This window comes from Beta vulgaris, chromosome 7 (genome assembly GCF_026745355.1).
Source record: "Beta vulgaris subsp. vulgaris cultivar EL10 chromosome 7, EL10.2, whole genome shotgun sequence".
NCBI lineage: Eukaryota > Viridiplantae > Streptophyta > Magnoliopsida > Caryophyllales > Amaranthaceae > Beta > Beta vulgaris.
In genome coordinates, this window is record NC_079208.1 from 17,152,446 (window position 1) to 17,224,534 (window position 72,089).

Below are 72,089 nucleotides of genomic sequence, written 5' to 3' on the forward strand. Positions count from 1 at the left end.
CTATGCAAAACACACAAAGTTGCCTTCCAACCTAAGCCACAACAACCAATCGCCCCACCCATAAACACCGACCACACCTGCTCCACTGTCTGCATCACATGCGCACCACAATCATCAACACCTACCAGCCTCCAAATTTTGTGGGTTTTGGCAAAGAAGAACACTATTAGGCTATTAGCTAGCTCAGGCCATTTAATCCATCAAATGCTCCAACCAAGCTAACACGCAAAAACAGAATCGGGGTGAAACCAACCCAATTTAACAACTTATTTTTTAGCCTTTTGTGTCAAAAACTACCTAATAAATGTGCGGTTTTCAAAACAACTATCCTATAATTTCTTTAATAAAAAAACTACCTTATAAATTCCAAAACTTTGAGTAGCACTACCGACCAACATGAAACGTTAGCTTGTTCCATGAAGTTGACCCACTATTTGATTTCCCACAAAAACTCATGGTGAAATGTCTCTTAGAGCATGTAGCAGAATGGTACATGGCTCTCCAACTTAGCTCTCCACTCTCTCTCTCGTTTAATTCTCTCTCCTCAAGCTACTCTCAAGAACTATATTTAAGAACACCAATAACAATAAAACTCTTTTAAGAGCTCCCTAGTCCCTAACTTTTTATTGTTTTGTGGTGTCCATGCTATGATAAAAGTTATATAAATAATGTTATTCATGTAAATTAAATATAATTACAAAATAAATTATCTTTTTCATATCTTATGTATTGTGGATTTTTTTAAAAAAATATTAATTTTTAATGCTAATATTTAATTTTATAAATTAAAAAAAGATAGTAGATTTTGTATATGAAATATATTCAATATTAGGCTCATTTTATAGATAAATAAAAATTAAAAATTATATTTTTGGGGATAGTAATTATTACCATCTTTTTTTATTTTTATAGAAAAGATCAATAAATTATTGCAAGAAGAAAAGAAAACTTAAGTAATTGCAATAGTATGTGGGATCCACACTTTGGAGAGTCATCCCTCTTTCAACACAAATGGTATCTCCCGCAAGAGCTAGTGTCTCCATGGAGAGACACCCAAGACACACCTAAGAGCCCCATTGTTGGGTAAGAGGTGACTATTCATTTTGTCTCTTTTTGGAGAGCTAGTTGGAGAGATAATTGGAGAGCCACATTGTAAATGCTCTTAGACCCCATAACTCTGAATTAACGACCTCTCCACCTTCCTCAGTCACCCTCCATTACTTCTTTCTCCTAAGAAATCACTTTTGCACTTAAATGTCCCAGTCCTTTTCACTCACCAATCAAGCATAAAAAATAATGTACATAAAAAATGAAATAAAATTTTAAAAAATATTGCAAGGAGTTAGTTGTAATACATAACTATTTATAGTCGTAGGAAGAGGGAGAGGTGGTAGCTCAGTGGAATACCACCCCGAATTTCAGGGCATTATCCTGGGTTCGAATCTTCATCCCAACAATATGTTGGACATTTAATTCTAGGTTGTTTAGCCTTGTACCCAGCCTCTGAGTTGGTGTGCCTTGTAGGCTAGTAGCCTAACAAGGATTGATCTTCGGACCAATTATCTTTCCCATCAAAAAAAATCATAGTCATAAGAATACATTAACAATCTACAATAAAAGGTTAATAACGTCAAAAAAGATAATTAAATTAAAGAAAACTAAATATATTAGAGGACCCTTTTAAATTTATACCTCATTTTTTCCATAATAAAAATTTATACCTCCTTCTATAGTCATTTATTTCTATGGATCTTAGGCCTTGTTTGGTTGACAAAACAAATCATGGGAAGTGCAAATTCCTAGGAAGTAGAAATATATGAAGTTGTTTGGTTGGCAAAACCATGGGAATTTGCACTTCCTAGAAAGTTCTACTTCCTCCAAAATGGAGGAAGTTACTTACCTACGTCTCCCTAGGTAAGTAGAGCTTCCCATAGGAAGTTTTACTTCCCATTGTCAACCAAATACAATTTTACACTTCATGGGAATTTCAAATACATGGAAAAAATAACTTTCTAGGAAGTATGACTTCCATATACAACCAACCAAGGCCTTAGATTAGTTGCAGAACAACTCTTGAAAAACAGTTGTTCCGTTGAATCAATTGTGTACTGTTCTTGTATGTTGTTGTTTTGGTTTCGTTGATTTGTGTTGTTATGATATTATGATGATATTTGGTCTAAAAAAAACAATAACCTAGCATCCCCTGCTCTCTCTTCTATCTTCTCTCTAAAATTCTAGCCTCCTCCACCCTTAATTCAACAGTTTAACGACTGAGACTAGAGATGGTCACTGGTGCGGGCTGGGTGGCCTGGTCTGCGGACCCTAGTGGATCGGGCTAAGATTTCACGGCCCACGATCGGACTGTGAAATTCACGATTTGGGCGGGCTGGTCCACGGGCTAAAAAATCTTGGCCCACATTGGTTTGTTACCGATTTTCTTGGTTCAGGAAGCGGTTTGTGGACCTAATGGGCTGGCGGGCCGACATGAGAATTTTTTTTCAATATTTTTTAGTCATTGGAATAATTTATTATTGTTACATAAAACCTTTAAAATTAATTAAAATATATATAATTATTAATATAATGAATAATTTCATTATTTTTGAATTTGATTGAATTATAATACTTCTTCCATTCTGTTCTAAATGAAACATTGGGTGAAATGACACTATTCATTGATCAATTTTGACTCTAGTTTATAAACATTATGTAAAGAAAAACATAGTCAAGTGAGATCTTGTTAGATTCATCTTGATGCATACTATCAAATTATAACTTTTTTATATTTTTTACGTGTGCAACTAAACATATTAAAGATTAAATAAGTGTATTAGGTTGCATGAAAAAGCAAACGTTTCATTTAAAACAGAACGGAGGAAGTATATGAAATTTGATTAAAATATATATACAATTTGATTAAAATATACACAATTTGGTGAATAATTACTTGGGTTGGGCTGGTTCGGTTCATGGGTCGAGTTGGCCCGATTTTGTGAATCGGGTTGGGCGGTTTCAGTAACGGGTTTTCGTGGGTTGGGCTCAAAAAATTTGGCCCACGATCAACCCACCAATTTCACGGTTTGAGTTGGGCTGGATCGGAATTTTCGTGGGCTCAGCCCACACGACCCAAGAGGCGGGCTAGGCTGGATTGGCCCGCACTGTTGGCCATCTCTAGCTGACATGGATGATTTCATCCATGATAAGCCCCTTTCTTCCTTTTATTTTCAGTTTTTAGCCGTTTGGCCTTCAATTAATGAAATATATACAAATATATTAAAAGGTGTGCGTGACAATGTATACACGTCATGTGGCACCTCTGATACTTCACTAGAAATGTCCAATGTGTACATGAGTCATGTCAATTAACAAAAATAAAATTAGCTTGCAACAAGATTTGAACTCATGACCTCTTACATAATACATAACACAATTACCATCTCAACCAACTTTTAATCATACTTTAAGTATTCACATTATTATATTTGTATCTTTTCCTTAATATATTTTAATGAGAATGGAAAAAAATGCATATCAAATCTAGGGCAACGTCCAAGCCCAAATACTACTTTCTCTTAAAAAAATGATGATATTTGGTGATGACGACATGGCGTATGGGGGTAGTATCAGAGATACGTTTGTGTGTGATGAAAATTAAGTAGAGGTGATGATGAAGATCAAGTGGTGGTAGTATTAGGGTATGGTAAGTTATATGGTGTTAGGCGTGGGTGTATACTTCAGATGAGAAGGATTGATGGTGTTATGGTTTTGATGATTAGGCGAGGATGATGGTTAGATGTAGGCGACTTGTGTTCGGCGTGAGATTAGACGTGGTTATTGGACAGGGTAACCCAATGGTTAAAGGATTAGGGTTAATTTTACAGGGCTTTTATTGGACAGGATCATTATTGGATAGGGTCATTATAGGGTCAACAAAGAAACTCAATAATTTTAAAAAATAAAATAAGTTTTGTAAAACCAATTACATAATCGGATTCACATTCTTTTATACTTACTTTTGGCTCTTTTGGCTCTTTTTGTTCCTTGTTTTTCTTGCTCGTTTACCGACCCGCTATAAGCTCTCTACCCGTTTGGCCCGACCCGCTACCGACCCTTTATGAGGCGACCCTCTTATGACCCGACCCGCTTTCGACCCGCACTGACCCTGACCCGACCCGCCCAATAACCAGGTCTACGTGAGATTATAGTAGTATTACGACTTTTTTGGTATTTTTCTGAGGTGAGAGAAAGGGGTTTGCTAGATAAATACTTCCTCCGTTTCTAAATAAGTGCAACACTTCTTATTTTCACGTTTGCCAATGCATTATTTTAACCATTAATATCTTCAATTATCAATAAGTAAAAATTATAAAAAGTTGATATTAAAAAAATTCACATTCGGACGAATCTAACAAGATCCCACATGACTATGTTTTTCCTAAAATGTAAATTATCAAAGCTAATTAAAGTTTAAACTGTGAATAGTAAACACTATGCAAATGTTGCACTTATTTAGAAACGGAGGAAGTATATCACGTGGATATTCTAGTGGAAAGGAAGTTAGTAATATTTCCTTCCTTTTTATTTAATTGCTATATAGAGAAAGTGGAGAGTTTATAAAAAAAGTAGAGAGAGATTGTGGGACCATCATTTTTGAATAAAAAACATATGTTAAAGAAAAAATATGATTTAAGGGTACTTGAGGGTACTGAACTTTCACAAAAGTTTCAGTTAAAGTACTGAACTTTCAAAAGTTCCAGTTAGAGTACTCAAAATGGACGTCTGTTAACTTAAGGTACTGAACTTTGATTTGTACCGTTATCAGCCCCAAAAATAGAAGAAAAATGTGACGTGACATCAATTAAAAAGAAACGGTGACATGACATTAATTATAAAAATTCCAAACTTTTTTCTCTCTCCTCTAATTTCTCACCCTCTGTTCTCTCTCCTCCTCTATTATTCATATTTTACACTAAATCATAAATCATTGTTCTTGAAATCATGCAGTCAAGCAAACGAATATGTCCATGAAATCATGATGGTCTCCGGTGGCTCTAATTTGCTTCAAGTATACAACAACTTCAAAAGAGAATGGAGTACTTCAGCTCCTGAAGGGAACTATCACAAGGTTAACCTATGTATTCCTATTCTATAAAGTAAACCTATTTTTAGGAGATTGGATTATCTACTTTGCTATTTATTTCTATTATATTAGGATGAATATTCTCTCTCTAATTTTCAAACATCCTCTAATGTATTATTTTCAAATTAGGTTCTTTTTTCTAATAACATCAAGTAGAGAACATGCAATAATATTTCATAAAACGACTTGTTTCTATTGTCAACAAATCAAATGTTTGTTGTTGCAATTTGTTGCTAGATGGCAACAAATTGAAATATGATTCAATTGATAATTTAGCAATAAGTAGTAAAATTAGTGGTTTCGAATAGCAACAACTTTGAGGTTTGTTGTTATCATTAATTTAAAGCAAAAGTAAAATAAAATTCACTTTCAAATAGGCAATGGAAAAAATAATTCATATTTTTTTATTTATCAACAGTTCAAAATCTGTTGTAAAACTTTGTTATTATAATGCTCAACTTTTTGCAAGGTAAGACATAACATACGTTAACTCATGTCATGTTCCTTGAAAAAAAATCTTGTGCCATGTTGATTGTTGGAATTTGGATAAACCATACATGTGCGTCTTGGAATAAATTTACGCTATGGGATGTCATGGAGTTACTTAGAGCATTGGTTTTTCCAAGTTATATAAAGCTAGCTAGGGGATGAATGTAGTACCTTACAGGAGAAAAAAGTACTATTGTCATAGCAACAAAAAATTATGAAGACAAAGCAATATGTTGAGCTCTTGCTGCTCGTTAACTTTGCCATGGTCATGATGATGCTCGCCACTAATGCTGCTGCGCATGCCCAAAATTTTGAAAGAAGATTGTTGATTGTCACGTCCATAGGTAGTGGCGGCTCCTCTGAATGCGCAAAAGCTGCATGCAATATTTTATCTCCATGTTGCTCCGACTATAAATGTGATGGTTGGTTTATTGGTAATTGCCACCATTAGATGTGTCCATTGTGTCTATTGCATGCACATGCGTGCTAGCTAGCTGCTTGCTCAGTTTCTATATGGCTAAATAAATTTTCCGAATCCTATAGTATATGTTATATATAGGAGATCGTGTATGTGGTACTGAAACGACACATTTCATAGTCATTTTTACGCATGTAGTACTAAATAAATTTACTGAATCCTACTATATAGTAATATTGCTGGTCTATATTTACGCATTTAATTTCCTTGTGTCTAGGATTGTCTAATTACATCGTACCATACTGCATTATATGTTGTGTTACTCGACTTTTATTTTAATAAACGTGTGTGAATTTGCTAAATGTAGCTAGCAGACATAATAGTGACATAGCGTACCTTTCTTGTGATGTACGGGCCACTCCCTACTTTCTCCTCGATCGAATTGATTGAGGTTCTTCTTAATCGAGGTTTTACAACGAGATTTTGACTGAAAACTAGTTTTTATGCATGTTTGGGCTATGTCTTAGGTAATTAAATCTCTCATTCATTAATATATGTTACTTTAGCATAATAACATCAATGTCAATTAGTTTTTTTGATCCATATGAGCCACGAAGGCGGTACAAAGTACAAAGGTCAATGTCAATTAGTTTAGTGGCTAATACTTTAGTATATTTGATGTTATCACAAGATCAAATTTTATACAATGTATTTTATTTTTATTTTTATTGTATGTTGATTACATGGAGTAAAACACATTAATGGAAAATACCACGTGGCATTGTTCCTTACTTAGTAAGACCTTTTGATCTCTATTCTATATGTCAAGAGGGGTAGGATACCAAAAAATAGAAAAAAGGAGTAACTACTTACTTTAATTTAAAATAAAAGTAAAAATAGAAAAGGAAACTACCTAATTAATTAAAAAAGTAAAAAAAGCATTACAAAAAGTAAAACCGTCAACTAATTTATTATATATAATTATCAATTAATTTAATTTTCTACGTCCGCTAAAAGAATAATTTTTTACGTATTTTCGCACACATTTTGTGCATATAAAACTAGTATATTATTATTGATAGGTACTCCCTCCGTTTCCTAAAGATCTTTCTTGTTATTGTTCCTATAGATACCAAGGAGGATCCATTTGTGTGGGGTGTATAAAGTAGGAGAGAGAAAGGGGTTAAGATAAATAAACAAATAAAAAGGGGTTAAAGTAGGAAAGAAAAAGAGAGTAAAATTGAATTAATAATGTAATGGTGGACTATATGATAGGGACATGAGAGGATAAAAAGGGGAATTTTTTTTCCAAATAAGGAATAAAGTAAAAGAGGGAAGATCTTTTGAAAATGCACTTAAACGAAAAGAGGGAAGATCTTTAGGAAACGAAGGAAGTAGATGTTATATGCAATGGATATGTTACGTGGCGCCTTTATTTTCAGTTTACTTTTCGAAATTCTCCTTATTTATGTAAATGTATATAACAAAATCCTAGAAACCAATAAAGTGTACCACATAAGACTGGAATGCAATGAGCTATGCCACGTTGGATGTCTATCAATCCCTCACTAAATCCTTTTATTTTGAGCTTAATCTGGCTAAAGAAAAGTTGTTAATTAAAACTTTTTATCTATATCATATGAAAAAGAAACAAATAATTTTATTCAATCACAATGATTTGGATTTGCATTCCACGAACTACACACAGAAAATCAAGTTTTTACATTTGAAATTATCTTTTTTTTTTTTTTTGAAAAAAATCACTTTTGGCATATGTGAAAGTTATTTGATCATGAAAGGAAATATCGCTATATAGGAATGAATTACATGTAATTGTGTGATTTTAAATGTAATTATTTAATTACATATATTTGCCAGATTCTCCCTTTAAGACGTAATTATTTAATTACATGAATTTTGGCAGTGATCTTAATTATATGTATTTTTCACAAAATTTGCAAAAAGGTAAAACTATAAACAATTGTCACAAAGCTTTTGATTTTAATGTGTTTATCTATAATAAAATGATATAAGATAGCAAATCCAAATACTCTTATATGAATACTGTTGTAGATCTATTGGTATGATTTTTAGCATGATCAGAGCCGATGATAGAGTGGGTAATTATACGAGATTAATTTTCAAGCATTTAGGCAATCATGTCATTGAAATTGTTGAAATATTCGGTAGTAATGCCGGCAACAAAGTATTCTAACTCAACTAAATTCCCTATCAGATTTTAAAAAAAACAATTTTCTTTAATAGTGTGTTTTACTATTGTTATAACAAAAAGCCAATGGACAATCTCTATCACATAGGTTTGTATCTTCCTACTCATGTTTTAAGCATGGTTAATTCTCCATAGTCGTTTCCAAAGTCACGAGTAAAAAAGAATTGAAAATCCTCATTGATGATAAGGAACATGGTGTATGCATAACTACAATCAATATAGTTTATAAGAAATTTTTTCAAAATGTATAAATTGTAATGGATTAAATTATTTCAATTACTGTCGGAGCCTTTTAATGTAGCATCGTAGCATATTGTGAGATATAACATGTTATTACGTCTTAAACATTGAACTATTTTTTTTTAAAATTCAAAGAAGAAAGCATATATAGATAAATTATGAAATTCCATGCATCATACACGAATCCAACGACTAATTTATATTGATATAAAAGCCAATAAGGTTACAAATGATTGTTAATCATTAAATAAATTAGAAGTAAATGTATTAATCTTCAAAAATTATAGTTAGAACCAGGTATTGCTATATCCCCTGATTAGAAAAATTTTCATTTATTAATATTATACTTTAAAATCATAATACTAAATATAACTTGATCTTATAGTTAAGACTTTAGCATATAAACTAAAGTTGCGAAATCAAACTCTATACTATACAATTTCTATTTTGTGCTATTTTATTATGTGTATTACATGAATTAAAATATCCTATGCAGTATGCAGGGTCCGGATCCTCTAGAGTTTTATGAAAACTCTACAAAGTAGAGTTGAATCCTGACCATATATATATATTATAAAATCAAGGGCTCGTGATTAGTGGGAAAGGAAAAGATATAGGCAGGATATTCGGGAGAAAGATAGGGGGATTTTTGGGAAAGAAAATACAAGCCTTTGATTTCTTAATCAACGACTGATATTTAACGAACTCTACCGTGTAGAGTTATTTTGAAACTCTAGAGGATCTCAACACGCAGTATGCACCGGTATGAGCAACTGTCGCCCATACCAACTTTGTCAATCCTTACGAATTGAATGGTTTTACTTTTAGATAAAGCTGTGGCCTGTGCTCTTCATCCCTTCTTCAACCAAACACACCTCTGACCTCTGTAGTCTGTCTGTCTGTCTGTCCTCTGCTTAACTACATCCATCCTTGATGTTCCCTCTTCTTTCTCTCTCCTCCTCACTTTCCTTCTCCACCACCGGTAATTTGTTCTTAAAGCAACCCACTTTTCCCCATTATCCTCCCAAATTCAGGCCTCAACATCCACAACAACACCCACTTCCCCACTCTCACCATTTTACCAAAACGAAATCGGCCCAAAACGATGCAATGTTTGATGCATACATCCCACAAAATTCACAACCTAGAACACTTTTCCCTGGTGGGTATAAACGCCCGGAGATTAAGATACCCAACATTGTGCTCCAATTGAGTGCTGCTCAGATTCTTAGTGATACTTCTTTTGTTCTTGATTTTGTCGATTCCGCCGTTGCGAAGCGCGTTGGAGTTGTTGTTGTTAATGGAGGTGAAGGGAGTAGTAGTAATAGTGGTGGTGGTCAGTTGTATGAGGCTGCTTGTTTGTTGAAGTCTGTCATTCGTGACCGAGCTTACTTGTTGGTTGCTGAGCGTGTTGATATTGCTGCTGCTGTTAATGCTAGCGGTGTTTTGTTATCTGATCAAGGTTACTACATATGTTTACCATCTTCTATAATTCAGATGCATTTCTTTGATTTTACTTATTGTGCTTATCTCATCTTATTAAAACTTATTCCAACTTGGAACTTATTAAAACTTATAGGAACTCATATTGATTTCTTTTATTTTGTGCTATGCTGTTAACTTTATTTGCATAATTCTACAAAATTGTTTGGTGACAATCATTTGCTCTGGTAGTCTGGTATCAAGTATTCTGAAAATTTATTTGGTTTTTAGTTTCTTTTGCTGTCAGTTCTCGACTCTAATAGGTCTTGTATGAAGGCGAATAATTTTGAATGAACTTTTTGTATTGTTATCGACTTAGGCCGTGTTCTTTTGGACTTATGTTTCAGTTTTCCAGTTCAGTGTGGATTTGGGGATTAATTCGGTTCATTTTAGCCAAATTCAGTCCAAAAGAAGAGGGCTTTGCATACCAATTTTGGCTCTCTTAAAAAACTAAGCACCTGGAACTCGTTTTGATAAGATTTTGGCTCTCAAATGAACCGAATGTCTTATTAATGGGCTTATGAGAATTCTTTATATATGTGCAGGCCTTCCTCCGATTGTAGCAAGGAACACATTGATGAGTTCAAAATCAGAGTCAGTTGTCCTTCCTGTTGTAGGAAAAATAGTGCAAACTGTGAATTCTGCACTCAATGCTTCTAGTGCTGAAGGCGCTGACTTTCTTATTTTGAGTAGTTTTGCCGAAGGTTCCGCTGACCTTTTTATGAATTCTATTAGCGAGGTTGTCAAGATCCCGGTCTTCATTGAAATGAAATTGATAACAGATGCTGGGTCATTCGATGAAGTATCAAAGGTGCTCATGTCTGGTGCAAGTGGTGTTGTTACTTCATTGGAGGAACTAAAGTCTTGTGGTGATGGTCTGAGCAAAATTTTATATGATCCATCCATTACAGACGAAAGAAGCCAGGATAAAGTTGCAAGATTCACTAATGGATTTCCTGGTGATGTGGGGATAACGAGCTTTGTCAACCTAGAGGACAGAGAGATGCAGTTCATACAGAGGGAGAGACGGTTGTTAGTGGAAGCAGTTGACATCATTGAGAAGGCTGCACCACTGGTGATCATTTATCTTAATATTGGGTAGCTAAGTTATTTAATATTGGGTAGCTAAGTTATTTAATATGTCTTACTTTTGGAACATTCGTTTCTAGTTGCACCTGAATCATGGTGGATTTATGATTAATGCAGATGGAGGAAATTTCACTTCTCAATGATGCTATCTCCCAACTTGATGAGCCATTTTTGCTGGTCATAGTGGTAATTGAGCGCTGAACTTCAACAAAATTCTGGTTCAAGAATAATATGGGTATTAGCTCTTATTTTCAATGAAAAATTTCTTTCTCGTGTTGGTATAATTTTTAAGAGGTGTAATTGTGCTTGGGTGGTCGTAAGGGGGAAATTATATTGTATGTACTGTTTATCTGCTGTTGTTTGGAACTCAGAGAACCATCAGCCTATTATTTAGTTATAGAGCTTGTTTAGACAATTTACATACTCATACAACTCTCTTCGCAAACACGCCTTATGTACCCTCTGAAGCTATCAATAACCAAGGTTTTGATGTGAAAATATGTACTGAAACTTGAAATAAAAAGAGGGTTATTCATGTTTAACTTTTAACATCTTTTCATGATATGCTTAGGAACCTTTAAATTTGAATACAATAAGGGGAATATAATTAGGTGACTTGGGGTATAGCAGAATTCCTAAAATAACCCTCATTGTATGAAGATTTTTGATTTTCCTCTCAAGTCTCAAGTGAGATAATGTCTAAGATTGTCATCTTATTAATTGAGGGTTAATATTTTAAATTAGGAAATTCTTCAAAATTTCTCTCTTTGACCCTCCCTCTCTCTTTCAATCTCTCCATCTCCCTGCTGTCTATCTCTGATGTAATTTCTTGTATTCTTTTTAAAGACATCTCTCATGTGTATCTTTCCTGCTTTCCTTTCTTTTCCATCTTCGTCCATAATGATCTATAAAGATTTCAGAAAACCTGGAAGGAGCTGCACCAGGCAGAAATTGTCCCAAAATAATTTATAGTATGAGAATTTCAAAAAAAAAAATAGAAATTTGATTTCATAGCAATTTGAACTTTATTCTCAATTCAATAGTGATAGAATTCTAGAAGACATAACACAAGGAGCAGCAGGCCAGCAGCTATAGGATAGGTCTGGATCTGGGTCTCCTTTTATTTTGAAAGCAATCACTTCATCATCATCATCATCTTTAACTTCACAGTTAAAGGAGATAGTATCACTTATGTTTCTTACTCTCTTTGCTTCCTTCATTAACTTCTTGTTTTCTTCTTTATTCTCTTTTTGTTATTGCCCTTCTCCCACCATTGGCTTTCTCTCTTCAATCTGATTATTTTTTCTTCTCTTACATCAATTTGTGTGGGTTATATTGCATTGTGTGTAAGATGTGTGCATCACAAATGTTGATGAAGTTTGTAGTAGTGATTTGTGCATAGTGTGACTGATTTTGAATAACCTTATAGTTTACTTCCTCGTTTGTGTTTGTTTATACTATGGTTGCACGGTTGCACCTCCGATCTAGTTGAAGAAAGAGAAAGATTCGAAGATAAAAGAGAAACCACTGGGTGTAGTATTTGCATAGAGTATAAGAAAGTTTGAATTCATGCCGTCTTACCTTAGTTCAATATCCCCCCCCCCCCCCCTAAAAAGGCTCGGGAGTTTTTGGCATATGAATAAAGTGACTCTTCTTTCTTCTCTTACGAGATTTCTATTGATCATAGCTAATTAGGCTGCAACAACTGAAGAAGTAGCTGCCGTTCTGTGGGCTTCTTCGTTTTTAGAGTATGCTCGAAAGGTAAATCGAGAGCATAAGGAACTAGAAAAGAGTATGATAGAATTAGTAGCTTTGATCTTTCAAGTGTTCTAACTTGAGATATTCTCAGATAAGATCACACAAAATAAGTTATTCTCAGATAAGATCACACAAAATAAGTTCAGATGAAGTAATTATTTTTTCAGACAATTCAATCATGAATAAGACAATTTCAAAATAAGCTTTTTTGAGACAAAATAAGTTAAGATCAAATAAGTTAAGTTTAAAGTTCAGATATCACAAAATCAGCTGCAGTGAAGAGAGCCTAAACATGTCAGATTTAAGTGTCCTTAGGCAGGTCTAGGCTTATTAATTATGATTAGGAGTGGTTTGTGCTATAAGGGAGGACTCTATAAAAGAGAGACAAGTAGGAAGGAGAGAGGGGGAGGCAGCCAGAGATGATTTTGGCAGGGCCTTGATGAAAGGAAGCCAATGGAGGTTATGGCAGCGATGGTAAAAGCCAATGGAGGTGATGGTGGACTTTGGGAAAGGAAATTGAGGGATCAAAGGGGCCCGAGTATCAATAGAGGCTTGAGAGATAGTATGGTGTAATGGTCATAAAGACATAAAATGATAACGCCCTTTAAGTTTAATGGTGCTTACCTTTTCTAAAAATAAGTTAATATATTAGGGTTTTCTTGCTTTCTACTTGTCTCAATGCCTAACAGTTGTTTGTTTATGGGCACCCCATCCCTTTTGGGTTAACCCATAAGTAGAAAAATCCTATTAAATTGGCCTTCAAAACCTAACAGCATTAACCTATGTACAACTTTTTGTTTTAAGAAATATCAAATATCTATCTTCTTTGTTTTTAGTTGTTTCACTTTGACTTTCATGTCTACCAACGCATAACCTTGACCATCAACGTCTAACTCTTGCTTGGTAAAATTTCTAAAAGTTCATATTGTTAAAGTACTTTCTTTGGTCTTTTATAATTGCAACATTACTTTGACCATTACTTTTCCAAGCTTGAAAGTTATTTATGCATAGGAAATGATGTAATAGAATGTAAATATAGAAGCGGAGGGGTTTTTTAGGATCATCCACCAAAGTATTTCCTATCTTTCTTTTTTTGGAACAACAATTTATCTTTAGATCTATTATTCCCTCTCTTTTCTCTCTTTGTATCCCATTTTATATTATCTATTACTGTTGCGAAGGGGAAATGACTTACTCCATATCCCTTGTCTAGTCTTGTTGTACTAGTGAAGTATTTTGTTACTCCATACATCCTAACTTTTGTTTTCATGTTCCAATATATCTCTTTAACTATGTAATATATTTACATGGTAAATTCTTTGACATTGCTCACAAAACACGTCTCTATACTAGGTTAACAAAAATCATGTGTGTATCGTTCTTCCTCACATTGTAATATTCCATGACCCGTCTCATAAGATGTATGACTTCTTTGGTAGATTGTCCAAACAGTAACCCAAATTGGTTCTCTCAAATGTTCGTACAGTTCTTCAATATATACTCTATCACTCTCTCCCACATTTTTGTTCCACAATTTCATGGTATGCATTATAAACTTTCGAAAAAGATCATTTGAGTGGTCTTGAGAATCTCCTTTGTTTCTGTAAGTTTCTCCATTCTTGCAATAATCTGTCTGTCCTCGAAATCTGGTCGAACAAGTCTGTTAACCAAGTAATACCAACATTCACCAGGCATCTCCAAATCTCAATAGGAATACCATGTGATAGTGCTTTCTTCATTTTCATTGGTAGTGCTTTCCTCATTTTATCTTCGATGCCTTCTCAACCTTCATTTTTAAAATTTTCCAAATATACATGATGTTGACTTTCTGCTTCTCAATAGAGATGTCTCCAAGATCACCCAGTTGACTACCATCAAACAACTCTTCGAAGTACCTCTATTTTTACATGACCTCTCTATCTTGGAATAAGATCCTTTGGTTTTTATCTCTTACAAAACTTCACCATAAGGAGATTTTTATTCAAGACTTGTCTTCTTTTATCTTTTATATATCTAATTCTCTGCATATTCTCCTTGTTGTCTTCTTGGACTATTGATGTGTATATTCTTTTTATTATATACGATCTTCACTCTCAGAAAGTATAATCCTATTCCTTCCTATGTACCTCTACCAACTCTTACAACTAATTAATTTGCATGTCAGAGTCCCTTATATTCAAAGATCCTATACTGATCATAGTCCAAATGTATTTGCTGCAATCTAGAACTTTCCTTTGCTAGAACCTAGAATCCTTGCTTATTTGACACCACACTTTGAGCAATGGTGTATGCGCCGCTTGCATACTCATCATTACACCTAGGTCTAGCGCATCACTTTGTTGGGAACTCCCGCATGGAAATATCATTTTGGCTCATGATCATGGATGTGACTAAGTTTTAGGCTGGTTGTCACCTACGCAACCCTCCTCCTTTATTATGGCTTGACTCGAGCTCTCAGGCGGAGTTTTTTAATAGAGTTTGAGCTCCCTATATATTATGATAAAAGACTGCTAAATTGATTCCCGATCTGACAAGAGATCTAAATCTATCCTAATATATATTTTTAAAAAAATTAGCTGAAAGCTGCACGTAGTTGAAAGCTGAAACAATAGCTGGTGGTATTGGATATATTAGTTAAAATTGGCTGTTGAACTGGGAAATAATCATGAAATGCCTTCAAGTCATTTCATTCTAATTGATATTAAATGGCTATTATTAATCAAAGGCAAAATTGGAAATATTACCATTTTGGAACAGCTTCATCGTTTTAAGCCAATTGGAGTAGCTCATGGTTCTGTTCAGTTTCGGCTAGCTTAAGATTTTTATCACCCTTCTAAAAATGACACTCTTAACTTCTTTATCTGAAAGTATCCATCTTCATTCAGCATCATTGCTGAAATTCCCGCCTTTGGTCGTCTGTAGTGTTCTTATGTAAGAGCACGTAAATAGAACTATGTTGATCTAGATAACTATTTTGAACCTTTAATAATTTTACACCTCTGCATGGGTGTATATACAGCAGAATATGTTGTCTTTACTGATTACTTGATAAGTGGTCAATATCTCAGTTACTTTATGAATGACTACGATTGTTTCAGGGTGAATTTAACTCTGGAAAGTCATCAGTCATCAATGCACTCCTTGGAGGAAAATTCGTGATGGAGGGGGTAGTTCCTACCACCAATGAGATAACTTTCTTGCGCTATGCCGAGTTAGATGCTAAAGAGCAGCAACGTTGTGAAAGGCTTCCAGATGGTCAAAATATCTGCTATCTTCCTGCCGAAATTCTGAAGAAGGTTGGTGGACTGGATTTTATATTGCTGCTACTTCTCATAGGCTTATACGTCCATTCTTTTTAATATTTGTTGTTATTTGAGTCTTGCTTCATTATGATCTGCATCCCTAATTAATTGTATTTTTAGGTCATACTATAAAACCTTGTCTTAAATATCTTCAATGAAGCCTTTATGTTTGAGTGCTTTAATGAATTTGAATACTGTATTCATTTTCTGCTTTTGTATATGGAGGACACCTCTTGGTCTCTTTCCGTTTCCAATTCTTCATTATTTATTAAGATTGAAAAGAAGATCCTTTAAGGAACAAAGATGCTTTATCTGTATACACCTTTGTCAAAGCAAATCAGCTGGCTTGTATATTTGTCATTTTGTCTTGATGCTTTAGCTGTCATTTATGGTGGTCCTGCCCTATTCCATATCTGTTCCAGCCCAGAGATAAAGCATAAGCTATCCTCAATGTAAAATATATGTGTAATAAAAGTTATTCAACGGGCATGTTTGGCAAAACTAGCGGTTCTAGTAGCTGTTAGCAGTTGCAGTAGTTGTAGCTCTAGCTGTCTACTAGTAGCGATCATTGATTAAATTAGTTGTTTAATTAAAAGTGTTTGGCAAAAGTAGTTGTTGAAATTGTAAAAGACAATAAATGACATTTATTCTAATATGAAATGAAGTACAACAATTTCATATGTTCGTTCAATAGTTAAATTCAAGATTTATTTTTTTAAAGAAGTTACACAAAAAGGAGTATACGACTTTTTAGCTACTCAAAGAAATGTATAAAACTAAGAAAATATCCAACCCTCGAAAAATTTATATTACCAATTTTACTAAAATACTTGTAAAATATCTTATCTTTAAAATAAATATTATTACATCTCTGCTATTGTAATTGAATTGCCATATAATAAAACAATTGATAAACAACAAAAGGAAAAAGAAATAAAAAAACATTGGTTAATAATTCTACCTTATGCTATATAGTGTTTATTTGCTAGACTTCTACCTCTAAATCTCAAATGTTACTTGTAGTAATGTTCCCGCTACTCATAATCTACTCCAACTGCTACCCTCTACTACGACAACTACCTTACCAAACACTCATAATTTTCTTAAGTTGCATTTCAATCTTGTCAAACCGCTAACCGCTACCTTAAACGCTAGTGCCAAACAGGGCCAACATCTGTCATATACTTGTGATGAAATTGAAAGAATATGGGATTGTGATGAAATTGAAAGAATATGGGATTATACAGAAGAGAAAGTGTTTTAGAGTGGAAGATTCAGAACTGATCTGCTGCAAAAATATATAGGAATAAACTAGGGAGAGTTATTTAGCAATTTATGACATGAGGAAACTGAGTTAGTGCTATGACCCATCCTACTCCTCCCTTGCTGTTTACATACAAGAGAAACGCCGAGGGTAAAAGGGGGAATCTTTATAATAATGCTGCACAGAAATATTACATATTACAGAGAATATTACCTAGATTCTGATAGGAAGGCATGGTACTGAAAGTATCTAGTAAGCTTCTAGAAAGGGTAAATCTGTCTTATCCTATTAATTCTAGTGGCAGCTGTCCTAGTATTTCTGTCAGTGGCAGCTAGGAGTTTCAATAAATCAGCTATATGAGGTAAGAAGATAGGAGGAAACTCAAGAAAGTACTGAGTGAAAGAAACCTGGGAGAGTTCTCAACCTCTCGAAAGTTGAGCTTGTATTCTGTGATCATTTGATCTTAGTAATAAAACTTATCCTCCACTGGTACTAATTTGCTGCGATTTAGTGTTTGATTGTCTGAGTTCATAGCAGTTGGCCTTTTTTTAGATGCGTTTTGTAACCTATTGTTTTTCTAAGTGAACTGACCTGACCTTACAACTCCTTAATAGCAAATATTGGTATTCTACTATTTCCTAGATGAGGTCTCATTTCTGAACAGTTGTACTGAGTAATGCAAGAAATGATCTTTTGATTTGCATTATGGATTTTATTTGAGATATATGGATATTGAATTTATGATTTTATTTGCTTTGGTCATGTGAGAAGAGAGATGCATAATCTCTGCTGAGAAGAATGCAATCCTGAACTCCTCTGTTTCGAGGTGTTTTTAAGAGTTACTACTGTAAACACAAAAAGAAAAGTCTTTATCAATATCCCTTCATTAAGAATGTCGTTGTTGGTGCTGATTTAAGGCATTATATTGGAGCTGTTTGTTTATGTGAACGTCATTTCCTTGTTCTGTCAAATGCAGATGGTTATTGTTGATACTCCTGGAACTAATGTCATTCTACAAAGGCAGCAGCGCCTCACTGAGGAATTTGTGCCTCGAGCTGACATACTTCTTTTCGTTCTTTCTGCCGATCGTCCATTAAGTGAGAGTGAGGTTTGGTTTGCTTTCATGTTATTCTTTCATGTCATTATTCTCCTGTTATCGAATGAGAATCTGGCTGCATTGCTCATTCAGCTCTAATTGTAACACCCCCAAAATCCATACACGTCTAATGCTACGTCGCATCGACTTTGGGAGTGTTACCGCCGCGATGGAACGCAAGGCATAATTAGAAATACGGTAACTCAAATTCATTGTCTCAAAACCAAATTGCAGCGGAATAGAAAATGTAATTACAACTCGGGAATCATAGATGACCCCTCTTTATTCAAACTCAAACCATGTAACAATGTTCTATAAAATTCATTAATGATCAAACCAAAAGTTAACTTCAAACTACAGTCTAGCCCCCATATGCTTGATGTCATGCAGCAGCACCAGCTCACCTAGTCTGCTCCCCATTGAAGTGTCAATAGTTCATCACAGGACAACAAACACATAACAACACACAGAGTCAGCTATGCTGAGTACGTAATGAACCATGGAAACCATATGAATGTAAATGAAGCATACATTACAACTGTTATATGAACCCACGTTATCTCACATCCTTTACTCTTTCATTATTTGGCATCGAACGGGCACCGTCATCTTACTAGAATCATACGGGCTACTGAATCCTTAATAGAACTTGGTCTATTAGATGAAATGCAAATACGGTTTTGTTCCGTCTCACACCCATCACCTTAGTATGCATACCCCCAAGATCGAACGGAACCTTCCGCCTACTTGAGTTATCAAAATATAAGGACACTACTGTCGTCACAGTAGGCCTGCGTAGGAGTGTAGGACAAGTCCTACACTCCCCCCATTGTTCTATACTTGTAGGGAGTCCAACTACAAGTATCGCCATAATCTTCTTTTATTACCAATCATTCTTTTATAACTTTAAGGAGTCATTTACATACTCTCTTAATTACCAAACTCAATCTTATCCCTAGTAACACTCTTGTTACTCTATAGATCAGATTAATAATGCTGATGTTACACTACGATAGAACTTCGCATTTCAATGCAACATATTTCAATGCATCATATTGATTTCACGTTATAAACGTCTAACCAAACAATCACAATCAAATGTTCCCTATCATGGTACTAGGTTCCAATAACATGAACTGCAACCTAAACATGATACTAAGCTTTGAAAGTAAACTGGTACGCGTACGTACCTTGTAGCGGAGAATTTTCGCTGACTTAATAGAACGAGCCGCTTATGAAATTGGGACCTAAATCGTTAAAACAAAGCTTTAGTGTTACGTCCTTGATAACACTAACAACTACTACGTACTAAGACCATAACGATCTAACGATTCGAATTACGCAATAGTTAAAACCTTATTCAGAACTTTCGTTATAATTCTAATCTAGTGAATTTAACGTCTTTTAGAAGTCAGAATTAGTGAGTAACTAAGTTATTTAGTAACATTAGTCCACTATTTTACCAATCCAAAATGTCATAAGTCCAGCCTGTCTTATGTCCAAAAGTCAAGTCATATGTCCAAAAGGTAAGTCATATGTCCAAGAGTAAGTCATATGTCCAAAGTAAGTTCCATGTCCAAAAGTAAGTTCCATGTCCAAAAGGTAATTCCATGTCCAAAGGTAGTCATAGTCCCAAAGTCAGATTTCATGAAACAGGTTACTCATGAAACATAATAACTGTAACTAATAATAAGACACACTTTTCCTACTTTCAACTTATTCCAATTACAAACCTAACCAGAATTTGTACTTAAAACAGAACAATAACTTAATTAGTTAACAATCCAATAAATTACTAAACACTCTAATTATTAATTATAATTACAAACCTTTCTTAACTACGAAAACAGTAAATATAAGAATAATTAATAAACTGACATACTAAGTTAAGTACAAAATTATACCACTGACTTTCGCCGGCACAAAGATTCCGGCGACGGAACTCCGGTGGCCTCTGCTGTCACGCACACGCGCGCTACTGTTTCGCACGACACACCCGTGCGGTCTCTGTCGCCCAAACTCACACACGCGACCCCGGTTCCTCGCGCACAACCCTCGAACACCGCGACCCTCGTCGCAGCACTCGAACCACACACACGCCGCACGAACCCGCGGACGAAAGCCTCGACACACCCGCGCAAACCTTCGACACGCCCGCACCGAAACCTCGCCTGAAATCGCACAAACCTCGAGCCAAACCACGCGCAGCACCAACCCTCGCGCGCGACACCACTCGCAGCACCAACCCTTGCGCGCGCGACACCACTCGCAGCCTTCGTCGGAATTTTTCGCACGAAGCCAACGAAGAAAAGCAGTGAGAGAAACCCGAGCGAGAGAAGAGAAAATCTGAGAGGGAGAGAGAGATCCGAGAGAGAGAGAGAGAGAGAAAATTCTGAGAGAGAGAGAGGGGCAATTGACGGCTGAGGAGAGGGAGGAGAAAGGTTTAGGGTTTTCTGAAATTCCCTCTCCTTTTCTTTTTATACTCCTTTCCAAAAGGTAGTAACCCTAGGTCAAGTGACGATTTGGTTATTCCTTTAAAACTCCGAAAATTCCTAACAAATTCATACTAACAATAATTTATTCCTATTAATTTGTAAATAAATTAAAATACCTTTTATTAACTCTTTTATGTTTCTTAATTTAGTACAAATTAGTACTAAAAGACGGAGTATTACAGGCTTCCCCCTTAAAAGAAGTTTCGTCCCGAAACTTTGAGGTAGCCCGTCTTAACGACGATCTTTTGCACTTCTAAGTCCCAAATTTCACAAGCGTTTTCTAACGTTCACACAATAGATAAGCAATTTTCACACATAACTAGCATATAACTAACATAATCAACATAATTAACATACTTTAGGGTGAAAGCGCGAAATTCTATCGCATTCTTCCCCCCTTAAAAGAAAAGTTACGTCCCCGTAACTCACGTACCTCTTGGAAAAGCTCAGGGTACTTCAGACGCATTGCATCTTCGGCTTCCCATGTGGCTTCCTCGGTAGTTTGATTTCTCCACAACACCTTGACAATTCTGACGTCCTTATTCCTCGTACTTCGCACTTTGCGGTCTAGGATCTGGACAGGTTTCTCCTCATAGGACAAAGTTTCGTCTATCTCTACGTTTTCAGGTTCAAGGACATGTGACGCATCAGGTACGTATCTCCGGAGTTGGGATACGTGAAACACGTTATGGACCCTTTCTATGGTCGTTGGGTAAATCCAGGCGATAAGCAACTTTCCCTACCCTCGCCAGTATCTCATAGGGTCCTATGAACTTAGGGCTTAGCTTCCCCTTTTTCCCGAATCGCATCACTCCTTTCATTGGGGACACCTTAAGCAACACTTTTTCCCCAACTTCGAAATTTTCGTCCCTTCGCTTCTGGTCCGCATAGGATTTTTGCCTGTCCTGTGCAGTCTTAATCTTTTCTTGAATGACTCGCACTTGATCCATCGTCTCTTGAATCATATCAGGTCCTAACACTACAGTCTCACTGATGTCGTTCCAACACAAAGGGCTACGACACTTTCTCCCGTACAACGCTTCAAATGGTGCCATCTTAATACTAGCATGGTAGCTGTTGTTGTATGAGAATTCTATGAGGTCCAAATGGTCTTCCCATGACCCTTGGTATTCTAAAGCACATGCTCGCAACATGTCCTCTAAGGTCTGAATAGTTCGTTCGTTTGACCATCGGTAGCTGGGTGAAAGGCTGTACTCATTAATAGCTCACTACCAAATGCTTCCTGGACCTTTTTCCAGAAATTCGACAGGAATCGAGAGTCTCGATCTGATACTATACTTGTGGGTACTCCATGCAATCGAATGACATTTTTACATAAGCCTTGGCTAAGGCTTCCATACTCCACGTATCTTTCATAGGTATGAACCTTGCTGTCTTGGTTAGTCTATCCACTATCACCCAAATGGTATTATTGCCTCCCCGACTCCTAGGTAAGGCGACAACGAAGTCCATGGATATCGAGTCCCATTTCCATGTCGGAATGTCTAAGGGTTGAATCTTTCCCTGAGGTCTCTTGTGTTCACTTTTGACTTTCTGGCATGTTAAGCATTTGGAAACAAACTCAGCTACTGCTCTCTTCATACCAGGCCACCAAAACATCTTCTTGAGGTCCTTATACAACTTATCTCCCCCTGGGTGGACAGAATACGTCGTGTTATGACCCTCGCTCATTATCTTTTGTTTAGCTCTTCACACTTTTGTGGCACGCACCACCTACCCTTATATCGTATGCTCCCATCCTCATGGATCGCAAACCCCTCTGCTTTGCCCTCCTTAAGCTTTGCCTTGACTCGCTCAAGTTTCACATCCCCAGGTTGACTCGCCCTTATCTCTTCTAGGAAGTTAGGTTCGATGGTTAGGGCACTCAGCAATCTTTCTACCTCCCCTTCATGAACAACTTCTATCTGAAGTCTAGAGAATTCCTCACAAAGTTTGTCGGCAACGACTAATGTATTCAGGCTATGGCTAGACTTGCGACTTAACGCATCAGCAACAACGTTGGCTTTACCCTCATGGTATTGGATGTCTAAGTCATAGTCCTTGATGAGCTCTAACCATCTGCGCTGCCTCATGTTGAGGTCTTTCTGGGTGAAGATATATTTAAGGCTTTTGTGATCGGTGAAGATACGGCAGGTTACCCATAGAGGTAGTGTCTCCAGATTTTGAGTGCAAATACTATGGCGGCCATTCTAGGTCTGTGTTGGGTAATTGACTTCATATGGCTTCAACTGTCGGGACGCATAAGCTATAACTTTCCCGTTTTGCATCAGAACACAACCCAACCCATTTTTGGATGCATCACTATACACATCATATCCTTCGTTCCCATTAGGCAAGGTTAGGACAGGGGCTGAGGTTAACCTCTCTTTGAGGTTGTTGGAAGGCCTTCTCACTGTCCTCATTCCAGGTAAACCTACAATCCTTCTTCATCAGGTTTGTCATAGGTTTTGCTATTTTGGAGAAGTCTTTCACAAATCTCCTATAGTAACCGGCTAAACCCAAGAAACTTCGTATATCCGTGACATTCTTTGGAGTAGGCCATTCACTCACGGCTTTGATTTTCGCAGGATCGACTGATACACCCTCCTTAGAGATAAAATGACCCAAAAATGACACTCTTTCCAACCAAAATTCACATTTCGAAAACTTTGCATATAGTTGGTTGTCCCTAAGTGTCTGCAAAATGACCCTCAAATGATCTCATGTTCCTCCTTGTTCTTAGAATAGATCAGGATATCGTCTATGAATACACGACGAATTTGTCTAGGTAGGGTCGGAAAATTCTATTCATAAGGTCCATGAAAACTGCAGGTGCATTGGTTAACCCAAAAGGCATAACCGTAAACTCATAGTGGCCATATCTGGTTCGAAAGGCAGTCTTAGGTATATCATGATCAACAATCCTCAACTGATGGTAACCAGACCTTAAGTCATTTTGGAGAACATCCCGCACCCTGAAGTTGGTCGAACAAATCATCAATCCTAGGTAATGGATACTTGTTTTTCACGTGACATTGTTCAACTCCCGGTAGTCTATACATAACCTCAAGCTACCATCCTTCTTTTTCACAAATAAGACGGGTGCTCCCCATGGCGACATGCTAGGTCTAATATACCCTTTGTCTAGTAGTTCCTCTAACTGGTTCTTTAACTCATTCATTTCTGCCGGAGCCATCCGATACGGGGCTTTCGAAATGGGTCCAGTCCCAGGTACTAGGTCAACGGTGAACTCTACATCTCTCCTTGGAGGCATACCAGGTATTTCCTCAGGAAAGACATCCTGGAATTCTCGGACTATGGGCACATCTTCAGGCCTTAACGGATCATCCTCCATCTTCTCACTGAACACATAAATAGGGGCCAACCCTTGTCTACGTAGTTCTTAAGTTGTAACGCATTGATAACTTTAATTCCTGGTTCTCGAGGTATCCTCCTATATGACACTCTTTTCCCCGAAGGGTCCTTTAGTTCCACTTTTTGCGCATCGCAATCTATCTTAGCCTGTACTTCCCAAGCCAATCCATCCCCAGAATGATATCTAGGTTTGATAAGTTAAACTCTATCAGATCAGAGGGAAAGTATCCCTCACCTATCTTTAATGGCACTTTTAGGAATCTTTTAGAACAATTAACAGTCTCCCCAGATGGAATGACTATAGGCATAGAAATCGACTCAGACTCGACCAATGTTAAATTTCTAACAGTTGCATGGGCAATAAATGACAAGGATGCTCCAGAATCAAATAAAACTTTAACAGGAGTGGAGTTGATAGAAAATGTACCCGTGACAACGTCTCTACGAGCCTCTTCTTCACTAGCCGTCATCATGTACAGCTTCCCTTTGCCCTTATCTTGGGAACTAGTTGCATTGTTACATTAGAGACTTGGTTGCTGGTGTTGGTAGCGGGCTTGGAATAGTTAGAATTCCCATTGTAATTACCTCCCCCGTTACCATTCCCGTTACCATTTCCGTTTCGGGGTTGTCCCCATAGTTCCCCTTCCTTTGGCCATTGGGGTTTAGCTTGTTTTTCGAATAGCATTCATAGGCTCTATGCCCCATCTTCCCACATTCCCGGCATTCAACCTTGTTACCCTCACAATCCTTACCAGGATGGTTGTTCGGGCACTTTCTACACCGATATACACGCTCAGGTCTGCGGTTATTGGTGTTATTGTTGCGGTTGTTGTTGGGATTAGGGTTATTGTTGGGTCCCTTACCAAAATTTCTCTGAGGGTTTTGATTATTCTGGTTCCCGTTGTGCTTTTTCTCAAACTTTGGCCCTCAGGGTTTGGGTTATCCTTACGTTTCTCGCCAGCTTACCCCCTTCCTCCCTTTTCCTGATAGCATAAAGGTGGGCAGCTTTGCCAAACACATGGTCCAGAGAGGTGAATGTATCTCCCCCCAGTCTACCCTGCAGGTCAAGGGTAAGTCCCAATTCAAAACGTGAGGCTTTAGCCTCCTCAGTAGGGGCAATCTCTGGGGCAAACCTCATCAGTTCAATAAATTTTCGGTAATATTCCTCTACCGACATGGTCCCTTGCTCCAGCATCATAAACTCTTGGGCTTTTTGTTTCTTAAGATACGGAGGGTAGTACTTGTCTCTTAGGGCCTTTTTAAAAGTTTCCCACCCGAAACCCGGTTGGCTGAGAAGGTTGTCCTTAGCCTGGGTCCACCAGAAATGGGCATCCCCCTGCAGATAGTAACTAGCTAAGGGCACGTTTTCTCGTCAGGACAGGATAGGGTGAAGAAAAGCTTATCAAATTCCCCAACCCAGTTTTCCAACTCTTCAGGTCCCCCTTTTCCATTTAGTATAGGTGGGTTCCTACGGGCCACTTTTTCAGATAGGTCCCTCCCGGCTGTGACCTTGGGCTAAGTTGGCTGTAATCTGTACTAGGTCACGTATCGATTGCTCGATGTTAAGAGAGGTGTCAGGGGCGCCTCCCGATCGAACCATTCTGCGCTGAAATTAACATAGTAGCTATTTCAGTGACTTACACATAATTTTTGTTTTAACTTATTCAACGAATACACATTTAACATATAAACATATATTGCGAACACCTTTAAGTCTGTACTGACTTGCATTACAATCATCCAAAATAAGATGCCATCATTAACAATAAAAGATAATACTATGCACTATTATTGAAAATGGGAATGTAATATTTGTAAAGAAATACTATATATATATATATATATATATATATATAAACCAAATAATGTTACTCCCTAATCGGCATGCAAGCCTTATTATCCCTAACATAACAAATGAACAAAAACGATCAAAATAAAACAAAAATCCTAATCCTACATATATGTTCAAAAGAACTATGGGCCAAGACGGTGAGCTTCATCCTCTGATCCAGAATCCTCCATCCCTCCATCAAGGTCAATCTCATCTGCCTCAGGCTCGCCGTCCTCAAAGAATATATCCTCTAGTATGGGTCCTGGTCTTCCTCGGGGTCTTCTCCTCATGGGATCCTCCTCCTCAATGGGATCCTCCTCCTCAATGGGATCCTCCTCCTCAATGGGATCCTCTCCCTGAACAGGATTCTCATCCTCAACAGGGTCTTCATTCTCAGCAGGGTCCTCTCCCTCAACTGGTATATCCTCTAGTGGAGGTGGCTCATCATCATCATCCTCCCCATGTAACCCTGGTACAACCTGGACCCCACCCAACACTATAATGAAGGTCCTATTGTTCCTTTCATCATCAGAGACGTAAGTGACTGTCCTAAGATTCTGAAAGTCATCGGCTAATAACTCATCCTCAAATGGCTGGTATCTTGGCCTTTTTCCACAGGTGCTGATGGCGGTTCAGGTATGACCCCTGGGTTCTCAGAATTCCCATCTTAGGCCCTATTGCTCGAACTTTCCCTTCAGATGAAGTAGAAGGGTTTTGACCCCTGGTCTCACGAACCCTCCACTCATTCTCGCAGTATTTAAGGTCAGTGAGGAAGTGCTTTTCGGAAGGGAGGTTCTGGTATCCGTAGGTATGCTTATTCCTATTGAAATACCCTTCTGGAGTCCACATATCCCCATACCTACGATGAACAAATCTATATGGCTCTATATCTGGAACATAACGAAGCATGAAGTGTATCCTAGAGCCCTCAGATCGTAACCACTGTTCCCCTTGCATAATTCTGTAATCCATAGCAGACTTCATTTTAAAGAACCACATATCCCAGTCTTCCCCTACTTGTTTCATCAAAAAGTCCTACAGCCTATGTCGTGAACCATCTGGAAAGTAAAAACAAAATAGAATAGTCTAAGTTTTTGTAAAGAGGTAAATGCTCATTTTAACTTTGAAATCCACAAGTGAAATCAAGCTCATTCGATCAATAAAATAGTTTTTATACTTAAATAAGTTTTGAGTCTAATCAATTTAGACCTATCTTTGTACACTCTCTTAATCTAGTCACATTTGAAGATTTCAAGAATTTCACCATTTCAATTACACAGAGAGCACATACAAGTTCGAGATACAAACAAAGTGCAATGATAACATGCCTATGACTTAATGCACATGACATGATCTATATGCTCCTAGCCCATACTACCCGTTTTGAAATCGTTTCGAAAACGTCTTTGAAAATAGGAGCTTCTGGCTCTGAATCCAGTTTTGTAACACCCCCAAAATCCATACACGTCTAATGCTACGTCGCATCGACTTTGGGAGTGTTACCGCCGCGATGGAACGCAAGGCATAATTAGAAATACGGTAACTCAAATTCATTGTCTCAAAACCAAATTGCAGCGGAATAGAAAATGTAATTACAACTCGGGAATCATAGATGACCCCTCTTTATTCAAACTCAAACCATGTACAATGTTCTATAAAATTCATTAATGATCAAACCAAAAGTTAACTTCAAACTACAGTCTAGCCCCCATATGCTTGATGTCATGCAGCAGCACCAGCTCACCTAGTCTGCTCCCCATTGAAGTATCAATAGTTCATCACAGGACAACAAACACATAATAACACACAGAGTCAGCTATGCTGAGTACGTAATGAACCATTGAAACTATATGAACTAAATGATGCATACATTACAACTGTTATATGAACCTACGTTATCTCACATCCTTTAATCTTTCATTATTTGGCATCGAACGGGCACCGTCATCTTACTAGAATCATACGGGCTACTGAATCCTTAATAGACAACTTGGTCTATTAGATGAAATGCAAATACGGTTTTGTTCCGTCTCACACCCATCACCTTAGTATGCATACCCCCAAGATCGAACGGAACCTTCCGCCTACTTGAGTTATCAAAATATAAGGACACTACTGTCGTCACAGTAGGCCTGCGTAGGAGTGTAGGACAAGTCCTACACTCCCCCCATTGTTCTATACTTGTAGGGAGTCCAACTACAAGTATCGCCATAATCTTCTTTTATTACCAATCATTCTTTTATAACTTTAAGGAGTCATTTACATACTCTCTTAATTACCAAACTCAATCTTATCCCTAGTAACACTCTTGTTACTCTATAGATCAGATTAATAATGCTGATGTTACACTACGATAGAACTTCGCATTTCAATGCAACATATTTCAATGCATCATATTGATTTCACGTTATAAACGTCTAACCAAACAATCACAATCAAATGTTCCCTATCATGGTACTAGGTTCCAATAACATGAACTGCAACCTAAACATGATACTAAGCTTTGAAAGTAAACTGGTACGCGTACGTACCTTGTAAGGAGAATTTTCGCTGACTTAATAGAACGAGCCGCTTATGAAATTGGGACCTAAATCGTTAAAACAAAGCTTTAGTGTTACGTCCTTGATAACACTAACAACTACTACGTACTAAGACCATAACGATCTAACGATTCGAATTACGCAATAGTTAAAACCTTATTCAGAACTTTCGTTATAATTCTAATCTAGTGAATTTAACGTCTTTTAGAAGTCAGATATTAGTGAGTAACTAAGTTTTTAGTAACATTAGTCCACTATTTTACCAATCCAAAATGTCATAAGTCCAGCCTGTCTTATGTCCAAAAGTCAAGTCATATGTCCAAAAGGTAAGTCATATGTCCAAGAGTAAGTCATATGTCCAAAAGGTAAGTTCTGTCCAAAAGTAAGTTCCATGTCCAAAAGGTAATTCCATGTCCAAAGGTAGTCATAGTCCAAAGTTAGATTTCATGAAACAGGTTACTCATGAAACAATAATAACTGTAACTAATAATAAGACACACTTTTCCTACTTTCAACTTATTCCAATTACAAACCTAACCAGAATTTATACTTAAAACAGAACAATAACTTAATTAGTTAACAATCCAATAAATTACTAAACACTCTAATTATTAATTATAATTCAAACCTTTAACTACGAAACAGTAAATATAAGAATAATTAATAAACTGACATACTAAGTTAAGTACAAAATTATACCACTGACTTTCGCCGGCACAAAATTCCGGCGACGGAACTCCGGTGGCCTCTGCTGTCACGCACAGCGCGCTACTGTTTCGCACGACACACCCGTGCGGTCTCTGTCGCCCAAACTCACACACGCGACCCCGGTTCCTCGCGCACAACCCTCGAACACCGCGACCCTCGTCGCAGCACTCGAACCACACACACGCGCACGAACCCGCGGACGAAAGCCTCGACACACCCGCGCAAACCTTCGACACGCCCGACCGAAACCTGCCTGAAATCGCACAAACCTCGAGCCAAACCACGCGCAGCACCAACCTCGCGCGCGACACCACTCGCAGCACAACCCTTGCGCGCGCGACACCACTCGCAGCCTTCGTCGGAATTTTTCGCACGAAGCCAACGAAGAAAAGCAGTGAGAGAAACCCGAGCGAGAGAAGAGAAAATCTGAGAGGGAGAGAGAGAGATCCGAGAGAGAGAGAGAGAGAGAAAATTCTGAGAGAGAGAGAGGGGCAATTGACGGCTGAGGAGAGGGAGGAGAAAGGTTTAGGGTTTTCTGAAATTCCCTCTCCTTTCTTTTTATACTCCTTTCCAAAAGGTAGTAACCCTAGGTCAAGTGACGATTTGGTTATTCCTTTAAAACTCCGAAAATTCCTAACAAATTCATACTAACAATAATTTATTCCTATTAATTTGTAAATAAACTAAAATACCTTTTTATTAATTCTTTTATGTTTTCTTAATTAGTACGAAATTAGTATTAAAAATACGGAGTATTACACTAATAGTCATACTTGGTTCTTAGCATCCAACGGAAATAAAGCTTGAAACATCAGCAAAGTATTGCATGTACCAATTGTACGAAAATATAACAAGACTATTAATATTTCGCACATAACCTCTAATAATGATGATGCAAAACAAAGTTTAGTGAAGTAGAAATCCAATATAGTCCCTTTTATCTAAAAGGTCAAAGATTAATATGGAATTGTAATCTGCTGAACTGATAGACTATTTGATGAAAGCTAATGAGGTGAACTGTACTAATAAGAATATAATAGCTTCACGAAAGTTACCTTAGGTCAGCAAGTGCCATGTGGCTCTTCTTTTTTATCAGTGTTAGGATGACTTAGTTCTTTCAAAAGCTATTTCAAGTTGGTGCTGATCTCCGTTCTCAAATGATGTATTTCAGGTTGCATTCCTACGCTACACGCAACAGTGGAAGAAAAATGTTGTATTCTTGTTAAATAAAGCCGATCTGTACAGGAATGCCAGTGAGGTATTGTTGCATGTAATTCAGTATTTAATGTACCAAAAACCTAATTGGTGCTTAGTTTTAAGCCAAAAATATAGCTGGAGACAATACAACCAAGAATGTTGCCAATTTATTTTATTTTATTAAATCTTTGTTTTGAAAGGGGTTAAATTTTATTGATAGAACATGACAACCAGTAGAAGACGGCATGAGAAATCATAATCATTATAAAATGGTTAGTATAATTTAGGATTTCATTTTGTGTTATAGATTCTCCTCAGTTATGCAATGAGGATAGCTGATGCTTGATCAACATATTGACTAATGAGAACTGTTTAGACTTTAGAGCACCCTGATTCATGAGTGAAAAATGAGATTGTGAGGGCAATTTTAAATTTTGGACCCTTAACCATGAATGGAAATGAGATTGTTGGGTGATTGGGGGAAAATTTTGGGTTGGGACGATCGAAACCTTGATCAGGTGTGGGTGCGGGGCCCATTGCCTGATGTGGCAAACTTTTTTTTTTTTGCTTTTCTGCTTTTTGGCTGGAGCTGTGAGAGACGCTCCAGCCAAAACGCTGCGTTTAGGTTGGAAGAAAAGCAAAAAAAGTTGAGTTTGCCAGATTTTCTGATTTGCATCAAATTTTGACACTTCTCAAGTTCTGGCAGGAGAGAGAAAGAAACACAATTACAAATATTTAAAATGCAATATCTTAAAAAACGCAAAGCCAAAAAAATAAAATAAAACTTCCAATGGATCTATTTTTCCGAGCTCTACAAATAGAGACCCATCTTTTAAATATTTTGGGCAATTTTTTTTGTAGCTATTTACTAATTTCCTATAATTTTGCTTATTTTATATGAAATATCTTCCATTTTTACACTCCAAAAATAAATTAAACAATCTCTTTGAGAATTTAGTTTAGTTGATGATAAAAGCGCCAATTATGTATCTAATTTAATTAATCTATCAATTATTTATGGATATTTCATATTCTTAAGAAGTAAATAATAAAAATCTTGTATAATGGTGGTTGGGTGGGGTCAAAAAGTAAGAGAGAGAGGAAAAAGTAGTTGGGATGATCTTTTTTTGTTGTTTATGGCTAAGAGGATAGTTGGGAAAATATTGTGGGGTGATATATTTTAGAGAAAAAAAAGTTAGAGAGTGAGTGGGATGATCTTTTTTTAAGATCGTGAATGGTGATGCTCTTGAACTTGAGGGATTGTGAAAGGCAGTCGTAGTTGACTACTGTACATAGCATGCCTTTTCTATCAATTACCCAATATGTTTGAGGTGTAGTATAACAGTTTTTACAAACTTGATGCAGCTTGATGAAGCCATTACATTCGTAAGAGATAATGTGGGGAAGTTGCTGAATGTAGAACATGTAAAGCTATTTCCTGTATCTGCACGAGCTGCTCTTGAAGCAAAACTTGCAACCGCTGATTTTGAAACAGATCAACAGAATCTGTTAGCGTCTAAATACTACTACTCAAGCTCTCAGAGTTTTGATGAGTTTGAGAATTTCTTATATGATTTCATGGATGGTTCAACAACTGCTGGCCTTGAGAGGATGAAAATTAAGCTTCAAACACCTATAGCAATTGCCGAGCGACTATTGTCCTCCTGTCAGACACTGGTGACACAAGACTGCAGGTATGCCCAGAAGGACTTGATGTCAGTGAAGGAGTTAATTTGCAGTGTTCGGGATTATGGAACTAAAATGGAAAGCGAGAGCATGTCATGGAGGCGGCAAGTTTTCTCACAGGTATATGGAAGATTTAGATTAAAATTTAGCATTTGTTAAGCTTGACAGTTATTTTATTATCCATTGCATCAAGTCATCCAATTTGAGGTTTTAAAGCAACCACTATAGATTGAAGTGTGTATAATACAAATTGCTTTAGGTGTTGCCATGATTTTATAGTTTCCTTTAAATTTAAGTGAAAGCTTTAAGTGTGTAGATTCAAATGGAGCCTGGAGAATGTTTGAAAAGCGCACTTTGTTTGTGATCATATGCATATTTAGCTATCGTGATTCTTGAATATTATCTATTCGTGTGATGATAATTGATGCTTGTCTATAATTGTTTAATGTTAGGTTGGAAGTGCAAAAGAGCGTGCGTTGAAACTTGTGGAATCTACTCTCCAGCTGTCCAATTTGGATCTTGCTTTTGCAATGTTTTTTGGAGGAGAGAAGTCTACTTCAACGGCCACAAGGAGTATTCAAAATGACATTGTTACCCCTGCACTTGCTGATGTTCAAGTAAGTTAGAGCTCTAGTAACTATGCACCTGAATTCTTGGTCTTGACGTCAAGACGCTGTTTCTATGTGGAGCATTGATGCTTAATTGAAACGCAAAACTTTACTTAAAAACAAAGTAGGTTGGGTTCAGACTTCAATTACCAAATAAATCAACTGAAATCTAGGTCTCACATGCCTTGATCAAGGATCTTTAACTTCACTCATTGACTCAAATGGTCTTTCAAAGTCTCACTCATAACAACAAAATTTTGGAACATACCAAAGTTAATATCATAAGCACCGCAAAATAAGAATTTCATCCTGAAGCGTAAAATAGATGAAACTAACATCTCCGAATATTCGTAAATGAAAACAAGAATTAAGAAAATATCCTACTGTCCACGTTAGTCAAACCACTGCGCAAACTCTAAGTTGATTGAATTATACACTCTGCTGGTGCAGCCGCTCGACTCGAACCTAGCCATTTTCTTGACAGGCTAACTCAAACCTTAGTCGCTTTGCATGCTCAACGCCTAACACATATCCTTGATGGATTTGAGTCTGTGTCAGAGCTCTAATTTAGAGTCAATAAGGCATGAGGTTGAACAATTTTAGGCGAATTGAAAGAGAAGAGAACAACCCTAAGACCCCAATCCAGCAAGCACCTTAGGGACAGTGTCAAAATAGTAACAAATCTTGATTCCCTTCATCAAAGACTTGGTCAAAATTTTTATTTTTTTGAGATTTAACCTTTTGTAGTTTTAGATTGATTTTTTTCTTCTTATTATTACACGTATAAGTAATCGACAAACTGAAAAAAAGGGAAATTTTTTGAACAAATGGAACTTCTTGCATTCGAATTGATAGTAGTTGTACAGAAAAATGTAGATTCTGTTGTGTCATTCAGTACTATGAAGGAGTTTTCTTGTCCCACAATTTGGTGAAGCTGACACCCTGCTTAGGCTAACCCCATGTGATGCTCAACTATCCTAGGGCCAAAAATTCTTAGGTGGATGTGGCATGAAGCAAGAGTAGTTTTTTCTAGTCATACTCGTAGTAAGTGATTAGGCCATTTAGTCAAATACACCTAATTTGCTTTCAGTCCTTGACTGTGCCAAGTTATCACAGGGTTCTCCTCAAAGCAAATGAAATTGTGACAAGGGAAACAAATTGACCCATGCTTGAAACGACTAGAAAACAAAAGATATGATTTGGCCATACAACTTAGCTTACCAAAGGTTTCCTTAAATTGGTCATTTTGGGATTAAGGTTACATTTATAGAACCTAATTTCTGGAATGATATGACTTTGAAGGAATTGAGTTGGTAAGCCATTTATACAGGCTAAATCTGACTGAAGTAATTCCAAGCTCAGTTAAAACAGAGCATCTTCCTTAATCAAGCCAGAGGAAACTGATTTGACTCAATTTACGACAAAAGGAAAGATAGCCTGCACGGGATCCAGACTTGACTAAGTTGAAACTAAACGAAAACAAAAACAATTTGAACTTAAAGCCCATTTAAGGTTGAGGGAAGCTAATTTTTGATCAGCAGATTCAGCCCTGCACCATTAGCTACTTTGAGTGCCTACGCAAGAAAGCGGTTTCTATAACAATTAACAGCCCGAACTTTCTAGCCCACAGGAACTTGATCATACTGGAAAGTAGTAGCTGATTGTCTCTCAAAACATCACGACTTAAGCACAAGCCAATTAGCTTTAGTGTTACACACTGAGGTTTTTCCATGGACGAAATATCAGAAAACAAATTGAAAGAGGAAAGAAAATCACACTCTTTAACGGAAGTAATTTATTACTAACTTAGCAAATTATGTGTTAGGACTGGGACCAAATTATCTATAGAGGTGTTTTGCTTCCTAAGCTAATTAGACATAACATCAAGAAAATGAAACAGAAATTACCTAACCTGCAACCCTAAAGAACCGAGCTAAGAGATGTAGTGTCAGCAAGCTAGCTGCTCTACCTTCATGCAGCAGCTAGTGCCACATGCTCTATTTCTTCAGCTTATCATCACAGATTTGCATTTGGCTGCTGCTGCCTTCTCTGAAAGAAGTTCCAGATAGCATGTATCGTAGCAAAATGCCTAGAAATGTGTGCCATTTACTCAGCTCACCTAGTTAACCATGATTAGCCCTACTCATCCCGCATTAGCTTGACTTTATTAAAGTTTCAACCTATGTTACTTAGACTCAGCTAGGAGTGTCAGGCAGGCCTGTGTGTTCAATTGTTTGACACAACTATCTTGTAGAATTTCTGCAAAATTTTGCTCTAAAATGAAGTCCCCAAGTGTTATACCCTTGTCCTGGATGAGAACCTACATAGCTGATCATAAAAGGATTGGCATCCTGTGATGAACTGACATCACTAGGACAGATTAGAGAAGAAGATTAAGAAGTAAAATGGACTTGATTGATAGTTTTCTTGAAAAACAGTAAAAAAGTTGATAATTACAAGCTTTCGAGAGGCTTGTTCTCTCCCATTGAACTCTTAAAAGTTCACCCAAAATATACTCAATATTCAACATGCTTTCTCTCTCCCTATTCCATTCTATTTATAGAGATATTTACTCCCTAACTCCCTAGCTTATTCTTCAAGCTACTACTAAAATCTAACTAATTATTATAATACCAAAAGTACCCCTCTCCCTAGGTTGATTCATTACCTTACCGGCCGCCCAAACATTCACCTTGTCCTCAAGGTGGATAGTAATTTGCACTTAATTCCAAGCATTGTCCCCGATAGTCAATGTCCCACTTGTTGTCACCTTTGAATCCATATGTTTGTCTCTTCTCCTGTTCTTCTGCTAGCTTAGAGAAAAAATGGGCTACAGTGTGGTGAGAAAATTTGGATGAGATTAGGGATCGTTAGTATGGGTTGATTGGCTAGAAGAAGAGTGGAAAAATGATGGTTGATAAAATGGGTGTTGATTATAGCAAGGAAAGTCTTGGGCCTTAACCCATTGGGTCCGGTAAGGCTGTGAAAATCAAAAGGGTTATGTTTGGATGTCTGGGTGGAATTAATTGAACTTGGGTTGGCCTTACTTTTAAGCTGAGAATTAAAATATTTAGATTCTTGAACTTGGTTGGAGTAATTGGGCTTAGTTTGAAAAGGCCCAGTTGACATTACATCAGCAACTTTAATTAAGTTGTTGTGGATTTTCCCTTCACATTTAAATGCACGTGGTCCCAGTTGCTCTTTTCCCTTTGCACTGTAACCTGCTGACTCATCTACATGGCGATTTACAGTGTCACCCCTTCCACCATAATCCAGAGTTTCCACTTTCTTCTCCAAGGGTTTAGAGGTTTCGAGATTTCTCTGGTTCTCTGACTTTAACATAGAGTCTAGCATGAGGTCCCACCAAGTTCTATCTCCGACAAATTTTCCGGGAAGACCTCGGCGAGCGCTTCCAGTATGCTGAAAACAGGCATTCTCACCGGAATAATATCTAGATCTGCCTTTCGTGCCTTCTCGCCTGAGTTTGAGGCTGCGATTTAGATCGTCCCCGCCACCAGCACTTCCCTCTCAAATAATCCTCCCTTTAGATTGAGGTCATTTCTGAATCTACCACCAACAAGGACTCCATTAGATTGGCCGGCGAAACTACCATGTCCTCCGCCGGTGAATCCACCACCGAAATCTCCCTTTGCGAAATTCCTCCCTCTATCAGGTTGGCCTTCTCCCACAATATGACTTCGTCCCCTACCACCGGATACTCCATTTTTGTCATTGCACATATTTCCACCAAGACTACCAAACCCTGTCTTCTTCAGATCTGGTGTCTCACACACCGGTGACCACTTCCTTCTCTCAAGCTTAGGTGAGGATGATGTTAATTGATAATTTTCAATTACTTCCTCACCTGAAGGTTGGAAATCAGTGGTTGTTGACTTAACCTGGTGGCTGATTTCAGTTTCTTCCTCCGCCTTAGCTCTTCTCGGAGCAAGGCTAACTCCTGTCTGAGTGGAGCTAACGCCTTGCTGACAATTCCTTTGATGTCCTCGCACAGCGTCTTTGTAATCTCCTGCATTTTGGCTTCAAACTGTTGTGAAAACAGTTTGTTGTTCACCACCACCAAAGCTTCACGTTCAACAGTAGCTTGGCCACCGAGGACCGTACCGCTCTGATACCATTTGTGAAGAACTGACATCACTAGGACAGATTAGAGAAGAAGATTAAGAAGTAAAATGGACTTGATTGATAGTTTTCTTGAAAAACAGTAAAACAAGTTGATAATTACAAGCTTTCGAGAGGCTTGTTCTCTCCCATTGAACTCTTAAAAGTTCACCCAAAATATACTCAATATTCAACATGCTTTCTCTCTCCCTATTCCATTCTATTTATAGAGATATTTACTCCCTAACTCCCTAGCTTATTCTTCAAGCTACTACTAAAATCTAACTAATTATTATAATACCAAAAGTACCCCTCTCCCTAGGTTGATTCATTACACATCCCTCCATGAGGATATTCTGAACAACTCTTAGAATACAATTAAAGCCTTCCTGGAGAGTGGGGAAGAATTATACTTCCTCAATTTTTCTTAAATTTTACATATGGGCTTTGGCACATAAATCAAGGAAAGAGGAAAAGTGATGAAAATGGGACCACATGCCTAGAGGTGTGAGTTTGGTTATTGTTTTAAATGTGCCCCAAATCCAATCCAATTTGTAATTCCAAATCTAATCTGAAATACCATCAAGCCTAATATGATCCAATCCCAATTAGAGTTTCTTAGTTTGGATCTAATTAGGAGATCCAGATTATTAACTTTTGTTTTCTCGGAGGGCATAATGGCTACTAGACCTAACTTTCTGATTTGGAAACCCATTGCAAGCACATTGACCCATTAGCCTTAAGAAAAGTTGATTTCAACTTCCTAAAACATACTCCTCCGTCCTAGATTAGTTTCAACACTTTCCTTCTTTTATATGTCCTAGAATAGAATAGTTTGACCATTTCTATTTTGGAAGTGGCACCCCCTAATACTGTAATATTTGTTTCCAATTCCTTTGGCCCACCACACACTTTCTCTCTCTCTTGTAGTAAATTTTTTTTATCCCCCTCTTTATTTCCTTCAATATAACATGCCACAATCCCCTATCACATGTATATTTTCTATATAAAAAGAATTATTAACGACTCAGCAACCTATTTCCTAGAACTATGTGCCGTGATAACTAACAATACCTGAAATCTTAATAAGATTCGTAAAAGTTCACATTACATAATACAAGTCTTAAAGAGAAATCAATGAACTAAACTCAAATGTAAACATGACATTGATAGCAATAATACAAAATGTGAAGTAATGGTAAAGGGGATTAAATTTCAAATCTAAGTTTTACCCATGAGAAGGTCTAGATTAAATTTTAGTTTATTATGTTATTTAGTATTGAACATCTCAATCCCTATCCAATCCAAAATCTGATTTTCTATAAATTTGAGTCCAAATTCAATTTGAATTAGTAATTCGGCCATTGGTTGAACTTTGGTACACATGCCCGTGTTTATAGGAAAGGAAGACAGACAAAGAGCGGAAAATGTTTCCTAAAATGACATTGTGGCAAATTATTGTCAAACTTCCCATAAAGGGAATTGTAGCAATTAATAGAAATAATAGAGGAAGTATAAATTTAACCTGATCACCAAAGGATTTTACGCTGTTACTGATATTCGCTGGGAATGCATGGTGGATTGGGAAGGTATTAATCTGTTTTTGGAGACAAAAGACATGGATGAGATTTAAGGCGTCCGTCCTTTTAAACTAGATGTTCTATCATGTGCTGATGGTAGCTCAAGGAATGGAAATGCTGCTGAAAATAATTCCATGTGTCTGTCAGAGGGTAGTGTGTCAAAAGTCAAAACTCAAAGCCCTAGTGCTGCTTGACAAAGTATGTGTGAAGCTTTTTGGATCAAGCTGGCTAGAACATAGGCCGGTATCTCTTTGCTTAATTTATTTGTAGTATTGAGAAAAGATGAAATTGTGAATAGCAATTGGTGGGTGTGGCCTTCGAAAAGATTTTCTTAATTATGGTCAACATCGCTGTTTCAATGCTTTGTCATAAGAGAGGATCTGTCGTCTTGTTGTTTGCACTTCTTTTTCTCAAATTTAACTTCGCATGTTTTACACAAATAACAAATGTCTTTGTTTTGGTTTTAAAAACAGAGAATTCTTGGGGAATATACTTCATGGTTAAGAGAGAACAACATCCGTGAAGGTATGCGGTACAAGGAAACATTTGCGAAAAGATGGCCTTTACTTGTTGACTCACACAATCAGGCGGATTTTACCACCAATCTTCAGAATTGTTTAGCGCCGAGGGAAGTTGATACTCAGAGTTTAATATCAACAGGGAAGTTTAGCGCCACAACAGCATCAAAGTTGTTTGAGCAAGAAATTCGTCAAGTGGTGAGTGCAGTCCTCTATAAATGTCTTGCACTAAATTAGATTTTACTTATGGAATGAGTGAGCCAATGGTCCTCTTTACCTTGAATAGAATCCAATTTATAAGTATTGCCCACAAGGCCACATTTTCGTGTCCCATTTTTATGTACGGATTTATCTATCTTTCAACAAGTCAGTTATTTCTGTATTTGTTTCCCCCTTCCGTTTCTGCAGTTCTTTGGAGCTTTTGGAGGTCTGGGGGCTGCTGGTTTATCTGCTTCACTACTCACCTCAGTGCTGCCAACTACGTTAGAAGACCTTCTTGCACTCGGGCTTTGTTCTGCTGGCGGGTGATATACCTTTCCTCTATTTTATTTTGTGATTCCTCATTTTCAGCTGTTCACTTAGGCTTTGCTCGTTCTAGAATGAGATTAGGTTTAGTCTGGTCCCTTTTGGAGCATTTTTGATGTTCTGTATAGCTTATCAAAGTTCTATCATCAAATTTGATTAAACGAATTAGTTAATGTCAGCTTGTTAACTTATACTTCGGGAGTCGTAATAGAATTGTCCGTGTTTCTTTGAAAGAGATCCTACTTGTTTATTTCACTTAATTTATAACATGTTTGGTTCAACATTTTTGGGCTCCGAAAAACAGAATAAATTGCCTAATACCTACTCCTAGTGTTCTTGTTTGGTTCAACCTCTCTTCAATCCATTACGATGAGTTGGTGGTAATGGATTCCTAGCTTGTTTCCCCCCCCCCCCCCCCCCCCAAGTAACGAAATCCATTTCTTGGCGATAATGGTTGCCATTCCCTTTCTATTTTATTCTTGAACTAAACACTTAACAAAAGGTAGCAATTTTTGTTATCATTCTCCTCATCTATTTGATTCTATTCCCTTCCCGTTCCATGGGTTGAACCAAACAAGCACTTAGTTTAAAATGACTGCGACAAGCCAACTTCTCGAATCACCCATACCTTTTCCTCACAAAGTAATTGATACTACACATGATCGATCTAAACCAAACTACGATATAAAGTGAACTTATGGCATTGCATATAAAAGTGCTGTGATCTATTTTAAAATCTATGAGAAGTAAAAGGGAGTAAATTATAAAGGATAAATCGCATCTTACCACCTAGACTTTTCACGTTTTTAGAAACTCCCACCTTAATGATTTTTTTTTATAAATTTGCACCTACCATTTTCAATTTTATTAAAAACTCCCACCACTTAACGATTTTTGTTAAATTCCATTAACAAAACCGTTAAATGGGTCCCTCATATACATTTTGTTAACAAAATCGAACTTGAAATAGTTGCAAGTCTTTCCAAATAGTTATAATTCGTTCCAAACTTGCTCCAAAATTGTTGAGATTTTGCCCTTAAATTGATGAAATTGACTTTGATTTCAGCGTAAATTAATAATAAAATGCATATATGAGGTCTACTTAACGGTTTTGTTAACGAAATTTAACACAAATCGTTAAGTGGTGGGAGTTTTTAATAAAATTGGAAATGGTAGGTGGAAATTTATAAAAAAAATTCATTAAGGTGGGAGTTTCTAAAAACGTGAAAGGTTTAGGTGGTTTTGAACAAAAAATCCTTATATTTTGGATGATAATAATACTAACCCTTTTTATTATTATTGAATATTTATTTGTTTGCTTAGAAAAGAGATGCATGCTAAAAGAGAATAGAAGGTTATAACTTTACTTTTATGCAATGTTTTACTATAAAAAATTGAAAATACAAGGTCGTACAATGAAGCCCTAAATTTACCCTTCTCTTATTGCAAGAGATTTGAATTTATTGTGTATGGGCTGCAGGCTTAATCTAATTATATTATAACTTGGAGGGAGTATTTAATTGTAACATCCTAACTTCCAGTGTTTCATGCACAAGTGTGTCTTCCTAAATATTCAGCTTTTGATTACTGGGAATACTTCTCATTTCGAGTAGGAGGAAGTAAAAGGTGATCTTAACTTCGTTCAGCTTGTAGTAGCATGTAAGTAGAATAAAAGTTAACCTATTCCAGCTTATCACGTAATTAGTGGAAGAGGAGGCTAAGGTGTATGCTTGACCTGTTTTTCCAGTATCTTTCTCCACCAGTTTACAAGTTTGAAATGCTTAAGAATAGTTTCGACTGGTAATTGTTGATACTTCAGCTTCTAGGAGATCCCATGATTTGCTTTTCTCACTAAACAAAAGTAAACCTTTCGCAATGTGTTGGTAGGTCGTACTGATCGTTATTGATGATAATGACCTAACATTTAATTTCGTAAAGGTCACATGTCAAGGCTCATAGTAATAGAACTTCATACTCAAACATGTATTTTCTTCTCATATTTCCATTAGCTACTACCACATAATACCATCTGTAATTTGGTAATTCAAATTATGAGAAAGAGAAGGTTTTTAAGAATGAATAATATTACCATGGACATTGGGATGAGATTTTCTACGAATCTATTTTACCATTGTTACGTAATTTACTGTATGAGAATGACTATGGGAACGCAGTTAACTACATGTTTTCGTTAGATTAGTTCGAACACTTATTATGGAACATAGTTTTAGGAGACAAGTTGCTGAGTAGTTATCTAATGTAATTTATATAGAAGTTAGATATGATAGGATTTAGTGGAAAATTATTGTACTAAAGGCGAGAGAGTAGGGTATTTCTTGTGGTAAGAGAGAGAAAGAAAGTATTAAAATATTAGTGGTATTATTGCCAAATAGAAGTTTTTAAACTATTCTTGAACAAATGAAAAAGGAATGTATTGAAACTAATGTGGGATAGGAGTACCAGCATGTACCAATTCACCGTTTCCGGATCGCAGTTTGTCGGGGGAGTGGGTTGTTCAGTGAATTTGATTCTTTGATTCATTACAGTTACGGCTATCTAAGAATTTGAAGTTTTGCTTATTGCTAGATTGTTTTGGTATGGCTTTCCAGATTTGTTTGCAGAATGCACATACCTAATAAATATTGTAGTTTTTAGATGATTGAGAAAAAGTTGCTGGACAATCAACTGCCTAATAGAGAAAGAACAAGTTGTTACTTCATACTCCAAGTGACTATTCCATCACAGGTTTTAGAATTAAGCACTAGGCTAATTGCTATTGGTACAATTACGTATGTTAAAGCCCTTGGATCTTAATGCTTATCATCATGATTGTATGCTATCTGAATTGGTAGTAGCTAACACTTTCTCATTTTCTTGTCAGTTTGTTGGCCATATCAAATTTTCCAGCTCGTAGGCAAAAGGTTGTTGATAAAGTGAAAAGTATTGCAGATACTGTAGAACAAGAAATCGTGGAAGCCATGCAAAAGGATTTGTTGATGACAATCAAGAATATGGAAGACTTTGTATCACTTGTTGGCAAACCATATGAGGAGGCAGCGCAACAGAGATTAGATAAGTTACTGGATACTCAAGAACAACTGACTATTATTGAGAAAAAACTACAAACGTTACAGGTTGAACTTCAAAATTTCCATTTAACCTGAGCTGTTGAGGAGCAATCTCATTTTACCGATGGTGATCCAACTAAAGGAAAATCTTGCAGCATGAGAAAAAAAATAATGTATAGTAAGTAATTCATTGTGATCTATATGGCCTACAGTGTCAAATAGTGTTGTTTTTTCGTATAAACATATTGGTGGCTGTTCAAATATCAGAAATATGCATTAGTTGATTTCTTCCCATACATACTATTTGTCCCCAGAACATGCTTGAATGATGATATTGAGGTTCTAGCCTGTAAGCTTGCCATATTTTAAGGTTATCGTATGTTTTCTTTCCTGACTTTGAATCTTGACACGATTATACGCGTCAGTTTGGCATCAAAGGGTTTCAATGAAGTTTATTCCTTTGTTGTTTATAGTTTAGAACCTTTTCCCCGTGATATAAAAGAATTTGACTTGTTCCTTTGTGATTATTGGCCTATGCTATATGTGGCAGCTCTGCGACTCTGATGTTTATTATATACTGAAAGATAATGATGCTATATCCCTTAATAACGATGAGTGTTGATAATATTCTGATGATGATGCGGCCGGTGCGAGATTCGTCCACCATGGTGCAGTCAAGCTTCTGCTGCATTCCACTACATGTTTTTATAAAACCAAAAGAGTCCGAGGACCAGCCACCAGGGTATATCTTTATATGTTTCATTGTTATTGTTATTGTTATTTAACCAATCATCAGTTTGCTGACATCTATGCATTACTATGTAGTGTTGCGTTCATTCTTTAGTCTTACTGTGCGAAAGCTACATCTGAAATGTCATTGGGGGAGAAAAGGCAACACTTTGTTGTAGTCAAAAGCTTTAAACAAATTGCACGGAAGGATAATGGAGGCTTTGGAGTGCCTGTGTAAGCCATATGTATCCGATTCTTCCTTTATGTCTTCCTGGGTAAAAGGTCTACGAAAATAAAGATATTCTTGTATTCCCGGTGTTTGTCTTTTATCATTCTCACTTTTCTATGCGCGTTTTTCAATGTACATTTTCGAACTTAAATATCTTTCGTGATATATTAGTAAACATTATAACGATTGAATATTAATAAAAGTACTAATTGAGATGAATCAATAAGATCTCACATGACTATTATTTTTTCTTATAAATTGAAAAAAATTGAGAAGATTCTCTCTAAATATGAATAATGTCAAGAATGATGAAAAAAAGTAAAGAGGAAGTATAATGCATTAAAAACAAAATTTACATTGTATATAAATTGTAAAGCTGATAGCTAAGTCCAATATCCCTTTTGTAAAGCTTATAATTTATATACATGGGAGGATTTGGATGGAAAAAAAGAATAATTGAGCTGAAATGAATAATGATATATGAGAGTAAAAGTACTGTGTATAACAGGCCTAAGGGACGAAAAGTACATGGGAAATTATTTTGATTAATTTGCAAGATACTATTTCCTTGATTTGCTAGTGTGCATAAATTAATATTATGCTATTGCTAAAGATAGATTTTTGGAGCAAGTTCGATGGTTACGCTTCAAATTCTATACTAGCTATGCTCTTAGGGGCAAGGGCACATATTCGTGTAGCCTCCTTAATAACCTAGGCTTTTCAAAAAAAAAAAAGTACACTAGGCTTTTGTGTGTATGGTTTGTCCCCAATTGTTCAATCTTCGTCATCAACTATTTTAAAAAGGTTGTATTCACTGAACTGGCTAAAATTGCTTTATGTTAGTTAACCTAGGAGATATGATAATTATCTAAGTGCTAGATGTTAGCAGTAAATATCTAACATCTAGCAAGGAATAAAAAAGTAATAAAAGATCTCGTCAAAAAAAAAAGTAATAAAAGATAATATAGAAAAAATAAATTTATTTGTAAATTTTTATTTATTTTTTAATATATAAAAACTCTAGTTGAGTTGTATAAACATTAATTATTTTTCATGAAGACTATTTGTTAATTGTATAATACTATTTGTAGATACATCAACCCTATTTATAGCTGCATGAACAATATTTATTATCATTGCATTTTAAGGTCACTTTCTTATCTGACAGAGAGCTTTGCCTTTATTTTAATTCGGTTGCATAAACACTATTTGTATTTCATGAATTCTATTTGTTAGTTGCATAAATACTATTTGTAGTTACATGAACACAAGTTGTAGTTGCTTGAACACTATTCTTTAGCATCACATTTTCGAGGTCATTTTTTGTTTAACTGAGAGCTTTGTTTTTATTGTCCTTTGTACATTTATAAACTAGAATTTTTTGCACGCGATGCGTGCTTGAATTTTTTTTCGAAACAGAAACTCGATTTTCTTCGGCATAAGAGTCAAAATTTGAACATTTTAGGAAAAAAAATTATATATCATTGAAAATTTCAGAAAATGTCATTGCGAACATACTAATATTCTGGAAATGCGCGAATATTGTTAATCTAATCATGACCTATTAAGTTATTAGCGTTTTAAATTTATTTTAGTTTTTTCCCTCTTTTGTTTGGAGCTTCTCTTCTGAGTTATAAAAAATTTATTAGATCGTAGTATTGCATAGTTATAAGCCCATAATCGAATTCGCGCAACCTGTATGATATATGGCACGAAATATATTTTTTCCTTGATTGTGGCTGTGGGAACTGGATAGGGTAACATCTTTTTGAGGGAAAAATAGGAGGAATACAGTTTGCCAAATATAGGCAGCTCTTAAATTTAGCAAAGTCAAAAATACAAACACTATTTTGTAATTTAGAAAGAGAAGGGGGGCAAAATTGGCATTTCAAAAGAGGACACCATTGCTCCCCCTTCCCTTATATAATAGAGATTTATTCCTGCTAGATGTTTACTGAGATGTTCATCATTTCTTGTTAATCTAGATTATTCTGGCCACAAAAATTGGTGAATCTAAGATAAGTAGTATACATTCACATAATTTGGATAATCGAATATGGAAAAGTTTTGCCAAATTTATTTTTAGCTATTGATAGTTGTTTTACCCTGTAATTCAAAATGATAAAGCATTTGAAAGGATTTTTATGTAAATATCATTGTACATAAGGTGTTATAATTTATTTATCCAGCCACCCCTGCCTCTCTTTTCTCTCTAAAACCCTAACCTCTTCTACCCCTTCTTCGTAAGTTTAGGGGCTGTTATGGATGATTTCATCCATAGTAAGTCCCTTTTCATTTTTTATTTTCAGTTTTGAGTTCCTTTTGTTGTTTTGTTGAATAAATTAGTACTCTCTTTATGAGATTTTTTAAACCCTGTTATAGAGTTTTTGTCTCTGTTGTGGAGATCTCCTTCTCCCCTATGGGAGTAGTGAGTAGGGTTTTTTATTTTTAGATATGAGAAGTTGTTCTCATTGGTTGAAGTTCGAGACTCAACATGAAGGTATTGGAATCTCGGATGCGGTTAACATGACTCGATCAAGAATATTCTTCCAAAACTATGCTAGAATGATAAACTTCCTCATCAATAGCTGCTTGATTCAGCAAATACAAGGCGGTCGCACTATATTGCTCAATCTGGTTCATTGTAGTTTCTTCGAAAACGAATTTGATTTAACCTTGTTTAATTATATTTTGTTTTTCTTTAATATCTATTGTAAATGTTGTTTGTCCTTCAATTAATGAAATTTCTCCTTCAAAAAACATGTAGATACCATTGTATGTTGTTAGAGATGATTAAGGGATTAATCTCTAACACTTATTGGTGACTTGTCTAAAGTTATATGAGTAAGCCTATTAATACATGGCTTGTTAGATGAGAATGGGGTGTGGAAGAAAGGAAGAGAAGAGATTTGTGATGTGGTTCATCATTATTTTGAGGGTCTGTTTACTTCGGATAGTCCCGAAGATATGGATGCGGCATTGGAGGGGTTGTCCCTATGTGTGTCTAACGAGATGAATGTTGGCCTTGTATCTCCTCCATCAGGGGAAGAAGTTCGAGAGGCACTTTTGCTATGCATCCATATAAAGCTCCAGGTATTAATGGCCTTCATGCTTTATTCATTCAGAAATTCTGACACATTGTTGGTTCGGGTATCATTATGTTTGTTCGGGACTGGTAGAATGGAGGTGTGGATTTGAGTACTCTTAACAAAACATGTATTGTGCTGATTCTGAAGTGTGAAAATCCTAAGACATTGAAGGACTTTCGGCCCATTAGCTTGTGTATGGTCTTGTATAAGATCCTCTCTAAAACATTGGCTAATAGTTCTATTATTTCCCCAGATCAGAGTGCTTTTGTCCCTCACCGATTGATTACTAACAATACTCTTGTGGCTTTTGAGATCTTCCATGCCATGAAGAGGAAACATACTAGAAGTGAAGTGGTGTGTGCATTAAAACTTGACATGAGTAAAGCATACAATAGAGTAGAGTGGTGTTTTTTTTGGAGAAGGTAATGGAGAAGATGGGGTTTTGTGTGGAGTGGATTACTAAGGTGATGGCTTGTACTTCAAGTGCCTCTTTTACTTTTAGGTGAATGGGGGGCTCGCTTACTCCTTCTCGGGGCCTCCGGTAAGGTGATCATATCTCTCCTTATTTATTTTTGTTGTGTGCTGACGCTTTCTCTACCCTTATCTCAAAAGCAGCATTAGAAAAAAAGATCTATGGTGCTAGAATCTGCAGAGGGGCGCCGTTGGTGTCTCACCTTTTCTTTGCAGATGGTAGCATCTTATTTACTAAAGCTTCCATGCAAGAATACTCTATGGTGGCTGATATTATCAGTAAATACGAGCGAGCATCGAGACATAAAGTCAATCTAAGCAAAACGGAAGTTGTATTTAGTAGAGGTGTGGATGTGGATCGTCGTGATGCTATTGTGAATATTTTGGGTCTGCAGGAGGTTGATAGATAGGAGAAATATGTAGGCCTTCCCACTATTATTGGTAGATAAAAAAAGGTGACTTTTGTTTATATTAAGGAGCATATATGGAAGAAATTGCAAAGGTGGAAGGAGAAGCTTGTATCTCGACCTGGTAAAGAAGTACTCATTAAATTTCTTGCTCAGGCTATTCCCACATATATGATGAGTGTTTTTTTGTCTCCCAAGTGGCTTAATTGATGAAATTCATTCGTTGTTGTCCCGCTTCTGGTGGGGGTCAAATGGAATGGAGAGAAAGCAGCATTGGCATAGGTGGGATGCTTTATGTTTGCCTAAGTCAATGGGGGGCCTTGGGTTTCGTGACTTGCATTGCTTTAATCAAACTCTTTTGGCAAAATATAAACATGGAGATTGTGTCAACATGAGACTTCCTTCCTCACTAGGCTTCTAAAAGCTTGCTATTATAAAGATGTGGGGTTTCTTGATGTTAGAAGGGGTTACAATCCAAGTTTTACTTCGAGAAGCATTTGGAGGTCTAAGTCACTGTTACTAGAACTCTAGAAGGTTTAAAGTGGTGTGTGGGCACGAGAGAGAATATAAAGGCGTGGGAGGAGGCGTGGATTATTGGGGAAGGGGCGTATTTTTGTCCTGACTCCAAAGGTGGATAGTGATATGAACCTAAAAGTATGTGACTTGATTGACGTTGCTAGAGGTGGTTGGAATGTTGATTTCGTGCAGAAGTTGTTTCATGAAGATGAATGGGATATGATCCTCAACATCCCACTGTCTCAGTTTTTGGCCGCAGGTCCGTAGGTATTGGTGGCCATCTCGCAATGGCTTGTTTTCGTTGAAATCGTGTTATTGGTTGGCAAAGCTAATAGGCCATATGCGAACATGGAGGTTGCAGCATGGTGAGAGGTTGCAGCATGGTGAGGGAGAGGTGAAGTTGTGGAGAGATGTGTGGGGTGTGTAGGGCTGCCAAAGCTCCACCATTTTCTTTGGTGGGCGTGCAAAGGCTTGTTAGGTGTGAAAGAGAGGATATGTTGGACACATGTGAGTGATGCTGCAACTTGTCCGATTTGTAGTGAGCCGAATGAGTCCATATGCCATGCTCTATTTTCATGCAACTATGCTTTAACGATTTAGCAGGTGAGCACCTTTGGCTCTCTACTCTCAAATATCCCTTCTACTTCTTTTGATGATGCATTTGCTTGGTTAGCGACTCAATGTACCATATGCTCTCTCATGCGGGCGGTATGGTTTTGTCATAACAAACACATTTTCGAGCAAGAGGTTGTAGATGCTCCAATGGTGGTTGCGAGTTTTGTGAAGCTTGTGAATGATCATTGTTTGTATGCGGAGAGCGTGTTTAAGCCCAAAGGTGGATTGCCAGCTTCGGCTTCCTCATGGTGCAAGCCCCCTTATGCGATGCTAAAGGCCAACTTCGATACATACATTAATCACAATGGCCAACTTCGATACATACATTAATCACAATGGGGAGGTGGGTTTGTGTGTGGTAGTGTTTCGCAACTCAACTGGTGGTGTGGTTGCGATGGGGGTGAGGTGTGTGGCTGCGAAGTGAGACTCTACTATGGCTAAGCTATGGCGGCATTGTATGTCGTTGAACATGCGCGACGATTTGGCTATGAGAAGATCATTTTTGAAGGGGACACTTTACTTTTTATTAGTGCTGTGAAGAACAAGTGCGAGGGAAGCTCGCCTTTATTTCATGTTTTTGATGGTATTAATAGGTTGTGTTTGAACTTCGAGTCTTTTTCTTTTTCTCATGTGAAACGAGCGGGAAACATTGTTGCCAAACTGTTAGCTTGTTGGGAGTGTTTACGCAATTCTGAGGTTGTATGGTTGACTCTTTTTCCCAAAGTATTACTACTTTGGTGGAACTTGATTTAATTTAAGTCCAAATTTCTACTCAAGAAAAAAAAACCTATATAGTATGTGTTAAGTCATTAATTAATGGTGTACTAGGGTCTTGCATATAAGAATAATTTACAAGTCCCTAATATGTACACATTTGAAACATACTCTTTCCGTCATACAATAGTTTGAAAATTTTACTTTTATGTGTTTCAAATTAGTTTGAACATTTTACTTTTTGGCATGCTTCATTATTACTATATTATCTCTTTTATACTCACACTCTACTTTTATCAAGAAAAAGTTACCCAATTTTTTATTTTCTCTAATAAAAAGTGAGTATTTCACAAACTCCCATTATATTTAATTTTTTTTTAATAAAATAATATTTCCTCCGTTTTTTTACATGTTACACTTTTCAAATCACGGATTCCTATGCAATTTTTGGATAGGAGAGAGATAGAGAAAAAAAAAGCAAAAGGGTCCCATGTGAACATGTGATAGCTGATAGGAGAGAGATAAAGAGAAGTTATTACTCAAAATAAAAGTGTAACATCTAATTTAAAACTTCTTAAAACAAATACTGTAACATATTTTAAAAACGGGGAAAGTATTTGATAATCATATTATAATTTACTCCCTCCGTTCCAAAATATAGTTCCCATTTCCATTTTGGGTGTTCCAAAATATAGTTCCCCTTTCCATATTTAGTTCCACATTTTTCCGTAATTTGTCTAGAAAAACCGTGTCCCATCATTTATTTTCTTCTTGAAATTTGTTTTTTCCTTTGTTTATTCAACCAAAATGTTACAATTAATGCTCTTTCACCAATTATTCTCCACTCCTTCTCTTAAAATCATCTTTTGCCATACAACATTTATTTAAATATACAAAAAATCTTTACTATCCCTCTTAGATTCTACTTGCATAAATTACCAAGAAAAAAAAAAAGAAATATGAACTATATTTTGAGACGGATGGAGTATCACTTTAAATTACGTGTTCAATAACTGTTTAGATTTTTTTGAAAACGGAGGAAGTATATGAAGATGGAAAAAGTAATGCTACCAAACGAGACGTTTGCTCCTGTTACTTTCGGAGTTGTAGGGATACCCCAAGGATGACGCAATCTAGGCCCTTACCAGAATAGTTGTACTTTCCATAATTGGAGCTTGCGCCTTTTCTTCTAGTCTTTCTCATTACAAAGAGAAAAGTTCGAGTAAAATCATTATAGGGTGCATGTTATTATGGACACTTGCCTGAAGTACATGAGGCTTAAATAATAGTAGCCCACAAACTATGTCACTCAGCTATATCGCTGTTTTGAAGTAGTGCATCGACATTTGCATCTTTACCTTTAATTGTTTTTGTGCAAGTTGTTTGATCTTATACAAGTCACCCGTAAGAGGTGAGATTGAAAATAAAGCATAAGCAGAAAGATGTTACTTTTTGTACCTATAGTATGTTTAGTAAGGTGTATTTAGTTGATTGAATGATGATAGTCTTGTACACTAAAAAATTAAATTTGGTTTGCTGCTGAGTCAAATTCCTGCTTATTGGTATCTCCATAAGCATACATAAGCATGTGAGACACTGGACCTTGTGGAAAGCAAAAGGCAAGACCATCTCTCTTTCTTGTAATAAATGACGTACAGTGAAGATTGCTTTGCCTTTTCATCCATTTCGTTAGCTTCTTTTCAGAAAGGAAAGAAACAGGAAGGGAAAGAAAACGAGTATTGTTTCAAATTTGCCCCTCAAAAAAAAAATATAGTGAATTTTGTGAACAATTATTCATACATAATGTTATTATAAAATTGTGCTTTCTATTTGTTTTCATACATAATGCTCTATTTGCTTTCTATTATAAAACTGTCGACAAACAAAAACTATGGATGCATTCTATGCAAAGTAGATTCTTTTGTAAGGGGCGAAGCCACCTTAATCATTGTGCGATTAGTTGATCCCACTTGAGTATGTAAAGTTAGTAATTTTTCTAGAAAAATGAACTTTTTGTGACATTTTTTTTGTAAAGATTAATATCTTGACCCCACTAAAACTTGCTAATTTTCTTTGTTTCCAGTATATATATATATTTTTTTAAAGACCGTGTGTGTAAGTTGTTTGAATATTGTTAGCAATACAATACTGAGCTGCATCCAGTCCTCTTCCTTTTTCCTCTCCTAACTTTGTTTTAATCTTACTATATTTCCATATTGCTGAGCATTTGCTTTTTTCTCCTCTGCAGTCATAGTAGTGTGTAGTTGACTAAACAACAACAAAAAAACAAGAATAAGTAGGCATAAAAGATCCACTATCTAAGCTTTTGTGTTGTTATCTCCCTATAAATTAACAGCTCCTATCACTTGTTCATATTGTGCCTTTCTTTTTACACATTTCTTCTCTTACCTCTCTAATATCAGGCGAAATCCCTGCATTAGTCACCTTAAAGTTTCTCCTATTTGTCAAAACTTAACCAGACTAGTAAATTCCTCTGTTTGATATCCCCTGAAATTCAGTTCTTACACCATGTCGACTAGTGTTTGCCAAGGGATACAAGCACAGTTTGATCCGTGGTTCGTCCAACCGCGAATCATTGGCTTGAAGTCAGCTCTGCAGACATCCAAGGTTTTTATGTCCCCGAAAAGATTTCCTGGGCCTCCCATGCCTGAAAACTCCAACTTACTACTGCAGGACTTACATACCCAACAGCAAAATACTCACAATGACAAGATGACTTCAAATAATGGCGATTATTTGGGTGGGTGGAGTTTCTTGCAAGCTCTTTCCAACACAACTCGAAGTTCAGAAAATGAGAATGAGAATGAGAAAGTATATGTTCACCCTCTTGTTAAAAAGCCAAGTTCAATATTGAGTGAGAAAAGCTTACAGATGTGTACTGAAAGCCTTGGCAGTGAGACTGGGAGCACTGTCAGTGAAAGTGGAGATGAACTAACATCCTCATCCTCGCTAATGGAGATTGAAAAATCTCGAAGAATTCCTACATTTAGTATGATCAAAGATAGGTCGACGATCACTAGTAGCTTCCCACCACCAATAACCACAATTAGGGGTGGTTCTTCAGGTCGAGTTAAGGTTAAATCTCAAAGGGAAGATGGGAGATTACTAATAAAAGCTGTTGGTGTTGGAACTGCCCAAAGTTGTTTCAAGGCTGAAAGAAAGGGTGGAAGGCTTACGCTTCGCTTCCTTGACAACTCTAAGGAGGGTGATCAGAATGATTTGTATGATGGATTTAACCAAAATTTGGTCCAAGGAGATGAGTCCTATGATGTTAATGAAAACGACGAGGATGATACAAGTGGGGATGTTGGAGATGAAGTTGAAGTGAGTAATTTGAGTAGGCCAAGCAGTTGCAAAGAAGAATGTGCAAGTAGGAGCTGCAAAGGGATGCTAAATTGGGAGACATTTTGCGTTGCTACTTCATAGTTTCAAGTTTCAAGCTTTGTGCATTTTACTAACACCTTATTGTTTGTCATCTATCTGCACCAAGTAGAGAAAGAAACAAAACAAAAAAAGATCATCCACTAAGCTGAATGTATAACAAGAGAGCCAATTTGACCATCTCTTGTTAGTAACTAGGACTCCATCTTATGTTTGTAGATTCAAAATTTATTAATATCATGATTACATTAAAAACTTGTGCTAAACTTGTGATAATTTGTTAGTTTCTTGTATATTTCACGTGTCACTTTTAGTTCTTTTTATTTAGAATTTTTTGACCAACAAAAGAAGTCAAAACAGAAAGAACAGATAGGAATAAAGGGAGTAACCAAAAAAATGAAAGAAATGAATGTAAAATCGAGACCTTTGTGATTAAAAAAGAAAATGGAGAGTTGGTTAAGCAAATTGTTGGAACAGAGATATTAAGATGGTAATAAAGATTATGTGACCATTAAGGCATAGACAAAAATAGCAACCATTGCATTGTTCATCTTTGAGTTTAGTTATTCTCCAAACTATTGTTTGGTGTTCATAATGGTATCTAGGGAAAACTCTTTCCCCCGACAAGAGGAGATGTTAATTATAGGCCTGGGTGCACCCATCATAAAGAGAGAGAAGCCATATGACAATAAGCGGAATAGTACGTTATACATCATAGATTCAATAAGAAACCTCCCACCTTCAAAAGAAAAAGCAAAGACGATAGCAACCCTCGGGGAGCTCCGCAGCTAACAGAGTTGCGTCCCCTGTTCCTTGTTCCTTAGCCACTTCTCGAGTAAAATACCATAATTTGGCCAGGAAAAATCTATTAATTTAAGGTTTGCTTTTTATCCCAGTATCCAATAAGGAGGAAAAAAAATTGCTTCATTGGGTGATCCACTTGAGCCTACCATGTGTGTTTTCTCTTCTTATTTTATAAGTTGTTGCTAGTCCTTTCTTTAGTTTAATAAGTGAAATAGTAGACATCGAGGCCATTGTCCATTGGAGATGGTGGTTAGCTCTTTAATTTGCTTTTTTTTTTTTACCACCATTTTAGTTCTAAGCAGTTCCACTTTTCCTTGTTATTTTGTCTATAGATATGTTTAGGTGTTATTAAGTATCGGAATTGATAGGTGGAAATATAAGGATCTAGTTCTGATATGACAAGGTAAGATCTAGGAAATCAGGTCAATAGAAAAATTCGCTTATGAAGTTCGCCAAATCTTGGTAGATGCAACTTTAGGTGTTTGAATGTTGGACAAGACAAGAGGTGCTTCACAATTTCTTTCATAAATTTTATTTGTTGCGGTTCGATCTGCCATATTAGGGATTACGAGTTTCGATCTTTGGATCAGGATATTGTGTGATGAAATAATTCAATTTCACCTCATATTCATGTGATAACTTTAGGACTTAGGAGTAATCACACTTTAAAAGTGTATCTTGCAAGAGGTTCTTCAATTTAATTTTGGGCAAGTTTTCGAGCTACGCATATTTAAGAGTGTCTGCCTCATGAGGAGAAACTCTTGACACCCTTTGAGCAGGGTTTGGAGTCACAAAAGGAAGTGACTTCTTGATTAGTTCAATATGTAGAATCCAAGGAAGATTTCCATTTTTGAGGGCCTTGGAATTTATTATCTTGTGAACATATAATTCTATAGGATGGGATGAGACAATCTATCTTTAAAGATCGACTTTGTTTAGAATCTCAACATTCTCCATCACACTATATCAGGTCTTTTTTCACAAGATATATAACCCAACCCCACCAAGAATTGTTCAAGAAGCTTCATTTCAGATGGTTGTCTTGTTAGTTTTACTTCATATGGTATGTAGTAAGAGAAAGGAAAACACGGTTTAGTGTTAGTTTGTTCTCTGTTTATCATTTGGATGAACTTTTCCTAGATTGTAATTTGGATTTTTATTTAATGCATTTCTAATGTAAAAAAAAAAAAAATTGTTGGCTGGTAAACATTGATGGAAAGTCTTATGTGCCGTTAATAAATAACCATGGTTACTTTTGTTTCATTTTTGAATGTTGAAACATAGTTTTTACATATATAACAACTAGTCTTACATATATGCAATGCGTTCAAAAGCAAATAGAAATTAAGTTGTGTAATTATATCTATCGAAATTATTTCTTTTTAAGTAACAAAGGAAGTAAATAAAGTTGAAATTCTGCCTTGAAATTTGATATAATTGTCGTGTAACATTATTTGGCCTTGCATTTTTTGTGTTGGATTTATTTTGGTAAAGAGTGAGTTTGATTTTTTTTTTTTTTATATTGGAGGGTATATATATTTAGTTTAGGGTGGACACCAAGTCCTCCCCTCTTTTCTTATATTCCCTCTATTTTTTATCATTCTCACTTTCTGTGTTCGTCTCTCAATGCACATCTTTGAACTTAAATATCTTTAATTATATATTATTAAAAATTATAATGATTGAATATTAATAAAGTACTAATTAAGACGAATAAAAAAAAACCCCACATGACTATTTTTTTCTTATAAATTGAAAAAAAATTGAGAAGATTCTCTCTAAATATAAATAGTGTCAAGATTTCAAGCGAAAAAGATTTTAAAAAAGGAGTACTTCGCAATAAAGATAAAGTTCGGATGTACAACCATAGTTTTGAGATGTACACCATGAATGTAATCCCCCGTAAAATATGGATTTTATAAATATATTTTAGTATATATATATTATTTAATTTATATTTAAACATAATTTAGTTTAAAATTATTTATTTATTTAAAAAGGTTGACTATTTTGAAAGTCAAAGGAATTATTTTTAGGATTAAAGGAAGTTAAAATATTTTGTTAAGACATGCTTTGAAAAATATTTGAAATACTAGTTGGATTTAAAAAAGAAGTTTAAATGGGCTTGAGAAATCCAAATACTAAGTGGAATAGAAAAAGGACTTATATTGATGTTACGAGTTTTAAATCATCAATCATATTCATCTTCAAACTCTATTGAAACCCAATTGACTTTTTCTAAGCCCAAAAGGAAAACATACATATAAATACCTTGAACCCAAATATTTTACCCACACAAAAACTTTCTCTCTCCTCACACACACAAAACCGGCGGTCCTTCTCTCTCCTCTTCCACATTACTTTTCTTTCTTGAAACACTTTCTTCTTCAGCAAGAAATTTCAATACACCACCACCGCCGCCACTACCGCCGATCAGAACTTCCGATTGCTGCCGCCTTTCCATGGCCGGCGACCTCCTCCTTTGTTCTCTTTGTTGTGTTGGTTTAATTTTTTTTTCTTCCTCCTCGAGTTTTGATTAAAGATTATGTTTTTATGTTTTATTTTAGTACCAATTATGATTAGAAGCTTTGATTTACTGCTTTAATGATGAATCTATGATTATATAAATTATATATTCAAAGAATAAAAATTCAGATTTGATTATTATATTTAGATTGGGTTTTTAATTATCAAAGCATGAATTTTTAGGGTGTTATAGATTGAAAAATAATAGTAGCATGTTATAAACTATGAAATTTTAACTTATGAATTTAAGTATGTTTAAGTATGTTTAAAGGGGGTTTTGATAATTTATAAGTTGCTTAAATTTTAGAAAGGTTGTTATTAATGGAGTTGTATGAATTTTAATGACTAGTATAGTAAACCTATGCTAGGTAATATAAGTAATTGAGATTTTAATGATAAAGAGAACTCTTAAATATTTTTAAAGGCGACTTAAAGTATTTTAAAGTTGCTGGAATTTATTTGGAGTATTGATTTTAAATTCTATTGGTTGTTTTAGGCGGAGATTACTCTGTAGGCGATTTTTAAGTGTTAAAGGTGGCCTACCAATTTGACTAAACAAGATACGTACATACCTATGTGTTGTTTGATGTATTATCATGATTTTAGGAAGGAAAAGTTATGTAGTATCATGAAACATTGTGAGTTCATATATGATTTATTGTTGTTGGATTTTACATGTTTTATGTCTGTGTGTGAACATGTTAAGCATGAGATTTAATTATGAATTGAATATCATGTTTGTATGGAATATTGATAAAAGCATGTTGGTTGAGAACTGTATTTATTAATTCACATGGGAGCATTAATATATTTATTGAGTTGGATCATTAAATCATGTGTTCCTTTATATTATTATTTTCACTACTTTATAAGGACTGTGAGTCTTATTTTGTAAGTTTATAATTTATGCCTTTGAAAGGTAAGTTGGTTGTTGGCTAGGTTCAACAAATAAGAAGAATTGAAATAAGAAGGAATTGATCTTGGGTTGTAAGTTGTATGATCAATTATTTAATCCTAAGATAAAAAAAAAGGAATTAAGTCGTGAATGTGTGATTTTATGTATCTGTATTACTTGTGTGTTATAACAAGTAATAATTGGTAAATCATGTAAAGTGAAACTTGGATAGTAATAAACTTTAGACTGGTGCACGTCTGAAGTTGGACAATCAGGAGTGGGGATAGTGAAACTTGTAAAGTGAAACTTGGATAACAACTCCATTTTTTATTTACATACTTCCTCTGTTCTTTTTCTATTGCAATAATCACCACTTTGGGTAGTTTTATCTATTTGGAGTACTCCACTTCTAGTAAAAAAAAAGCAACTATAATTGACAATATTGCCTTTATGTTATGTTAATCAATATCATCATTGACTACTCATCAAATTGCCTCATAAAGTTGCTTTACTTTATTAAGGATTTACTTATCACCTAATACACTTGTTAATTAAAGGGGTACCTCTATGCTAAACTAACCATTTTTCATCTCCTTAAAAACCATGCCCAAACCCATTGTTGCAGTAGAAAAATAACGAATAAAGTATTTATCATTATACTCTTATTTCTAGATTTTTTATTGCGATATATAAATTTTTTATTTTTTAACATTAAACTAAATATTGTAGCTAAGTCTATTATTAAATAGTATACCGATAATTGGTATGACTAACATAGTTAACACAATTTTAACATGAAGAACAACCCAATGATACTTGAAGAAAGTAAAGGATACTATTTAATACTCCATCCGTTTCCTAAAGATCTTCTTTGTTACTGTTCCTACAAATACCAAGGAGGATCCATTTGTGTGGGGTGTGTGGTGGGTAAAGTAGGAGAGAGAAAAGTTCGTAAACAAAAATTAGAAGTGTGTTATTGAAATACTTTATCGACAATAATGTAGTATGTAAAAACTTGATGATGATTTATAATGTATTTAGAAACTTATATATATTTTATCAATAAAATAAGACTCTTTATTTAAACTAACATTATCAAACCATCACATAGTTTCAACTCCAACTTTATTTATGTTAAAAACAACAAAAGGTTAGTATATATTTTTTAATTGCTTTTATGCATTATACATGCGTCATTGATTTCGAATTATTTACTCATAAAATAGCACAATCAAGAAGAACCGAAGTTATTCAAATGCTATAGAAATTGACTTAGAAAGAAAAAATTCAAAGGATTTACCGCGAAAAAATAACCAACAAAGAAAATAATTAAAGCACGCATCACGTGCATAAATTGCTAGTATATATATATCAACTAAGATGATACTCATCTAAAATGAGAATCATGTGGGAGCCCAATAGTTGGAGCTCCCACTTCCAAACCTCATGGTCGGGAGTTCGATTCTCATCAACCTCATATTTGGGGTTTTTGTGTGGATTTATGATTTTGGGTATAAATCCCAATTTTCAGTATCTGGAAGTTTTCTTATGGGTTGGGATCCCCTTATTACCCCCTAGCTCAGGAGGGTTGAGCCTGCTTGGGCCCAGTAAATTACCGAATTAATAAAAGACGAAGGGAGTACTTGAAAAAAAGAGCATGTATCATTAAAGGATAATAAAAGGTTAGTTTTACTAAGAAACTTGGAGGGATGATAAATGTCTAACTGTTAGACATATGCTAATGTCTAACAGTTATGTGGTAGCACACAAATGGCACACATGTCATGATATTGTTTGTCTAAAAAAATATTACTTTTGCAATTTTAAAACTTTTATATCTAAAAAAAATATGTTTTTTTAAAAAATAAAAAATATACCAATGTTCATATATTTTTATTCTCTACAGATAGACATACATTTTTTGTAATTCCCCACAATTTTAAAGAAATTTTATAAATATATTTAAGTATTTATATAGTTGTATTTAAATCCAAATGAGTTTGGAAAATGATTTGACTTTTAAAAGGGTTGACTATTTTAAAAGTCAAATGAAATTATTTTTCATAGCTTAATAAAATTAGAAATATTTTAATTAAGCATGTTTAAATAAAGTTTTAATATTAAAGTATATTGAAAAGGAAGTTTAATGGAATCGAAAATCCAAAAAGGGATAAAAAGGGAAAGAGTCATTTGATGACTAAAGTCTTAAATTGTCCATCTTATTAGTCATCAAGTTTCATTAAACATAATCTCTTTTCCTAAGCCCATAAAGAAAAGCCTTTATATAAATATCCTAAAAACCCAAATTATTTCACCCTACACATTATTTCTCTCTCAATCTCACGTCATTCTCTCTCCTCACTCCTTCGACTTTCTCTCTCCTCCTTGTCGTCGATTCTTGATTCTCTCCAAAGTTCGTTTCTTCTTCTCTCAAGTAACGTTTCTTGTTCAACAAGAAACGTCACAAATCCTTCACAAATCCGAAGCCGTGCTGCTGTGTGCTGCCGCGTGTGCTGCCGGCGCTGCACTTTCCTCCATTGTTGTCAGTTGTTTTCTTTCTTCCTTCCTAAGATTCCATTAAAAGACTAGTTTTTATGTTATTTTATTATTATTTATCATGTTTGCTAATTAAAACACTGTTTTATATACACATATATTTTCGGTCATCATGATTATTATTATTATTATAATAAATTTCAGATTTATTATGTTGAGTTAATTTTTTATTTTAACATGGAAATATGAGTTTTTAGGATTTTTAATTTCTAAAAACTAAAGTTATATATTATAAAGTATGAGATTTATTTAGTACGTAATTTTAAATATGTTATATATGTTTTGAGGATGGTTATTAAATTTTAAAAGTGTTGTAATTTCATAAAATAAGTATTTACGGAGTTTTAAAGGATTTTTAATTGCTAGAATAGTAGCACTATACTAGGAATTAAAAATAACGTAAGTTTGACACTTAAAAACGACTTTTAAAACGTGTTTTAAGGGGTTTTGACCGTTTTAAAGTTGCTGTAATTTTTGGTTCAAGTTATTAATTTTAGTTACTTTATTTTCTAGGCGGAGATTACGTTGTAGGAGACTTTAACGACTTAAAAGTGGCCTACATGCTAGTATACACAAGGTACGTACATTATTTACGTGCTATGTGGTTTAGAAGCATGTTCTAATTTTAATATTAGTATCATGTATAGGAACCTATTTGTTCATATATGTGAATGCTGGAATTTATTTTACATGTTATATGCCTGTGTGCAACATGTGATCTAAAAGTGATTATGTTATCAGATTATAAATGTTTGTATGGAATGATTGATGCAAGCATGTTAAGTTAGTTTATTTATTAATTCGTGTACGAATTAATATAAGTTAAAGTGAATCATGTATTACATGTATTCTTTGAGTATTATTTATTATCTTATGAGGACTGTGGACCTTATTTGGTAAGTTACAAGTTATACCTATATAAAGGTAAAGTTTATTGTTGGCTAGGTTCAACAAGTAAGTTAGTAAAGAATAAAAAGGAATTAAGTAGTCTTGGATTGTAAGTTGTGATCACTTGTTAATCCAAAGATAAAAGAAGTTCTGTTATGAATGTTTGATTAATTATGTGTTACTTGTCTGTAGTGTCAACACAAGTAATAAATGTAAATAACGTAAAGTGTAACGAGAATAAGTTATAGACTTTAGACTGGTGCACGTCTAGAGTTGGACACTAAGGGTTGGAGTACATGGTGTAGCCCATGGCTTTTCTAGGAATGGATTGATCACCATCCCTCTTTCAGTTCAAAGGTTCCTGATATCGCATGTCATTTCTGGAATACGTGGTAGCTCCCGTATTTCATATTATTAGTTAAGTCAACTCGTCCAATAACCATTCCATTTAAAGGAAGAAATAATGTTTAGAGTCTAGTTCAGTAAGTTGTTGCAATATTATATGCTTATATTATTATTTATCCTGCAGTTATTTTGTAGTATCATGTTTAGGATTATTTATGTCTGATATGTAGTACTCAGCTTTGCTGATTACGTGCTTGTTTGTGTGTGTGATCATGGCTTTGCCTATTGATCCTGTGATGATCCTTCTGGTGAGCAGAGTCAATATTGCATTGACATTACAGGTTCGCAGATGCATCTCATTGGGAATCTGGAATGGAGAGACTATTTTATATCTAGCGTAGTTTAAGTTTGTTTTCGTAGGAACATGTTATTTCAGATATTAGTTTATTTAAGTTGGTGTGTTTTAGTTTCAGACATTGTCATTTATCTAATAAGTTTTAATAAAGTTGGTTTTTAGTAAATTGTTTTCCGCTGCAAAATTCTGAGTAAGCCGATACGTTATTACACGGGCGATAATGCCTGGGTAATTCTCTAAGGTTTATTATAAAAGTATTTTCTAGAAAAGAGAGAATTATCGGGGTGTTACATTTTGATATAATTTCATCATATTTTTATTTTATCCTTCTCTAACTATTATTCAGATATATAGAAAAAAATAATACAAACACTATTTGTTTATACACAAACAACATATAGTGTTTGTGTATAATCAGATAGTGTTTGTATTTTTTTTTGTACATATCTGAATAATAGTTAGAGAAAGGTAAAATAAAAAGATGATAAAATTATATCAAATGAATGTTTTTTTGTAAAGAATAAAAATATGTGAATTTCATGATAAAATATAGTTTTTGTGCGTATAACAAATAGTATTGTACACAATATATATTGTTTGTGTACAAACAAATAGTGTTTGTGTTGATGTTTTCAAAAATCTAATAATAGTTAGAGAAGGGTAAAATAAAAATGTAATGAAATTATATCAAAATGGATGTCTATTTGTTGACAATACATATATATGAATATTGGTTTAGTTTTTATTTTTTTAAAACATATTTTTTGAGATACACAAGTTTTAAAATTGCAAAAGTAATATTTTTTTCCGGCAAATATAAACATGACATGTGTGCTGCCACCAACTTTCCTTACCCCCATTTGTGTGCTACCACATGGCTGTTAGACATTTATCATCCCTCAGTTTTTGAGAAAGTATGGGCGCATATTCGGTATACGTTAATATCGGAGTATGTAAGTAGTTTGACAGAAAAAGAAAAAAAGAGTAAAGTAAGACAAAAAGAGTAAAGTGGACCAAATATTAAAGTTGACTTAATGCAATTCAGACAACTCTGATTATGTAGGGGAGAACTCAAATCACCTATTATATGAATGTTGTCAGTTTTGAATATAATCAGATCAACTATAGTGTGAACCAGATGAATCATGTATTTATGTATGAAGCAGTAAACTTGTATGTAATTCAATTTGTGTAATTATGCTTTTGTTTCTGATCATGTGTCATACAATTTATATCACCTATAATATGAATCACATCAATTACAATATAAATCATATCTTGTACAGTATGATAATCAGAGAAGATTAACTTTAATTATGTAATATATGCACCAGATCTTATATATGCATCAATTTATGAGAAAGTATATGAATTGGATAAAAGACAGAGGCAAAGCTTCTATACCGGGTATCCGCGTATCAGCGCTCATAAACTTGGGGCTCGGCTAAAGTTGGTTGTTTAAAAAATGGGATAAAAGACAGGGCGGTTAAAAAACAAAAAAATCGAATTCAAATCGAGGAGGCAATGGCAGAAGATGAGTCGAAGCGAGGAAAGTTGGAGACAGCAGCAATGGCGGAAGTCACGGAAATCGAGGTGGCTCCCAATTCTATCAATGCTGCTCTCATCTTCCATCTCGTCTATGACGTCTTAGCCTTTCTGCTCTATATGCACCAACAAATTCCCTCGTACGCTCTCTCTCTCTTCTCAACCCTCATTTTATCTTATGCTAATTAATCCACAAAATTTCAAGCTCATTTGCGTGTTATTTGCGTATTCTAACATCTTTTTATTGTTGGTCATTATGTTGCACTTATGCATTATGGCTACAATCAAGTTATGTGTGGTTTACTGTTATAAGTGTTATTGTTTCATTTCTCACGGAAACGATTTCTTATGACTGTTCATGTAAGCTGACCTCAAATCATGTTGGGACTAAGGCTTTGTTGTTGTTTTTGCTGCTATATTTTACAAATCCAAAGGAAAATTAGGAATCTAGTAAGTGTTTAGCACCATTGACAAACCATCGAGGCAGCACGATTCAAGGTGAAAAGCTAAACGAAACAAGGCTATGCAAGCTTGTATACAATCTAATTACATTGTAAGAATAAACACTAGTATCTATCTTCTATACTAGTAACCTTTTTAGGAATGTCAGTAGTTATTCCATGCCTAATCTTAAACTTTACAATCCTAATTGTAGTTGGTATTGACATGTTACATAACGCCTCATTGTCCAAATATGATACATGCGAACAAGGACTGTGGATTTCTCTACATTCTTTCGGGACGTTGACCCTCTTTTCTTTTGAAGATACTATCTACATATGCTCAAATGTTGTTAACCTTGGGACTGAGATAAACAATGAACTGATCATTCAAAGAATAAATGTTTATGTGATTTAGAGCGAGTGCCACAAATCAAACAGCTTGAATCAGCATGTATATTCAGTCTGTAAAGCCTGTCTCTAGTTTGCAGCCTATTTGAGATAGTCAGCCACTCAACAAACTTATGTATGGGAATAGCAATTAGCAAGGCTTTCGCAAATTATAGCATGTCATCGACCCCTCAGGAATAATTTGATCATAAGTCCTTTAAACTGAATAAGATGAAACCATCTTTAATTGAGCTTATGTATATTGCATTTCTAGAGTATCCCTTACATTGTAAATTTTCTTCCTTTCAGGTGGCTTGTAACTCGACGAGCTACCTTTTTTACATAACCTGCATCGGCCCATTTGGCCCGTAGGCTGTCTTTATTATTGTGAATAGCTCAGATATGTTTGCCAACAGTTGCTATGCTCTAGATGAACTTGTCTTGGCAAAGTAACTTTCAAGCAACCTTGCCAGTGGCCATAGAGTAATTAGTGCCATGCCAGAGATATGATTTGGATATAGGATTAATTCTCTTCAAGATGTTTTAGGCAACACCACATTTTGATCCCAATAAACATGAAAAGACAAAAGAACAAATTTGATTAATAGCAATCTTCTTGCAAAAGAAAGGGGTCTAAACTCCATGTTTTTATTTTACTATTTTAGCACTCATCTTTTCAAGTAAGTATTCACATTGCAGGTTTTTTTTATAGAGCAGATAGAGGATTCCAAGATGTCCTTTAAGGATAATACCGTTTAAAAACAATGTTAAATCGAACATGAATGCAGCCTGAATGCTATGACTTCCATAAGTCGTGGTATAATGTATTCAATTAGAAATAGTTGAGCTTTATGGGAATATTTTAATCTCTGTTAAGAAGTGTAAACATATCTTCTAGATGGCTGAAGCTAATAAATTCCAGGACTCTCCTTTGCAGCATGTTGCAAGACATGACTATTCAATTTGACACTCTACAAACTGAATACAAGGAGTCGGTATGTTTCATAGGATGCAGTGGAATTAATTTATCAGTTTGAATCATGTTACCGAAGATTTCTCACTTTTTAGGAGATACTTCTTACACAAAGTCAACTCGACGCTTCATCTAGAAGAAAGTGCATTGGAAGGAAAAGAGACGTCAAATTAGAGATTCGACGATTTGAGAAATTGATGAATACAGTATCTGGTCTCCAGACTGCTCTGTTGCTCTTCCTCCGTGAGGTTCCCAATGTTGAAGATATTATCTTTGTTCTCGGAACCAGCCCAAGACGACCACATCATGTTTACGAATTTTTTTTTCCACATGAAATGGTAGCTTCCTTAGCTTCTGAAGATATGACCAGAAATAGGACAGTGGAGGTGCTATCTAGAAAGGTTGGTTTTGCTATTTCCATTTCAGTGATATTGAAGATAGACTCCTAAGTGAACTTACCTCCTCCTGCACAGGTCATAAGAGCACTTATATCTAAAGGTGTGGGATCGGCCACTTATAAAGGTACGCGACTCATCAATCATCTTTTCTGCTCGAAGTAGTGTCCATGAGTGAATTTACCAGATACCGACATTGCTAGAAGTGCTATGTTTTTAGGCCCTTCAAAGCTATTTCTCCTGGTGAAGGCTCCAACTCTTTTCAATATGCCTCTGCATTTCCTACCCAAGCGTGACTTTCAGTACTCAAAGAAGGTAGTGCGTTCTTAGCATGCCATTCAGCATATTCAGTTTCTAGGCTATTGCTGTCTATTTGATGAGTCCATATTTCATAGAAGATGCAATTAACTGACCTCCTGCATTTCAAGGATATAGTGCACTTCCTTATATATGTTGAGAAACTAAGTAAATAATCTGCTGTGCTAATTGTCAGGACAATTGTCAATTACTAGTTGCTGACTTGTTGCAACACTTTTATAAAATTGTTAATTTGGACTTATATATGCTGAGTGCTTGTGAAGCAGTAATTTTAAGTCATCTCATTGCCGTTGTGTATATTACGAATTACTTTCTATGCAATTAATTTGTTGCAATTATATCCCGCGCTCAGGTATCTTCTCTCATTTTTTTATCACGTGCTCTATGTCTGCAGATACTGCCACTCAGGCTGCAACTTAGATCCAAGAGCTCTCACCAAGTGATGGAAGCCTCTTCTTGTATCCCAGAGGCAATCACTGACTTCAGCGAGAAGAGTCATACATGCAGCCATTCAACTTGGTATGATTGTTTATTGTGCACTAAACTATCCTTTGTTGGGACTTGGGAATTAGACTAAGCAAAGACTAATTACTTGTAATTAAAACTAATCAACAACTAATGAGAAAACTTGAAGGGAAACCAAATAATAAGGAAAACGTAAAGAAGAACACACCATGTAATGTGGGAAAACCCAAGAATCCGGGAGAAAAAACCTACCAAATAACTTTCATTAATCAATGGATGATGAAATCACAAGCACTAATTATGAGTTAATGCTATATTCTCACTCCTCTTTTATGAAACCCTTCGAAGATCTCACTTTTGTGTGAAAAGGGCCTAAAATAAGAAAAATGGGGTTTATATAATCTAAGGTCATAAATATGATCAACCCGCAATTAAATCTCGACGAGCTGGGTATGCCCGGCCATGCCCTGGGCCACCTGCTTGGGAGTAAAAGAGCCCTAACTCTGCCTCCAGCTTCAAAATAGAACCTCTACGGAGAACGAGTCCCCTGCCCTGGCCCAAACTCACCCACCATGGCCCTATGATAGCAGACCCGGGATTATAAATCCGTGTGGGTTTATGGACTTGCAACTGTTTTTCTTCACTATCACGTCGCTTGGTTGCTCAAGCTCCACAATATCACAAACCAACAATCTCAACCCTAGCTTAACACCAAGACTAGCCATCTAAATAAACCTTAAGACACCATCATCCATAACTATTTCACTAAAGAATCTTACTCCCTTGGCTCTCCATCTAACAATGAGACCAATTGAGGTTCCATGCAACCTCAATTTCTCCCTAATGATAGCCTTAGTGAGCATATCCGACGACAATCTTTTTCAAAAACCATGACATCATCATCTAGTAAACTCCTAGTGTAGTGATAGTATCTTTTAATGTGCTTTGTTCGGTAGTGAAAGATATGATTCTTAGCCACTTGAACCGCACACTTTGACTATCACTATGCAAAACACACATCGTTGTTGCTTCATGCTCATTTCTTTAAGGAAGTTCTGTAACTATTTTATCTCCTTTCTCGGCTCCAACATAACCACATATTCGGACTCCATTGTAGATATTGGAGACACACTTTTGGAGTTTCAACGTCCAACTAATGGTTGTATCACTACCACCAATAGTGAAAACATACCCCGAATGTTTAAATCAACAAAACCTCCAAAGTTGGCATCAATAAACCCTTCCAAGACAACTCATTCTCTGCTAAAGCCAAGAGTCATAGTAGAAGTACCAAGCACGTACCTCAATAGCCATTTCACGGCATTCTATTGTTGCTTAGCCTAAACTGACATGAACCTACTCACAACTCCTGCCGCATAAGTGGTGTCGGGTCTTGTGCATACCATATCATACATCATGCTACCAACAACCGAAGCATAAGGAACAATAGCCATTGCTCCTTTTCTTCATCCGTTTTTGCCGTATCTTCCTTTGAGAACCTGAGATTAATTAAAAGTGGGGAATTCCGAGGCTTGTCATCCCTTTTTATTTTCTTCCCCTTCCCCTATTGCTATTATAAGCTCTACCTGATGATTCCCCAAACTCCTTTTTTTGAATGCTCTAACTCAAGATTAACATCCTATGCTAAGTTTTCTTTATCAGAAAAGTTGCTAATGACGGACACAATTGGTTTCCATGACGAAGGCACAATAATGCCCGCACTTCATTATCAATATTAAAGTAAATTGAAGAGCATTGGCTAATTATTGAGTTGAACTCATTAATGTGCTCGACGACTGAATTTCCATTAATCATCTTAAGATTGAACAATCGTCTCATTAAATATGCTTTATTTATTGCCTAGTGTTTCTCATGCATATTTGACAAGGTTTGCAACAATTTTGGTTGTTTTTTGTCCTTGATGTTGGAGGCCACACTCTGAGATAATGTCAACCTATTAACACCAAGTGCTTGACGATCAATCACTCTCTATTCTTCCTCAAGAGTACCACCTGTCTTTTTCCCTCAAGAAGCAAGTAAATGCTTTTGTACAAATAATCCTCTATTTACATCTTCCAAAAGCTAAAGTCCTTACTATTAAACTTCTCAAACCTAACCTTCCCATCCTCCATTGTTAAAACCTAATTAACCCCGAATCCTAACCCCTAACTCTAACCCTAACCCTTAACCCTAACCCTCCCCCACCCTCCCATCACCCCTGCCCCCTCCCCCAGCCATAACAGTGGTTAACTGATTTTTCGGTATATGGTCTGCCACCATAGGGGCACAAGCAGGACTAGTACCCATTTTTGCTTTATGGAGTACTTTATATGAGAACTATGAACTGAATTTAGTCGTCTTGCAGGTTTCAGTGTCGGCATGTCATTAAGGGAATTGCTTTAGCAAACCCTTCACCTGAAGATTAACAAAAAAGATTGATGTGAATTTTTATAAGTATATAATTCTGGACTTTCCATCTGTATGTTTGTTTTCGAACTCTAATCTTAGCGGTTATTAGTTCTATATTCTATTCTGATTTATAAATACCAGTTAACAGATCTAAGTGCACATTTGACAAACAGTGTACCAATCATTTATGGAGCTGCATTGCTTATCCTCGCAATTTTATGTAGACTATGTACTTCAGAGTATCTTTTTGGGAAAATCTGATATCAGGTCCTATATTCATATTTGGATATTCTTTATCTGAGTATCCAATAATTTGAATTAGATCTGGATCATTGTCTCAAGTTACAATAGCCTTGATAATTTCTCTTAGCTGCAATACTTGAGGCTATATCCCTTTTTTTTGGTTGATGTTTGTGGTTAAATAGTTACATGTCACTGCCTAACATTATATGCTACAGATTGAAATTTTGAATAGTCGAGATTATGGGTGTGAAATTCCTGATTCAGAATGATTATGAACTTTTCTTCGTTAATATCTTTCTTTTGATTCATTGGAAAACAAATGTTTTATTCCGAGATAAAATCTTGTATATGAAATAACAAAACATTTGTATGACAATCAATGTAGCACCATCATATATTAGCCTTTGTGATATCTTCTTTCTATATACAACATTTTTCATTTAATACTATACAACATTTGTAATTTAATACTATACAACATTCGTGATTAAACATCCAAAAAAGATGTTATGAACCAAAGCTGATTAACTCGGCCAAGCTTACGTAGAGAAGTTTGAGTGTAGATGCATACTGCATAGTTGCATATTCTGATGTATTTCAAACCTATGGGTCACTTTGTGGTATAACTTGATTCACAGCCCTCTTGACTTCGATTATGCTTGGTTTCTTTCCGTTGACATTTTCTTTAACCTGTTCATACAGTTCAAAGGAAATAAGGTATGTTTGTTGCTACTAACTCTTAGAATCAAAAATCATCTAAAGAATCCCCTCAAAAAAAAAAAAATCATCTAAAGAAAGTACTACATCAAAAATTCATCATACACTCAGGTGCATCGTGAGTATGATACATCCATGGTTAGTTTTTTTGCTCATTGCTCATTTGAAATAATCCAAATAAGCAAAATATACTAAAAATGAGAGTTTCAAATGAGCATATGAGCAAAATTTAGACCTGGTACACCCATGTGTATGATGAATAAACTATTCGAATGATGTGAGATTGAATGATAGTTTAGTAAAAAAAAACGCAACCAACACTAACAGATTCTAGTGTAATATCACAGTATTGTTTATTTCTAGGATGATACTACGACTGTATCTATTAATGAAAGATTTTCATTCATTATATTTATTTTTGAATTAATAAAATTGATACCTTAGCTCTTAATTCAGCTACAAGGATGCCATTGTGTAAGGATGACTGCACTGTAGTAACTTGTACGCGCATATCCCTGAGAATCATCATAACATCCAGTAACAATCCTTCCTTGTATGGGCACTGCATCTCTACCAGTGCATCACTCTCAATTATGGACACCTCCAGCATATTGCCTTGCTGCGACAACAAGGTCGTCGTTGGCCCCGACACCTTCGCCCTGATTTCACTACTGTTTCCGCCTTCTTCCACCACCCTCACTTTCCTCTTATCCCTCTCCTGCACAGAGTTTGTATGCCCTTCAAGTTCTTGCAACTTCTTACGAAGCTGCTTCACATACTCAATTGTGTCCCCCAAAATAGAGGCTTTATCCATTTTTGTCACAAAAGGTACTAACGACCTCAAGATGATAAACCTCTCGTTCAACTTCTCCCTTCTTCTACGCTCGGCCAACACATGATTGGCTGAGAGCTCGTCGTGGGAGGCTCCACCGCTGGCCTTACCACGAGCCTGCAGGGTTGTGTTAGGGGAGCTAACGTTCTTGTCTCGGTACTTGGAATGCAGGAAAGGGACTGTGAAGAGGATGTATTTAAGAAGCCACTGTGAGGTGCCCTCCACTGGGGAGTGGTAGAGGTGGGTTCTTGATTTCCAACTCAAGAAGGCAGAGTTCGGAGAGTAGGAGAGGTGAGAGGACGACGCTGCAGAGGTGCTAGACTGGAGTTTGAGGATTATTGAAACTGTTTGGGAGTAGTGCCTGTTCTCTTGGGAAACCTCTTCCATTGGAGTCATGTCTGTAAAAGTTAGCGGGTAAAGAATAGCATGAGTACTGTAAACATCACTTGTAAAATACTCAACGAGAAATGTCTAAATCCTCAACACTACCCTCTTTTATATTAATTGATTCACTTGGAGTAAGCTACAAGAATTTTGCATTGGTTTACTGGTAAACCCAAAACACAATTGTCGTCTCTTTATAGTTACTCAGTGCTTTAGAAAACGGAGGAAGTACTTTGTTAGTCCTTATCCTAATAGCTTTTTTGTTGTTGTTCTTGGAAGGTTTCTCAGTTAGATACAATACAAATTAAAATTTAAAAGAAAGAGGAGATATAAAGTGGAAAATAATTGTTACCTGTAAGAGAAGGTTGGAGAACATTGTCGATGATTAGTGGATCTTGTAGTTGTTGTTGCTGCTGCTGCATAACAGGCCATCTTCGAGCTAACTTAGTTGTCATGAAAGAGTCATGTGTATTATGTTGACGACTCGACGGTGGACCCACATCCATTGAGGGAAAATCCAAGTCAAGGTTGTTGGAAACATCATCAGAGGAGTCAAGTCGTATATTCTCAGACATTTCCATTTGCATCAACTCACTAGGTTCATCAGATGAGCAAGGAATGATAGTTCGACCTACAAGTAGATAGTGCTAAGTTTTTATGTTAGATATTGATAGTATTATATCCTAACTACTAATATATTATATCCTAACTATTAATATATCGTACACATATTTATCATATCTTTAGTATCGTACTTTATCTCTAACACCCTCCCGCAATCGCAACGACAGTAATACAAATGTTGCGATTGGAGAAAAAATTCAATAATAGTTGCAGATCAATTAGATGAACTGGAACTTATTTTCATTGAAGTCGAAACACAAATCTGGTGTTGTCGTCTTCAATATTTTTGTCTTTCTTGAACAAATTAGGGAACACCATTCTTTTAGAACCCTCCAATTTGCAGTATAATTGGAACAACATTTTTGTTGAACCCATTAACATCACCTTAACAGGAACGCCATTCTTTTTGAACCTGTCATATGTCAGTTGAGGAACGCATTCTTTTCGAACCTCTTGATCAATATTTTAATTGAACGGGAACGCCAATCTTTTCGAACTCGTTAAATCTTGCTTGTCTCAACAAGGAGAACCAATAAGCCCTTGTCTCACAACACAAGAAATGTCAATAAAACCCCGTCTCACAACACATAGAGAATCATTTTTTTAAAAAAATTAAACCAATAGTGTTGAGCTTTCTTGTGCGCCACCAAGAAGAAATCCAATCCCAACTCCTAAGTCCTAACATACTTAACATCATGGAAACGCATGATGCACTACTATGATTATTGATTATGCATCACCTTCAATCATTTTAAGTCAGTATGCTTAATTGTTGATCCTAGAAAATCGAAAATAAAATCTCTAATTTGAGGGATAAAATCCGGCCGATGAGTATAAAACTCAGATCCACCGGCAGGAGAACAATATTTATGAGTTTTACCCAAGATTTTAACTGGCTCTTGCAGGGGCGGATCTACTGGGGGTACAGTGGGTACAGCTGTACCCCCATTTTTTTAAAAAAATGTGAAGGAAATAAAAGCAAAAAAAAAAAAAAAAAACGGGCTCAAACTGACAAAAGCACGCTCATTAGTCTCTCTCACTCACGCCGCACGCGT

At 35.8% G+C, this 72,089-nt stretch overlaps 4 protein-coding genes across 6 annotated transcripts in view; 3 read left to right on the forward strand and 1 right to left on the reverse strand.

Annotated features, from left to right (window-relative positions):
- The first annotated feature begins 9,338 nt into the window (after nucleotides 1-9,338).
- Nucleotides 9,339-43,935, forward strand: LOC104898847 (hypothetical protein). 2 transcript variants are annotated; one of them, XR_002040437.3, is made up of 13 exons: nucleotides 9,339-9,979; nucleotides 10,545-11,074; nucleotides 11,206-11,274; nucleotides 15,945-16,142; nucleotides 18,389-18,520; nucleotides 30,629-30,715; nucleotides 32,020-32,460; nucleotides 32,793-32,957; nucleotides 39,121-39,363; nucleotides 39,574-39,689; nucleotides 42,572-42,936; nucleotides 43,309-43,500; nucleotides 43,584-43,935. XR_002040437.3 is itself a non-coding variant. In XM_019250817.3 (11 exons), exons 1-11 carry the CDS (start codon nucleotides 9,451-9,453, stop codon nucleotides 42,852-42,854), a joined length of 2,793 nt encoding a protein of 930 aa, XP_019106362.1. In that variant the 5' UTR covers nucleotides 9,340-9,450; the 3' UTR covers nucleotides 42,855-43,152. The 2 variants fall into 2 exon arrangements, 1 of the variants encoding a protein (XP_019106362.1); XM_019250817.3 differs by lacking the exons at nucleotides 43,309-43,500; nucleotides 43,584-43,935 and having other exon boundaries at nucleotides 9,340-9,979; nucleotides 42,572-43,152.
- A 7,672-nt stretch (nucleotides 43,936-51,607) lies between these two features.
- LOC104898848 (protein FANTASTIC FOUR 3) lies at nucleotides 51,608-53,250 on the forward strand. Its single transcript, XM_010685958.3, has one exon. It carries the CDS (start codon nucleotides 52,058-52,060, stop codon nucleotides 52,973-52,975), a length of 918 nt encoding a protein of 305 aa, XP_010684260.1. The 5' UTR covers nucleotides 51,608-52,057; the 3' UTR covers nucleotides 52,976-53,250.
- Nucleotides 53,251-62,665: 9,415 nt separating this feature from the next.
- Nucleotides 62,666-68,476, forward strand: LOC104898846 (hypothetical protein). 2 transcript variants are annotated; one of them, XM_048648491.2, is made up of 7 exons: nucleotides 62,666-62,984; nucleotides 64,597-64,669; nucleotides 64,743-65,048; nucleotides 65,121-65,169; nucleotides 65,263-65,357; nucleotides 65,755-65,879; nucleotides 68,191-68,476. In XM_048648491.2, the coding sequence occupies exons 1-7, from the start codon at nucleotides 62,824-62,826 to the stop codon at nucleotides 68,249-68,251; spliced, it is 870 nt and encodes a 289-aa protein (XP_048504448.1). In that variant the 5' UTR covers nucleotides 62,666-62,823; the 3' UTR covers nucleotides 68,252-68,476. The 2 variants fall into 2 exon arrangements, with proteins under 2 accessions (XP_048504448.1, XP_010684258.1); XM_010685956.4 differs by having other exon boundaries at nucleotides 62,668-62,984; nucleotides 64,612-64,669.
- Nucleotides 68,477-68,824: 348 nt separating this feature from the next.
- Nucleotides 68,825-72,089, reverse strand: part of LOC104898845 (transcription factor BHLH42) — a 65,715-nt gene continuing 62,450 nt past the window's right edge. Inside the window, exons 7-9 of the mRNA XM_010685955.3 lie at nucleotides 70,763-71,041; nucleotides 69,634-70,424; nucleotides 68,825-69,167 (exon numbers count right to left, since the gene is read on the reverse strand). Of these exons, the coding sequence (XP_010684257.1) occupies nucleotides 69,081-69,167; nucleotides 69,634-70,424; nucleotides 70,763-71,041 (1,157 nt within the window). The 3' untranslated portion in view covers nucleotides 68,825-69,080. The remainder of the gene's footprint in view (nucleotides 69,168-69,633; nucleotides 70,425-70,762; nucleotides 71,042-72,089) is intronic.

Excerpts from the sequence above, each read along its gene's own strand:
- LOC104898847 (XM_019250817.3), top strand. The coding sequence starts at position 9,451 with ATGTTCCCTCTTCTTTCTCTCTCCTCCTCACTTTCCTTCTCCACCACC. Across the intron at positions 11,275-15,944 it reads CATTTTTGCTGGTCATAGTG|GGTGAATTTAACTCTGGAAA; the intron begins GTAATTGAGCGC and ends CGATTGTTTCAG. Across the intron at positions 30,716-32,019 it reads TGTACAGGAATGCCAGTGAG|CTTGATGAAGCCATTACATT; the intron begins GTATTGTTGCAT and ends AACTTGATGCAG.
- LOC104898848 (XM_010685958.3), top strand. The coding sequence starts at position 52,058 with ATGTCGACTAGTGTTTGCCAAGGGATACAAGCACAGTTTGATCCGTGG.
- LOC104898846 (XM_048648491.2), top strand. The coding sequence starts at position 62,824 with ATGGCAGAAGATGAGTCGAAGCGAGGAAAGTTGGAGACAGCAGCAATG. Across the intron at positions 65,358-65,754 it reads ACTTTCAGTACTCAAAGAAG|ATACTGCCACTCAGGCTGCA; the intron begins GTAGTGCGTTCT and ends CTATGTCTGCAG. Across the intron at positions 65,880-68,190 it reads ACATGCAGCCATTCAACTTG|GTTTCAGTGTCGGCATGTCA; the intron begins GTATGATTGTTT and ends GTCGTCTTGCAG.